Source organism: Malus sylvestris, chromosome 16 (assembly GCF_916048215.2).
Source record: "Malus sylvestris chromosome 16, drMalSylv7.2, whole genome shotgun sequence".
In the NCBI taxonomy this organism is placed as follows: Eukaryota; Viridiplantae; Streptophyta; class Magnoliopsida; order Rosales; family Rosaceae; genus Malus; species Malus sylvestris.
The window spans coordinates 9421535-9491374 of record NC_062275.1 but is presented as its reverse complement, the minus strand read 5'-3'; the positions used below and the strand labels follow the sequence as shown (position 1 = coordinate 9491374).

General features: G+C 37.4%; 5 protein-coding genes across 5 annotated transcripts in view; 1 reads left to right on the top strand and 4 right to left on the bottom strand.

Moving 5' to 3' along the window:
• Positions 1 to 14029: 14029 nt before the first annotated feature.
• Positions 14030 to 15327, bottom strand: LOC126608900 (uncharacterized). Its single transcript, XM_050276917.1, has one exon. It carries the CDS (start codon positions 15224 to 15226, stop codon positions 14360 to 14362), a length of 867 nt encoding a protein of 288 aa, XP_050132874.1. The 5' UTR covers positions 15227 to 15327; the 3' UTR covers positions 14030 to 14359.
• Positions 15328 to 16024: 697 nt separating this feature from the next.
• Positions 16025 to 17915, bottom strand: LOC126609078 (probable 3-beta-hydroxysteroid-Delta(8),Delta(7)-isomerase; the record flags this gene model as incomplete). The annotated part of the gene is made up of 4 exons (XM_050277095.1): positions 16025 to 16543; positions 16694 to 16802; positions 16930 to 17076; positions 17693 to 17915. Coding segments are annotated over 4 exons (756 nt in total), but the record flags the coding sequence as incomplete, so codon positions are not given.
• Positions 17916 to 18182: 267 nt separating this feature from the next.
• Positions 18183 to 31761, bottom strand: LOC126608904 (uncharacterized). Its single transcript, XM_050276921.1, has 5 exons — positions 31720 to 31761; positions 19671 to 19759; positions 19284 to 19359; positions 19067 to 19165; positions 18183 to 18847 (listed from the first exon to the last, which is right to left on the bottom strand). Exons 1-5 carry the CDS (start codon positions 31744 to 31746, stop codon positions 18545 to 18547), a joined length of 594 nt encoding a protein of 197 aa, XP_050132878.1. The 5' UTR covers positions 31747 to 31761; the 3' UTR covers positions 18183 to 18544.
• Positions 31762 to 41828: 10067 nt separating this feature from the next.
• On the top strand, positions 41829 to 45889 carry LOC126608899 (probable protein S-acyltransferase 7). Its single transcript, XM_050276916.1, has 6 exons — positions 41829 to 42430; positions 42528 to 42805; positions 43011 to 43193; positions 43884 to 44192; positions 44611 to 44844; positions 44927 to 45889. The coding sequence occupies exons 2-6, from the start codon at positions 42665 to 42667 to the stop codon at positions 45377 to 45379; spliced, it is 1320 nt and encodes a 439-aa protein (XP_050132873.1). The 5' UTR covers positions 41829 to 42430; positions 42528 to 42664; the 3' UTR covers positions 45380 to 45889.
• A 19340-nt stretch (positions 45890 to 65229) lies between these two features.
• Positions 65230 to 69840, bottom strand: part of LOC126608897 (potassium transporter 5-like) — a 9241-nt gene continuing 4630 nt past the window's right edge. The window contains exons 3-9 of the mRNA XM_050276914.1: positions 68080 to 68328; positions 67862 to 67900; positions 67427 to 67687; positions 67279 to 67331; positions 66861 to 66975; positions 66504 to 66758; positions 65230 to 66395 (exon numbers count right to left, since the gene is read on the bottom strand). Of these exons, the coding sequence (XP_050132871.1) occupies positions 65392 to 66395; positions 66504 to 66758; positions 66861 to 66975; positions 67279 to 67331; positions 67427 to 67687; positions 67862 to 67900; positions 68080 to 68328 (1976 nt within the window). The 3' untranslated portion in view covers positions 65230 to 65391. The remainder of the gene's footprint in view (positions 66396 to 66503; positions 66759 to 66860; positions 66976 to 67278; positions 67332 to 67426; positions 67688 to 67861; positions 67901 to 68079; positions 68329 to 69840) is intronic.

The following is a 69840-nucleotide window of genomic DNA, read 5'->3' as shown; positions in this document are numbered from 1 at the left end:
GTTGACATGTGTCGCACTATGATTGGCTTCTGATGTCGACACATGTCGCGCTGTGATTGGCCTTCTGGTTGGAGGGAAACTCTTTTGGGTCCTTAACGGTATAACGTTGACCGGTGCTTAGTAGTTTCGAGATTGGTCAAGTATGGTACAAACAGTGCTCCCCTAAGTTCCCGAGTGAGGGAAGCTCCCCTGTTGGGGACTTGCAAGATCCAAGCCATTGAGTAATCACGAAACTTCTAAGTACCAAAGTGTGGTATCATTTTCACTTGCCTTATCTGTCTCATACGTAAATGTGGCATCTTCTCTGGAAGTACTTTTCCTTCATCCAGGGGTGGTACCTTTAACCGATGAAGATGCACAAGGTAATGTATCAATTTCACTTGAAGCTTACTTGTAGTTTTTGGCTTGGTTAAGTGCAATACAAACCCTATAGTAGGAGTCCCCCAAGTCGCCAAGCTAGGAGATTTGCCGAAAGAGGTAACAAACAAGGTAAACAATCAGACTTCCAAGTAAGCAACCTGGATCGGAAGTTCGACTTCGGCTTCTGGTTGATTGTTCTTCTTCTCATTGTGTCGTAAATAACAACAAGGATAAGGAGAAGCAAATGGAGAAGAGATGATATGAGATACTTTTGCTTTTGAAGAAGTAACTTTCCACAGGCTTTTCTTGAACTGGGCTGGAAGGTTTTCTGGTTTCCTCAAGAGTATAAGGCCGACTCAAGAATTTGAGGGTCAAAACAAGTCCATCAAATCAAGAGTGCGTTCAACCTTGATGATATGAGATACTTTTGCTGTTGACGAAGTAATAGATGAATCGGCACGTGTTCTGTTGCGCTTGTCTCCACATGCTTTCTTATATCCTTCTCACTTGCCCTATCTGTTCCTCAAACAGATGTGGTATCTTTTCTGGAAGCATAAGATGTTGAAGATGAGTACTCGAAAGCAATGCCAGGTAAGTAATCAGGCAAGGGGGTTCCAGGCAGTCATTTCCTGACTGGAAGCTTGATTCCAAGTGCTCTCTTTCTCATTGTCTTGTAGGTAAGAACAATGGCAAAGGAAAAGATAGGGAAAAAGCATGATATGGGATACTCTTGCTTTTGACCCTGATGATATAAGATACTCTTGCTCTGGTGTGGCTGGTTAGCATAGGTATTATTAGGGGGGAAGAAAGCTGAGTATTTCGAGAGGCTTCGTTGGGAGTGCCCTCTCAGATATGAGGAAAGGTTGAGCATTTTTGTAGGTCTGCCTGTCCGTGGAGGATGAAGGTCGACATATGTAGGAGTCTCCCTAACAACAAGTAGTAATGTTATTCCTTTACCATTCTTGGTCGTAGCAATGTAGTGGGAGCTGCAAGCTTCACATGTTTTAACTTTGTCAGAGCACTTTGAAAAAATGGTATGTGGTATCTGGAAAGCTGATGCTGCGTGTGAAGATTACAGACAAGCTTTATCCAAGGAAATCTAGCTCTCGAAGTTCGGAGGTGCCTCTTCGGTTTTTGAACAAGCAATCCTGTCGGGAATTTGGCTCTCGAGATTCGGAAAACGGTGCCTCTTCGATTTTTGAGAAAGAAATCTTGTTGGGAGTCTAGCTCTTGAGATTCGGAGAGCGGTGCCTCTTCGATTTTTGGGAGTCTGGCTCTCGAGATTCGGAGAGTGATGCCTCTTCGATTTTTGAGCAAGCAATCTTGTTGGGAGTGTTTTCTCGAATGTGAGTAAAGGTTGGGCATTTTTGCCAGTCTGCCTTGCCACGGAGCACGGAGGTTGACACACATAGGGACTTTCTAGTTATCAAGCAGTGATACTGTTCCTTTACCCTTATGGGTAATAGTAGGGTAGCTAGACCTTCAAAATTTATGTGTCTAAACTTTGTTAAAGATCTTTGGCAAAGTTGTCTGTTGTACCCGATGAGCTAATGTTGCGTGTGGAAAGTGATGCCTCTTCGGAATCCGGAGAGTGGTGCCTCTTCAATTTTTGAACCAACGACTCTATTGCCATTTCTTTTATAAGGGCACCAATTGCGTGCAAGAAGTACATTCAGAGAGTTATTGCTTGTGGAAAATTTCCCCTTACTTAAGAGATTTATTTCACCTCATTTCTCCTTCATCATTTCTGAGAATGTCTGGCCCATCCGACCGTCGTTTTGACTTGAACTTTGGTGAAGAGGCAGTCATGCCTTCTCAAGACAACATATGGCGCCCATCCTTCTTATCCCCTACTGGTCCTTTTACTGTTAGGGACTCTGTGATGAAGAATGATATGACCGCTGCAGTGGTGACTAAGAACCTTCTTACTCCAAAAGATAATAGACTACTTTCCAAACGGTCTGATGAGTTGGCTGTTAAGGATTCTCTGGCTCTCAGTGTTCAGTGTACAGGTTCTGTGTCTAATATGGCCCAACGCCTATTTGCTCGAACCCGCCAAGTTGAATCATTGGCGGCTAAAGTGATAAGTTTCAAATAGGATATCAGAGGGCTCAAGCATAAGAATAAACAGTTGTACAGGCTCGCACATGACTATGTTACAAACATGAAGAGGAAGCTTGACCATCTGTAGGAATCAGATGGTCAGATTTTACTTGATCATCAGAGGTTTGTGGGTTTGTTCCAAAGGCATTTATTGCCTTCGTCTTTTGGGGCTATATCGCGTAATGAAGCTCTAAATGATCAACCTTCGATGCCTCCTCCTTCTGGGGTTTTGCCTAGTACTGAGGCTCCAAATAATCACCCTCTGGTGCCTCCTCTTTCTGGGGCTCTGCCGACTGCTAAGACTTCTCCTGAGCAACCCTTGTGAAGGCTCCCTCTTATTTGTTTATTTTGATTCATGTATATGTACATATTTGTAACTTATCAGAGATATCAATAAACAAGTTTTGCTTCATTTCAACATATTGTGTTAAATACACCAATGCTTTCTTCACTAAGTGCTTTGAATTTTTCTTTATGTTGAAACTTATATGTTGAAGCTTTGTGAGTGAAGCATGTAGGTTGAGGTAATGCTCCCTTAATTTCCCGAGTGAGGAAAACTTCTCGGTTAGAGACTTGAAAAAATCCAAGTCACTGAGTGGTCGTGAGACTTCCGAGTATCAAGGTGCAGTAGCATATGGTAGGAGTCCCCCAAATCTCCGGTCGAGGGAGTTGACGAAGGAGGTGTCTTGCTAGTAGCCAAGTTTCCAAAGTAACAAAACTTCACCATTTTCCTTTCTAAGTGGTAGCCCAAAACTCATCCTTCATATATATTTGTTATGAAAGTTGTTAGGCCCAAAGAAGAAGAGGCCTAGGCAATTTTCTTTTTATTTTTTAATTTTTTAATTTTTGAATTTTTGAATTTCCGAATATATATATATATATTTTAAGCTTTATAGGTGAAGTTTTGTAGGTAAAGCTTCGCACGTAGTTTTGGACTCGGAACGTTGCTTGCTCAAGCTCAACTGGGACAACTGCCTTTGTACCAAAGGCAAGTGAGAATGGGCTTTCTCCTGTTGATGTCAATACGAAGTGTGGTATGACCAAAGAACTTGGAGTACAAATTCTGGCCAACAACCTTTAGCCTTGTCCAAGCTGGTTTTCAAAGTTTGCTTGATTATTTTGTTGATGGCTTCAACTTGTCCATTAGACTGGGGATGAGCTAGGGAGGCAAAACATAAGTTGATGTTGAACTTAGAGCAGAACATCTTGAACTTATTGTTGTTGAATTGTTGCCTGTTATCAGTGACTATCGTATTGGGAATGCCGAATCTGCAAAGGATGTTCTTCCATACGAAGTCTTCTATTTTTACCTCAATAATGGTTGCCAAGGGTTCTACTTCGGCCCACTTTATGAAGTAGTCAACTGCAACGATTGCATAACGAACCTTGCCCTTCCCTGCAGGCATTGGGCCGATCAAATCAAGTCCCTATTGGGCGAAGGGCCAAGGGCTGATCATAGGAGTGAGCGGCTCGGAAGGGGAGTGAGGAATAGTTGCGTAGTGTTGACACTTATCACATGAGCGGGATATTCTGATGGCATCTTGGTAAAGTGTTGACCAGTAATATCCTTGGCGAAAAGCCTTATGTGCTAGGGATCGAGATCCAGCATGATCTCCACAGACTCCTTCATGTATTTCCCGAATGACAGTTTCCACATTTACGGGTGTAACGCATCTTAGGTATGGTAGGTTAAAACCCCGCTTGTAGAGTTGGTCATTAATGATCAAGTAACAGATAACCTTGTATCGAATATGCTTAACTTGGACTTTGTCATTTGGAAGGGTGCCATGAGTAAGGAATCTATAAATCAGGGTAATCCAACTATCCCCCTGTTGTAAGTTGCACACTTCCACAGCCATGGTGCTTAGTGCTGCCAACAATTCGACCTGAATTTTTCTCTCAATCTTGTTTTCCATCGTTGAGGTGAGGCGAGCCAAAGCATCTGTATGACTGTTTGCCGCTCGAGGAATTTTGGTGATCTGGTAGTAGAAGTGCTTGAGCAACAATTGTGTTTGTGTCAGATATGCTACCATGAAGCTATCCTTAGCATCAAAGTTGTTGGTGACCTGGTTAACCACCAATTGGGAGTCACTAAAAATATCAATTCGTTTAACCCCAAGGTGTTTAGCCAAACGTAAGCCTGCTGTGAGGGCTTCGTATTCGGCCTCATTGTTCGACGCCTTGAATTTGAACAAAGAGCATACTCCATCGCCACTTTGTCAGGGGTCGTAAGGACTAGTCCTGCTCCACAACCCTGTTGGTTGGACGAGCCATCAACATATAGACTCCATGATGAGGCTGTTGGTTCTATTTTCTGAGATTCTAAGGGTAATGAAACCACTTCTTTAGGCGTAGAAACAATGTCAACAGGATATGTGAAGTCAGCGATGAAGTATGCCACTGCTTGGTCATTCTCAGCTGGCTTTGGTTGGTAGGAGATGTCAAACTCACCCAATGCTATTGCCCATTTGATCATTCGCTCGGAAATGTCAGGACTTTGGAGTATCTGTCGAAGATGATGATTGGTAAGCACGATGATAAAGTGTGCTTGGAAGTAAGGGTGAAGTTTTCGAGCAGACATGACCAATGCTAGAGCCAATTTCTCAATGTTGGAGTATCGTGTCTCCGCATCTTGTAAGGCCTTGCTAGCGAAGTAGACATGCCATTCGACATTACCATCATTTCGAATAAGAACGGAACTTATTGTTGAAGCCGATACCGATAGATAGATAATGAGAATGTCACCAACCTTAGGTTTGGAGAGCAGATGGGCTTTACTCATGTAGTCTTTAAGGTTCTTGAATGCCTCAACACATTCATCAGTCAATGTAATGTACTTCTTACTTCCCTTAAGTGCTTTAAAGAAAGGAGCACATCTGTCTGTGGCCTTAGAGATGAACCTAATTAAGGCTGCCACCTTACCAGTAAGGTTCTGGATGTCTTTTGAAGTTACCGGTTCCTTCATGTCGAGGTTGCTTTGATCTTATCGAGATTAGCCTTAATGCCTCATTGGGTTATCATGAAGCCTAAGAATTTGCCAGAGCCTACGCCGAAGGCACATTTGTTGGGGTTCAACCTCATTCGATACCTCTTCAGAATGGTGAAAGTTTCAGATAGGTTAGTGATGTGTTGGTCAACATGTTTGCTCTTGACTAGCATATCATCAACGTAAACTTTCATGCTCTTCCCAATCTGTTCGGCAAACATTGAATTGACCAGTCTCTGATAAGTTACTCCTGCATTCTTTAGGCCAAAGAGCATGACTTTATAGCAATATAGTTTTCTGTCAGTAGTGAAGGCTGTGTGTTCTTGGTCTGGAGGGTTCATGAGGATTTGGTTGTATCCTGAGTAAGCATCCATGAAGCTCAGAAGTTTACACCATGCCGTAGAGTCTATAAGTTTGTCTATGAGAGGAAAAGGAAAGCTATCATTCAGGCATCATTTGTTTAGGTCGGTGTAATCGACACACATTATCCACAATACCTTTTGAAGCAAGAGACTTTCCTTAGTCGGATTCTTCTTAACAAAGACAACATTTGCTACCCACGTTGGATAATTGACTTCACGGACGAAGCCTATGCCTTTGAGTTTTTCAACTTCTGCCTTAATTACCTCATACTGTTCAGCGTCATAAGATATTCGCTTCTGTCTCACTGGCTTGGTCTTGGGGTCAATACTTAAGCGATAACAGATAATATCGGGAGAGATGCCTGGCATGTTCTTATATGACCATGCGAAGACCTTAGTGTTCTCTTGTAAAAAAGAGATCAATGACAACCAAATGGGTGGTGACAAGGTGGTGCCAATCTTCACCATGCGATCCGGATAATCTTTTGAGATATAGACCTTCTCAAACTCTTCAGCGGGTTGCGCTTGCTGGGTAAAGGAGTTATCTCGAGGATCGTCGGGTTGACTGTTGCCACCGTGAAGATCCAAGTTGGCTTCGTCTGGGCTGGTCTTTATGACTTGGTCATGTATAGAAATGGTTTCCTTGGGCACAAGCAGGAGCTGTTGCTTGACCGAAGTGTTGTAACATGATCGTACACTAAGTTGGCCTCCTCTGATGTAACCATTGCCATAGGGGGTTGGAAATTTCATCAACAACATATGTGTGGATACCATGGCCTTGAGATCATTGATTCCTGTGCGTCCGAAGATGACATTGTATGCCGTTGGGCAATCAATCACCAGGAAGTTAGTGGTAATGGTAACTGTGTAAGGGCCTGTACCAATGGTGAAAGTTAAGTGTATACTCCCCAAAGGTTGCACGATATCACCGGAGAAGCTTATCAGAGGGGAAATCGAGCGATCGAGCAAGTGTTCAGCTACATTAAGTGCCCTGAAAGCTTCAGCAAACATGATATTGACCGAAGCCTTCGTGTCTACCAGGATTTGTCGTATTTCAAAGTTGGCTATGTGAGCTTCCACGATCAGTGGGTCGTTGTGAGGGTAGATGATACCTCTTTCTTCCTCAGGGTAGAAACATATTGGATCCCAGTTAGGCTTTTGATACTTACCTCCCTTGATGTTTTCCACGTGAAACACTTGGTGGCCAGACCTTAAAGCTCATTCACTATTTTTATGGCCCTGTTGGAAGATTTAGATATGGGTGTGCCACCACTTATGGAATATATCACATTCACCTGGCGTTGGTTACGGTTACCCCTTGGTGAATGAGGAATTGATCAATTTTTTCTTCACATGCCAAAGCTTCAATATGATCACGAAGGGTGATACATTTCTCGCCGTCATGACCGTTATGCTCGTGGTAGCAGCAAAACGTGCTCGTGTTCTTCGTGGGCTTATAATCCAAGTGCCTCGGCTTTGGCTTCGGTATCAGGTGTGCTATGCTGGGGTAAATGGCCATGCATATGGCGTTCAATGGTGTGTATGCCTCATACCTTGGGGTAGGGGTTGTCCTGACACGTGCTTGACCCACTGTGTTGACTGCCTGGGGTCGGGGATTATCATGGCGATACCCTTGATTATCGCGGTAGTGTCCTTTACTCCTTTTACTAAAATGAGACTGGTGAGGATGGAAATCTTTCATTTTGCCTTGAGATTGATATGTCTGTTGACTTGGCAAAGTATTAAGTAAGGCAGGGAGAGGCACCGCTGCAGTTTGGAAGGTCGAGGTCTTCTCATTTGGTTGGATTTGGCTTCCACTCCCTACTTGCTGATAAGGGGTGGCTGTGGGGGGTTTCCCTTGATATGTCTTTGCCTCGGCGAAGGCATGGTTGTAAACTTGTGATATCACCTTAGAGTAAGTCTTCCAAGTGTTGGCATTGATCATGTACTTGAAGAAACAATCACGTAGGCTTGCCGTGAAGGCCTTGAGAGCGGTTTTGTCATCTGCCTTAGCGCATCGAGAAAACTCATAGCTGAAACGACCGGCATACTCTCGTAATGACTCGTCCGGCTTCTAGTGAATAGTGTACAAGTCATCTGCAGAATGCAAGCGATCGGTCTGGAAGATGTGTTGAGAGACAAATAGTTTCCTCAGTTCCTCAAATGAGTCTACTATCTCAGGTGGAAGATGGCAATGTCAGTTTAGAGCTCCGCTAGAGAGGGTGGAGGGGAAGAGAAGACATCGCTCTATGTCGGTGTGCATCTGATATGCCATGGTGGACTCAAAGAGGTTAACGTGTTCAATTGGGTCTTCCCTTCCAATATAGAGTTGTAAACCAAGCTTTTGTTTTGTCTTCGCTTAAAGGGGGTGTCGAGGATTCTCCTTGAAGAAGGCCAGGCCTAGGTTGGCTCCAATCAGGTATCTCAGATTGTCGTTCGGCCTTCAACTTGTTTACTTCCTTAAGGAGCTTTAGGATAAGAAGCTCCTGAGTAGAGTCATGTACCACTAGAGCTCTCTTTTGTAAATCTCCATCTTCTCTTGGAAGTAGGAAGGTTTAATCAAGAGCTTGTAATTTTTCCCTGGACTCACCATACTGACTTCCAAGGTATGTCTGTCGGAACATCTCTGAGTCCCCTATACATTCGTGTTTCTCTAGGACTTATTGCCCCTTCCTCAAATTGGTAGCCGGCCTGGGACATGGGAGGGGATCGAGTCTTTCAGAGACCCTTGGGTCATTGATCTTCGAGCTTACATGGATGAGATTGTCTCGATGTTGCTTTAGGAAGTCTCGACAGTCGTGAAAGACGACTTTCGATCCTTCCACTCCTTCTGTAAGGAGGTGTCTTCCTTCACTCATTCTACTTCGGGTCGAATTAGCTGGGTTGAGAGAAGTCTCATGTTGGTTGCCATTTGATGAGTAGCTCACTCCTCAACAGGAATACCCATGTCGAGGGCAAATGACCCTCCGTGTTGGGGGGCACCCAGTTGATGGTTGACTTCCACAGGGGTGATGAGCTCGTGTGTTTTAATATATCTAGCCTCGTGGAGCATCTCGAAGACCTTCTCATACTGCTATTAGATGATCTCATTCTTCATCGCTATCTTGTTGTTTTGAGCCTCCAGCTCATCGACTTTAGCCTGAAAAGCAAACTTTTTTTTTCCTTCTTTCGTTGCTTCGCACCAGGTGCAAGAGAGGTATCATTCTGTGTGCTGTGGCTTCCTTCGCTTCCCATGTTGGAAAGGGATGCCTGGTCAAAAGAGAGTGTACGAATGGTGGAAACCAGCTTAAAAAAGCTGAAGAGAGTGGGAATAAGTGTTGTTCCCACAAACGGCGCCAAATGTTGATGCACAAAATCAGTGGGGACTTTGGTACAACAGAAAGTGTTAAGTTTGTGACCTTCGCTAGATTGCTCCGGTCACTAGTGTGGATAAGTATGCAAATGGATAGAGACATGGAAGCAAACACAAGATGTACGTGGTTCACCCAGATTGGCTACATCCACGGAGTAGAGGAGTTCTCATTAATTCTGAAGGGTTTACACAAGTACATAGGTTCAAGCTCTCCTTTAGTGAGTACTAGTGAATGATTTAGTACAAATGACATTAGGAAATATTGTGAGAGAATGATCTCTATTTATAGAATAGAGTTTCTAGTTTCATTCTGACATTGACACGTGTCGTGTTGTGATTGGCTTATGATGTTGACACGTGTCGCGCTATGATTGGCTTCTGATGTCGACACGTGTCGCGCTATGATTGGCTTCTGATGTCGACACGTGTCGCGCTGTGATTGGCCTCCTGGTTGGAGGGAAACTCTTCTGGATCCTTGACGGTATAACGTTGACCAGTGCTCAGTAGTTTTGAGATTGGTCAAGTATGGTACAAACAATTGTTATATAGTATTCTAGATTTGCCATATATATATTTTCTTCATTGTTTTAAAAATATAGACTCGCTGTCTTTTTAATTAGCATATCGAAACCATGTGTATATAATTTTTTTTTTAATTCATTTCAGTTATTCTAAAAGAAAATTCATAAATATAGATATATAATAACATAGATATCTATCGATATTAATATTGTTTGACCATAAGTCATGTTATACTGTTGAATAACAAGTCCTCAATTATTTATTACAAGAAGAGAACTTAGTGAGGAGATAACACCTAGGGGAGGAAATTCCAGCGAATAAGGTAGTTTACTTAGTGCTTGCCCTAAGAGAATCCTCCCTTCATATATAGTTAGTGTGACAGCAGTGGAGGCATGTTTGGGATAATCCATTCAATCTTCTTCTTTTCTATTTTTTTTTTAAATTTCTCACGACTCTCACTTAGAGATAACTTTCGTTTTGCATTATATTTTTTCTATAAATTGTAAGAGACTTATTGAATACTTTTGGATGAACACTCATTATATATATGCTTGTTCCACATGTTTTCAATATGTTATAATACTTTATAATCTATATGTCATTCCATTTTAATTTATGTATCTAACACAATTATGTATTTTTTTAAGTATAAGTAGATATTTATTTATATGTTATATAATATATTTAATTAAAATTAAAAAAATGGCTACCTAAGGTCCTGCCTAGACGCTAGACCTCTACTCGCCACCCAACTTAGCGCCTAATGCTTTTTAAAACCTTGTTTTTCTTTTTTCTCTTCTTTAATATATAAATACTAGTTTAGGTGAATGTGAACTTGACAATCTTAGTCTTCTTAGAGAGCAAATTTTGAGTGTTACGAACATTCTCGTATAATTAAGTACTCACCTGATCACATTATGCATGAAACGCTCATATAAAAATATCCTATATTTTCGTGTGATTTAGCTCAACTATCTCTCATTGTTGTACATGTACTGTTGTATTATAAAGAAATCTCAGTCAATGTCGTAAAACTAGCCCTTTGTTAGAGTATCGCTATCTGATGGCTTACAAATAATCATATTAAAAAAACAAATACGTAAATAAATTTTAATAAGTTAAAGACAAACTAAGAAGAATTGACACCCGAACCAGTTTGTCACGCTTTCACACTTGTGGGGTTATGGCGTACTTGCATTTTATACTTGAAAGTCTTAAGTACATTCAACGTTTATATTCTAAGCATAAATAATTTTTTCTAGATAAAATAATTCAATATGAGTGGTGACGTTTAGAAGGTGAAGTCAATATATCTTGCTCATCAAGAAAGGAAGAATTGATCAATTTTACAGATAAACAGCCAAAGTCATTAGTGATTGATGATCTCTTTTGAAGCACGATCGTTTTGCTTGCTATTGTGGTCAAAATTTGGATTGAGCAACTTGGTTACGCTCAAATCAATATAAGAGTTTTCGCTGGTACAGTGATAGAATTAATGATGCACTCGTCTGAATTGATGAAGTGTACATAGTATTTTGTATTTCTTGACTTTTATGGGTAAGTTTATACATCATGCATAGTCTCCTTTCACACACTGCAAGATAGTGTGAACATTATAGTAAAGAAGAGGATGATGTTATCCATACACTTCTTTTTATTTTTCACACATTCTATTAATTTATGTTTTTTGATCCTTTTTAATTCATTTAATTCGACAATAGAATATTGAGAAGAGTGTGCAGAAAATAAAAAAAAATGTGTCGATAAAACCACCCTATAGAAATGAATTGTTGTATTAGAAAGGAATTCGGGATTGGATTATATACCTATCGGTCGAAATCAACCATTGGTTGATAGATTTACCAATCACAATCTACTTATAGTCTGATGGCGTATATAAGCTATAATTTAGAGGAAAAGGATCATGGCCGTTCCTCCTACATCGTGCGGTCAATTTTCGTTAGGTAATTAATATTGATATTTAATTTTAAATTTTAAATTTTAAATTTCAAATGATTTCTGACCGCACGATGTACGATGAACATACATGATCACGGGATTCCCCAGATCCACAGGAGAAGGATCCGGTGAGGATCCTTTTCCTAATTTAGACTTTTTTCTTTAATTAATGAGAAGAGGTTGGCTCCTCTCCTCAACATATTTATCGCCCTACTTGCAGAATTTCGTGCTTATGATTGGAACAATTATTTTATAAATTAGTCTGTAAAGATCATGTGTGCAAAAAATCAGTTAACACTAAAATCATTTAGTCGATCAATTGCAACAAATAAATAGACGGTTCGTAATAGTTTTATCAAATCTGTTGTTTTAATACAATTCAATGAATAAATGAACTTAATTTTAAATGATTTTTTTACAAAGATGATATTTGAGAATGATTATAATATGAACGGTTTCGATCATTACCATGAAATTTTGTGAATATGCCATGAAGTATTTTAAGGAGGAATTCTTCCTTCCTTCTTGATCTTTGAGGAGCCAAGTCTTTCTCTTAATTAATAAGTATCCCACTTGAGTTCTCAGTGATGAAAGTTCATTCAAAATTAATTTATCTACATCAAAAGCATCTAGCTAGTAGAAAATCAACTGTTTTTGTGAACCTACAAGCATTCAGCTTCAAGTTTCAACACGCATTTAAACGTTAGATCTCAATCACTCAAATATGTCTCAATAAATGATGACATTCATGTGAATTTACTGGAATTATGGTCGCGTTTGGTGAGGAATTACTGAGTGCCTTTTATCCTGACTTTCTTCCGGAAACATGGAAGACAGAATATTTCAGGCCATCACAGTATTCTTCCTTTGCAAGGGAAAAAAGAGAACAAACAATGGAAGCTTTATAGTTGTCTTTCACAAAAGCAAAACACCTTAGTTTAATTATTTCCATTTCAAACAACACAAGTTGAGATTATTTGCTGAGCTAGAGTAGTACTTTCATAACTTAATTAGTGTTAAGCATATGTAATCACGTTTAGCTCATCTCCTAATAGAACACTGCCAAGAAACTAAACCCTAAATGTGGCCTTATAAAATGTACCCTCCTAATTGTACTTAACAATACTTTTTTTTTTTTTTTGAACAAGTGATATTATCTACACTAAGGGTGAGTGAGATAAGCTTAGCCTCACAATATGCTAGCAATAATACGATTCAAATTCGTCTTTGGCGAAAATTGAACTTGCATGTGAAGAAAAATATCGTTAAATCGTAGTACTAAGTAGCAGTAATACCCAATGAGAGATAAATAATACGGTCAAGTTTCTTTGGCTGAGATTCTTTTTCAATAAATTGAAAGGGCATGGTCAAAAGTCATATGTTGATCAACATATAACTTTATTAATTGGGTTGGTGACTTTGTCCAAAGAGGAATGACAGAATATGAAATTACGGTCAAGTCTTCACATCGTGCTTATGCTTCTCCATCAACCCCAAGTCCATCCTTCGGGGTAGAGTACTAGAGTGACCATGACAGCATTCTGCTGTCTTACTCCTAGTTAATTAATATTCAAACGCGTCTTAGCTTACTTAATTTGCAGTGATAAGATTAATTTAATGGAGTTAAGTTATCCTTGAAGGCTCGTGTTAGACTATTTTGTAGAAAACACTTGCTTATAAGCGTTTCGGTTAAAAGTATTTAAACTATAAACACACTAAAAATGTTAAGTCCTTCCTCAAAAACGGTAAAATCACTTACAATTATCGAAAGTGGTCTCCGGACACTTTAGGATTTGATATATTCACAGTTTTACAGTAACCGGTGATAAGCATGAACAGAAAAATTCACCTTTTTATTAGAGTCCGGAATGGATAAGAAAAGCCTTCAAGTTCCTTTGAAAAATTGCGGTACTTCTTTCCCTTTCTCTTCTCAAGTGGGTGGTTAAATAGCAACTAATTCAAAATACTATATGTACTATTTGTCCATATTCAATTATAAAGCTTCTTATTATTCTAGAAACCTTTTGGGGCATATTCAGGGAATATTTCGTATTGTCATAAGCTGCATACACCCGTGTCCAGTAATATACAAGATTTACTGCTCCATCGAGACGGAGGTGAGTCGCCGAATGTTTACACCAGCATGACAGTATCTATGCACGCAATGACAAAAGGATTTCTCATTAGCGCAGGGGGTGTCGGCTGCTTCAGCAGTCCTATAAAAAAGACACCAATCCGACCTAAAAATTAAGAAGACACCAAAACTACAGCCCTACAGCCGGACCCTGACTAGTGACCACACACTATTATTTAGAAAAAGGCAGTGCATACAGTACACTTCAAATGTCACAACCGGTCGACAAATCCAGAAAATGAACATCGGAATAAAAATGGTAAATCAAACATGCATTTATATGAAATTTTGCAATACCCTTGTTGGACGGCTGGATTGGACAACTTTAATATAATGGTTCAGACACGGGTGCATCTCATATATCATATATCTACTGTAGTAAAAAACCATGCATTTATATCACAAAATGATGAAGTGCAAGTACGTATATAAGCCCTCATGAACTAAACTGATGAGTTACTAACTGTGCCATTCCTAGTCCCCAGCTCTGGGACTGGAAGGATTACATCGCTACTTCTAATCCCTGGACTACTAATCCTCCATCCATCATGAACAACGCTATTCTCAACCATTCCAAATTCTCAAGTCCCGGCTGGATTCTCATAGCAACTTCTAATCCTTGGAGTTGGAGACTGTGCAAATGGCAAGGGCTGACATGGATGACAATTAACACCTGCAGGCCCAGTTGCCGGCGGAGAAAACGGGAGCTGAGATGGCAGCGTCTTCATGTTGTAGGGTTCTGGCCTCCAATGGCAATTGAACTTGGGAGAAGGAACTGAAATTGTCGGCACAGGAGCCCGAACATCGGATAGCGAAGGATAGGATACGTTTAAATCCCGGGATTGCACTTGCACGTCCAAGGTGGGGTAAAGAGATTGGACTGTATTATCAGCAGGATCAGGATAAACACTGGCTGTGGTTAATTTGGACGAGGAATCGGATTCCTGGGAATCACGGATTCCAACTTTAGTGTTCTTCTTGATCACCTTGTAAGAAAAGTTCAAGACCCCATTAGGCTTACCATCGCTTGTCCGAACCTGGTAGCTCACGAACCTGACTGCTTCATTGCACTGATCATCGATCAAGTCCGCGAATGGCACCCGGACTTTTCCAATGCTCTTCTTGCCAAAGACGCTGTCACATCGTATGTTGAATTCTACAAAGAGATTATCGAACTCGTCAACCAGGGACAAGTCCTTCGTGTCGAATTGCATGGGGTGGTTCCATTCAGGATTGCAGTCCCCTTCTCTATCAACCGGCGTCTTCTGGCGTTGCTGCAGATGTTTCTTCTGTTCTTCTTTCTTCGCTTCGTCGTTGAAGATGGAGGCAGCAGCGTAGACAGACAGCCTGTTGAAGAAATTGAAGGCACTGAGATCCTTGCAGGAGATTACCTTCAGTTCTATGGAGCTGCAATCTTTCAGGTGCCTGATTTTCTCAGCTGTGGACATTCTGAAAAAACCTGGGAGAGAGACAGAGAGGGAGGAGTGGTTTTGTTTTGGTCTTATAAGTTATAGCTAGGTAGCATTTTCTAAATTTGTACGGGTTAAACCATTGAACAAACAGTGTCCCATAAATAGTTTAGACATGTAACCACCACCGTTGATCATGCGATAACGACCCACCAGACTTGCAATCATTGACCGCTTTACCGTTGATTTTACGATAACAGACCACCAGACTTAATTGCAAATTCCTCAATGTGAACACACAAATTAGGGTCGCATTAGTCTCTCAACGAGGAGAGGAATTTCTCCCCACTCCGGAATATCACTACAGCTTCCTGGACCAATAATACAATAATATGCAAGAAAGTTAAAACACATGACATTGTATCATTGTTTTGGGACGCCACGGTGACGTTCTTGGGTTAGATTGGTAAGTCCTTCCCCTCAATGAAGCAGGACTGTGACAACAACCCTTTGCACATTTGGAAAACAGAGCAACTGCGTTTTACAGTCATGAGGTCCATGGTTTTTGTCTCTCATTGCTTTTCTCGAAGAAGAGAAAATATGGTCATGAAGCACAGCTCCTAGGACGGGGAGTCATGGCTACCCCGGGAATACGCGGCGAGTGTTATAGGGCCCTGGTGGTATGCAAGATTCCCCCAAAAAACAGGAGAAATTCTTTGGTCTGATACCAGACATGAACAGCAAGTCAATAAACACAACGAACCTAGCCTTCCCATGAAAATGTAATAAATCTACAGACTCGCATAAGAGATTAGTCCTATTAGCTTACAACAAAACTTTAAAATCCAAGGAACTTTCCCTTTCCAAACATATGAGCAGTATCAAACAATCAAATCCATACAATTAATCTCAGCGCAAGAAAACACTCATCGTTTGTAAAGCTTTGCGGTCAAAACTAAAAAAAATAACATCTTTACAGATTGAAATGCTTGATTGACAGTTTCATGATCCAAATTATTTCAATAAAGACATTAGCATAACGTGAAACAACAAAAACTTCTATCGATCTGAAGTCAACCTCAGCGAGTTTTGTTCTTTTTCTGACCTTGGCCTTGGCCTTGAGCTTGTACTGCAGCAGAAATCTTCTTCCAACAGCGGATGGAAATGAGCGTCGGTATTACAACCCAGGAGGCGTTTGCAGCAATGTAGTATGCATAGTAGTAAAACGAACTTGTAGCAAATTGGTCACCATCCAAGTAGGCTGTTATGAAGTACACAGCAGTTCCATAGAGCTGACCCAACGAAATGGCAAACTGAAGTATGTAGCTATATGACTTGCCTTTAGATATTGCATACCTGCCAAAGATCAGAAATCATGTTTAGAATTACAGACAAGAAGATGACTGCCCATACAATATACATTCTACTTTGAGATTGGAATTTGAAAATCAAATTTTACATTGTGCAGCATATAAACTTTGCGATAATCAAAACTCAAAATCTTACACAGCAAGAAGGCTAGCCGGACCTTCAATAACTGCAGTTAATCTTTCAACAGCAACGACGCCTGCATCCCTAGCTGCATATCTTGAATCACCTTTGCTATACTCTTTCCCTGCCAATTTTTTTATCTATCAGCATAAGAACTACATAATCGAACAAGCCCTAACAGATGAAAAACTGCACAAATCGTATCCAGTGCTAATCTTATAGATTAAACAAAAATGTGAGACAGAACTTACAAACTTCAGCCGGGTACCAAGCAGTCTTATCCTTGTAGAACTCAGGCGCAAACGCAAAATAGCCTTCGAGTATCAAGTGTGTAAGGCCGGTGAAAGCCCACCAGCACATTAGCCATCTATCAAGTTTTGATTTCCTCGGTGACCTCCCTGGTACATACATAGCAAAAAGTAAAACACATCGATTAGGACATTCAAATGTCTCCCTCAAAATGTCAAATTTATCAATTTGAACAAAAACTAGAACAGCTAAAGCTACATAGCATTCGATTTCCATTGCCAATACATAGAAAACATCAAAACCATGAATCTAAAGCGCGACTATAAATTATATTGGGATATTCCTTATGAAAGAATTCCCAAGTTTTAACAATCAGTAATCACCACAGACGGGTGTAGCTACGTTGGCTAGAGCGATGTAATCAGTAATCACAGCATAAGTGGGCGAAGCTATGTAACATCGGCTAGAGCGGATGTACTACTCTTTGCACCCGAGCTCGAATCCCCACTCTCCGCACTTTAGATTAGTTTAAAGCATAATATGTAATCAACACATTAAAAAATCAAGCCCATGAATTTGCAATCATACCAAAAAGTTGAATAAAAATATGAACTTTTTGGATCTCAAAAGTCTAAACTTTCTGTGCTCTGCCTGTGTCTACAAACCCAATTCACGCATCAAATTACTTGAGCAAATTACAATGTTTAGAGAATTGAGCTGAATAAAATTAGGATCTGATAAGAAGTGGAGTGGAAAGAGGAGTACCGGAGAAGAGCCAGGTGAGGGAAACGACGAGTAGGGAGGAGACGCCGTAGACGCCGACAATGGTGGACTGTGAGAGAAAGCCAGGTACGAATCCCGGTAGCTTTAGATCCCTCGGGGCGTACGGATGATTCCCATAAACTCCAGCCGTCTGATCCCTCCATTTTCGCTGGCTACCAATTACACCGTCTCGTCGATGACAATCTTGCCCTGGGAGGCCCGATATGGTTTAGTTTACTAAAATTTTCACAAACTTGATATTATTTGCTTCGGGCCAAATCCACATGGAATTATTCTTGGGCCTTCGGTCCTTTTATCCACGATCGGATTACATTTATTTGATACACTGTTGTTAATATGAATATTGAAAAAAATAATACAGAAGAAAAAACAATTTATAAATAGAGAAAATTAGAATCTCCCATTCATTTTTTACATAATTTTTATTAAACATTTGTTTCTTTTAAAAATTTGATTAAACCAACCATTCAAATTTCTGTCCAAAACATATCTTATTGTAGACTTGCAGGGTCTTCGCACACATTCACACACAAGCTCATTACATATTAAGACCTAGATACTTGTTACATAATGTAATATAGAACATCTAAATGTTCTCCCAAACAAATTATTGCACGTTTGAAAATATCCTACAATACTATTAGCTACATTTTTCTTAAAATGCGGATATCTCGTCGATGTTAGTAATAATGTTGATGCTTCAATCTTATAATTACATATACACGATGGTTATGTTATTCATAAACTGACTATTAAGTGTTAATAGGGAGAAGTACACACAACTTTAAGAGACTCATATGTCCATGGGTTTGTGGAATTAGGGTTATATTGAATTTACTTCTCTCTCTTCCTAATTCCCAACTCTGAGGCAGACCTTGAGGCTTTATCAAGTACATCAGAAAAGCCTCTAGCACCAGTTGCAACATAGTTATTGTTCATAAGTGCAGTTCCCATGCGTCCTGCTGCCTGCTCAACCGCATAAATTGCCGATCTTGTTTGGTTCATCAGCACTCTCCCCGCTTTCTCCGACAGCTTCAACTTCTCCTCCATCTCTTCCTTGCTTTTCTTCAACATATTGGCAGTTGGGCTTTTCCTCAACATATTGGCAGTCGGGATGAAACCTAATTGGTTTTTGGTCTGGCAATGACATATATTGTTAGCGTAACAGATCATTCATTGTAAAATATGTGTGTGGGCAGTCGGGATGAAACCTAATTGGTTTTTGGTCTGGCAATGACATATATTGTTAGCGTAACAGATCATTCATTGTAAAATATGTGTGTTATCAAAAGCCTTTTCACACTAGCGTTAGCGTGTTTAGAAAGGCTAGTTGAGATTAATATTAGATGACTTAACCTGGGTGTGATCATCTTTAACGTCTTCATCTGAAACTATAGGAATTCTTATATCATATGCAGGTAATATGCCAATTTGTTGGCCTCCAAAGGTAGCATCCTGCAAAGTGATCACTCCCTTTCTTTCAGCCACACTAATAAATTGATTAAAACAAAATAAAACAAAGCACTTAAAATACTAAGATTTGAAATATAAACAGATTTTTTTGGCTGCTTACATCAAGGAGAAGAGCAGTTTGAAAAGCATAAGGCTGCACAAAAGTCACTAAAGCATACGGTAATTGGTCTTTATCCCTGCAAATTATGAAATTATTAATATTAAATTAATCAACAAAAGTTAAATAAGAACAGTGATAGAGATATTATGTATAACTATGAGATTGTGACACTTGGCATAAGATTAGCTAGGTAGTTAGATTAGTTATGATCTTGTGTTCTCTATAAATACCTTGTAAGATTGCTTACTCTCTAAGAAATACAATATTGAAGAATTACATTCCTTCTCTCTCTCTCTCTGAACTTCTCTTTCTATAAAATCTCTATCCTTCTCTCTGATTAACATGGTATCAGAGCATCAAGCAGTTAATAATTTGGAGGTTGTTTGCCTCAGGAGCTGGATTTGTTGAACAGTTCCACAGTAAGAGAAGAAGGTATTCAATTCAGCAAGAGTCACCCTTGGAGCAAGGTTGAGAACCTGAACAGTTAAATCTTCTGTGGCCATATTATTATGTTTCACAGTTACTCACCATCCGCCATCCGCCATCCGCCATCCGCCATCCGCCTTCTACTAAACTTCCTAGTCTGATTATTCATTGTACAATACAAAGCCAAATGCTTCGAATTAGAATCCAAACCTGATAAGGAATTTTGAAAAAAACATACAAATAGGGTATAAAGTAGATAACAACTTATTCTTGGTTCCCTTTTCTTTTTCTGTTTTGGTCGTGACAACATGATAAGAGAGGGAAAAATCATTTTACGATACTAGTATTTATGTAGTAAGGTATTATAACGAATTCGAGTGGTATGATATGAATGGATAACGCGTGCATGTTTTATATGGCAATATGACGTTATTAGTTAGGCACATGAGTAGTGCAAGTCCAAGAATTTTTCCTTAAAAAATGCTACTCTTACCACATTTTCATATCATATTTGTACCACATCTTTGATAAAGATGGTGGGCCTTACCTCTATCAGAGAGATGGTACAAATGCGATATAGAAAATGTGGTAAGTGTAGTATTACTCGTTCAAATATGAAATATCTATTTAAATTTAATTAGTGTGATGAATATAGGAGTGATTTTCACACGAATAAGACGGGAAATTACGTTTTCAATCTTCGTTTCAAAATTCTAGAATCAGATCAGATCACAATTATCAAATTTGAAATTTTTGGAATCGAGTAATCTCAGAAATTTCAATACATATTGAAAATTCATATAATTTATAGGTTTTGAATATGGTCGAATTTTTTATTGTTCTTTCTATACATTTTGGTATAGGCTTACCTCTAAATTCAATTAAATATTTGGTATATTAGTGTGCCTATACATTTTAATGTATTAGTCTATGTTTAATATAAAAATAATAAACAAATGGTATCCCAAACTGAAAATAAAATAGGGGTCTCAAAGTTAATTACAAAATACATAATTTGAGTAATAACAAAAAAAAAATCAAAATATTTCGAATAAAAAATTAAATGAGTTTGGAACACTTTGAAAAAATCGGATTGAAAATTCAGAATTATAAAAATCCAATACATTATGTTGCAGTTCTATTCAGAATTATAAGCATAAGTGTTTCTTATAAAAATAATTCCAAATACGTGGAAAAAAAAATTTCCTTTTCAAGTGTTTCTTCAGCCATGCACTAGTTTTCTTTTCACTTATATAATAATAGATAATGCATCGACTCGTTTTCTAAACACATAAAAATCTCTCTTCTAGAACGATACATGAGTGGTCAAATTTACTTTTGGTTCAACTCTCTATACATACTCTCTTATCCGATTACTGGTCTAAGTTTGAAATCAATTTATCAATCATCACTCTTCCCGTACTATTTTATACTCAAATTCATCTAGTTTGAGATTGGAATTTGAAAATCAAATTTTACATCGTGCAGCATATCAACTTTGCGATAATCAAAGCTCAAAATCTGAGATTAAACAAAAATGTGAGACAGAACTTACAAACTTCAGCGGGGTACCAAGCAGTCTTATCCTTGTAGAACTCAGGCGCAAACGCAAAATAGCCTTCGAGTATCAAGTGTGTAAGGCCGGTGAAAGCCCACCAGCACATTAGCCATCTATCAAGTTTTGATTTCCTCGGTGACCTCCCTGGTACATACATAGCAAAAAGTAAAACACGTCGATTAGGACATTCAAATGTCTCCCTCAAAATGTCAAATTTATCGATTTGAACAAAAACTAGAACATCTAAAGCTACATAGCATTCGGTTTCCAGTGCCAATACATAGAAAACATCAAAACCATGATCTTAAATGCGACTATAAATTATATTGGGTTATTCCTTATGAAAGAATTCCCAAGTTTTAACAATCAGTAATCACCACAGACGGGTGTAGCTACGTTGGCTAGAGCGGATGTAATCAGTAATCACAGCATAAGTGGGCGAAGCCATGTAACATCGGCTAGAGCGGATGTGCTACTCTTTGCACCCGAGTTTGAATCCCAAATCTCCGCACTTTAGATTAGTTTAAAGCATAATATGTAATCAACACATTAAAAAATCAAGCCGATGAATTTGCAATCATACCAAAAAGTTGAATAAAAATATGAACTTTTTGGATCTCAAAAGTCTAAACTTTCTGTGCTCTGCCTGTGTCTACAAACCCAATTCACGCATCAAATTACTTGAGCAAATTACAATGTTTAGAGAATTGAGCTGAATAAAATTACGATCTGATCAGAAGTGGAGTGGAAGGAGGGGTACCGGAGAAGAGCCAGGTGAGGGAAACGACGAGTAGGGAGGAGACGCCGTAGACGCCGACATGGTGGACTGTGAGAGAAAGCCAGGTACGAATCCCGGTAGCTTTAGATCCCCCGGGGCGTACGGATGATTCCCATAAATCCCAGCGTCTGATCCCTCCATTTTCGCTGGCTACCAAGTACGCTGTCTCGTCGATGACAATCTAGCCCTGGGAGGCCCGATATTATCGTCGGCATACTGCTGGTTTAGTTTACTAAATTTTCACAAACTTGATATAATTTGCTTCGGGCCAAATCCACATGGAATTTTTCTTGGGCCTCCGATCCTTTTATCCACGATCGGATTATATTTATTTGATATACTGTTGTCAATACGAATGTTGAGAAAAGAATACAAAAGAAAAAACAATTTATAAATATAACCATCAATTCCAATTTCAGTCCAAAACATATCTTATTGTAGACTTGTTACATAATGTAATATAGAACATCTAAATGTTCTCCCAAACAAATTATTACACGTTTGAAAATATCCTACAATACTATTAGCTGCATTTTTCTTAAAATGCGGATATATTGTCGATGTTAGTAATAATGTTGATGCTTCAATCTTATAATTACATTTTTTTAAACCAAATTGACAAATGATGTGTCACCAATAAAAAATAAACATGTTAATCAACATTTAATTAATAATTCAATCATCTCCAACCACATCATTTAGTTTGCAAATTTGGTATAAAAAATTTGACCTCCCTAACATTACTCATTATATATACACGATTGCTATGTTATTCATAAACTTACTATAGAGCGTCAATAAGGAGAAGTACACGCAATTTTAAGACACTGATATGTGCATGCATGCATGGTTTGTAGAATTAGGGTTATATTGAATTTATTTCTCTATCTTCCTAATTCCCAACTCTGACGCAGACCTTGAGGCTTTATCAAGTACATCGGAAAAGCCTCTAGCACCAGTTGAAACATAGTTAGTGTTCATAAGTGCAGTTCCCATGCGTCCTGCAGCCTGCTCAACCGCATAAATTGCCGATTTTGTTTGGTTCATACGCACTATCCCCGCTTTCTCCGACAGCTTCAACTTCTCCTCCATCTCTTCCTTGCTTTTCTTCAACATTGGCAGTTGGGCTTTTCCTCAACATACTGGCAGTCGGGATGAAACCTAATTGGTTTTTGGTCTGGCAATGACATATATTGTTAGCGTAACAGATCATTCATTGTAAAATTAAAATATGTGCGTTATCAAAAGTCTTTTCGTACTAGCGTTAGCGTGTTTAGAAAGGCTAGTTGAGATTAATATTAGATGAGTTAACTGTTGGAATTTTGGATCGCTGGGCCCGTCCCACTCTAATGATACCGATATTGTCCCCAATTTTACCTGTCACGTCCCAATCCTGACATACGTCCAGGATTGACATGTGACGTCACCAAGTATCCGTATATCCAACAGACCCCGCCTCCAAGATATATACAAAGCATAATTCAAGATTCGAATTGCGTAGAAATTTTCGTATATTTTATGGCTACATCTAACCTTCTCGTTAGATTGCCTATGTACCCTAAAAAAAGGATCAAACCATTAGTAGTTCACCATTCACTGCAATTCGACATATTTCACAATCTGTTCAAGCCGAAAGGCATAACATTCCTCAATCAATCATTAGAACTTGACAATCATGAAATTACTAGACTTAGGGCTACATAACAAACCATATGACAATCAAGATTTCCAATTCATCCATCATATAAATCACTATGTTTCAACTTAATACCGCAATTCATAGCATATAACATATATCAAAGAACCAACGAAGCACAATATTATTCTCTAGCCACATCGGTCAACTAATTTGATCGTAATAATAACAATCATATCCAACATCATTCCACAATCACTCCAATTGATCAATTCCATGAATCACAGATGCACGATATTAACATTTAATTGCATCAATCAATCAATTCACAAGATCACATATCAATTCACGAAATTAATAAAGGAATTCAACATAATTTCCTGGATTCCAAGTAATAACATGATAAATCCAATTTATAAACACAATGTCTACTGTGAACAATTCCTATTCACTCGAATCTAGAGGCCGGACTAACTTTGTGGAAGTGAGCAAGAGTAGGGATTCCAAACCACTAAACGGAATCCAACTAAACTATGGTTGCCTATTTCAAATGTATCAAGTACAACTAATCCTCATCACATTTAGAATGCGTATGGTCCCCCATTGCGGATATACTAAGCAGAACCATAGGCATAATCTCATTGTTCATGCAGTGATCACCCATTGCGGATATACCAAGCATGATCACCCCTGAATATGTATGGTCCTCCCATAGCGGATATACCAAACAGGACCACATCCTAACTCTAGGTAGTGATCACCCATCGCGGATATACCAAGCATGATCACTCCTAGAATGCGTATGGTTCCCCATCGCAGATATACCAAGCAAAACCATATGCATAGTCTAATAACGTAGGCAGTGATCACTCATCGTGGATATACCAAGCATGATCACCTCTAACAGTCCCCCATCGCGAATATACCAAGCAGGACTGTATCTTATAGCTCTAGGTAGTGATCACCCATCGTGGATATACCAAGCATGATCACTCATAGAATGCATATGGTCCCCCATCGCGGATATACCAAGCAGAACCATCCATGTACCACTGCTACATGGTGTAGTAAATTCAACACACAACCTACCCATACCTCAACCCCTATAAGTTACAACGTAGTCACCTACACCATCAATTTCTCATGGCTACCAACTAATATGTCACACAAGCATATAAGTTCTACAGAATACATCTAATAGGATTCTAGGATCACATTGTCATAACATTTATCATACTTATCATTCACATTATTAAGAAGATAAATAAACACATATATATCACAATATGACGTCTCATACACGTAAATCGATGTATATATTATCTGGGATAACCCACTAACCAATATAAGCCCATTAAACCCTACATAGTCTCTAGTAATACATATTTTAATAATTAAGATCAATTCGTAGCCTATTGACCAAAAGTCAAGTCTCTGTCAAAGGTGGAGTCCACAATCCTATACAAGTCAATTTGGAACATCCGCCCATGGATTTTCGATCCGTAACTTCCTAAGAGTCTCACTATTATTCTACAACAACATATTAAAATTTCATTACGTCAACTACGAAACTATATTAAAACCTTATAATTTCACTAAATGGATGTCAAATATGGAATTAGGGCATCAAAATTATCCTAAGATGATAAGGTGAGATTTCAGCCCAAGCGCCACAGCACGTAACGGCCGACCGTCCCGACTCACCGGAAAAATCAACTAATTCTAAAAATTACCAAATTTTACCAGAATGGAGATCTCGATGAGTGGAGCAAGTTTCATACTTGATGTCAATTTGGCCGGGAAGAGCCATAATTGAACTCGAACCAGTGGAAAACCCTAGAAATGGGTGGCTTGGATTCGACTTCTCTGGTGCTCCGTCGCCGCCGTACACCATGAAACGACCTAATTTGCATCAATTTTTTTGGGTGATCAACTAAGGAGGAGAGGTGTGATGGTGTTTGTAGGTGATGAGAGGTCATAAAATACCAGAAAATGGATAGAAAACTCGTTGGAATATGTAGTAGTGGCATGAGTCGGGTCGGGTATAAGGGTCAAAGGGGAAAATGTCCGAGTTTAGTGCTTCTCACTTCCCTCATTTCTCTCCTTGATCTCCCCTCTGATTGGGCATCTCCCTTCCCCCCTTTCCATTTCTCTCTCGCCTCTCCTTTCCTTCCTCTCCCCCTGCTGCCATTTGGCAGCTTCTGGAGTTTTTTTTTTAATTTTTTTTTAATTTTTTTTAAATAACCAAAACATCTCTAATTTCTTCGTTTCAACCCTGATTCACGAACGGTTTTTGCCTACGCACTCGTATGATCAAGCTCTATCTAAATATACTTAGCGTGACCCCGTAAGGTTCCCAATTTCTTTTTTTTTACTGCTTACTGACCAATATTCAAACTTCGTAATTAGTTTAATTAAAATTAAAATTCAATTAAATTAATATAAATTCCTGAAAATAATATAAAATTTCGTTAATACAAATACGTAGTTTTCAATAGTGAAATCCAGGAATGAGATTTCACATTACCACCTGCCCAATCTGTCAGGTGTGGGGTTTTACCACAAAAGGCATCGGTATTAGTTAGAGTGGGGTAATTCTATTTAAACCCCTTTGGTTTTCTTTCCACCACCGATGTGGGACTTTAACACTCCCCCTCACGTGTAACCCTATTTAGTGGTTTACACGTGGAGATCCACATCGACAATTGAAACTCAGAGGTCAGCTCCCGTTAGGCCCATTTGTTTTCAATGGAACTCAACGGTCGTCTCTATGTTAAGAGTTTAGACTTGTTTCCTTCTTGGTGGTGACAAGCTTGTTAGTTTGCACGGGCCTGAACCATGGGCTCTGATATCGAGGCCTTTTGTGGTAAAACCCTATACTTGACAGATTGGGCAGGTGGTAAAGTTGGGGACATTATCGATGTCGTTAGAGTGAGGCGGGCCTGACGATCCAAACTTCCAACATGGCCTAAGAGCCAGGTTGATGATACTTCTATTTTTTGGGTGTTTTCTGTGCATTTTACTATATTTGGGAGCACTCAGATAGTGTTTACAACCCTAAGATTCTAACTTTAAGCCTGCAAATGAAAGGATCTAATAGCAGTGAACTAAAAGCTCATGTCTTTGATAGGGAAAGCCATGATTTTTGGAGGATAAGGATGACCATCATCTTCAAGTATTATGACCTATAGGATATAGTCTAATATGGGTATGAGCTACCGGAGATGGAGGTTGATGCTTTAGAGAAGGATCTCACAGAGAAATAGATTACAATGTTAAAGCAGAATCGAATGGATGATGCTAGAACTCTTAGAATCATTCAAGGAGCTGTCTCAGACACCATCTTTCCAAGGATAGCAAATGAAGAAACTGCAAAGGGTGCTTGAGAGGCTTTACAACAAGAATACAAAGGAGACACCAAAGTAAGAAAGGTAAAGCTTCAATCCCTTAGAAGAGACTTTAAGTATACAAGAATGAAGGAAAATGAACTGATAAAAGACTACTTTTCTAGGCTATTTGATGTTGTGAACAAAATGAAAACCTATGGTAAAGAACTGCTAAATGAAAGAGTTGTCCAAAAGCTGTTGATTAGTTTAACTAAACCATATGATTCAATAGTGAGTGTTATTGAAGAAACCAAAGACACATAAACTCTTAGTGTGCAAGATGTGATGGCATCCTTCAGAGTTTTTGACCAAAGACTTGAGAGGCATGCTGACTCTGCCGCCGAGAGAGTTTTTTAATCTCTCAATATTGGTTCTAGTAGTCAAGCTAGTGCAAGCAAACATAAACCATATTGGAAGGGCAAGTTCAAAAGATGGGAAGGAAAAGGGTATCAAAACCCTAGACCTAATTATAGCAGCAACACTAGTGAGGGTCCAAAAATCAAACAATTGTGTAAACATTGTGATAAATCCCATTTTGGGGAGTGTTGGTTCAAGGGGAAGCCTAAATGCCACAAATGCAACAAGTTTGGGCATCTAATAAAGGATTGTAGATAAAAAAATGTGCAATAGGTGAACTGTGCAAATCAAATGGAAGAATAAGTAAATGTGTTATGTGCATTCAGTGCCAAAGTTGAGAAAAACAATGAAATATAGTACATTGATAGTGGCTGCAACATCCATATGATTGCACATGAGTCACTACTCATTGACATTGACACTAGTTTCACAGGAAAAGTAAAAATGGGAGATGGGAACATTGTTAAAGCTACTAGGAAAGGAACTCTAGTTATTGAAACCAAGAAGGGGAGAAGACACATAAGAGAAGTTATGCTAGTGCCTGGATTGGATGAGAACCTACTTAGTGTTGGTCAAATGATGGAGCATGGCTATTTCCTACTCTTTTGGAGGAACTGTGGTTGAAATATTTGATGACAAGTCTCTCTCAAACCTGGTAACCAAAGTGGAGGTGAAAAACAGAAGCGTTTCATTCATTCTGAGATATTTTGAAGAATTGGCAAGGAAAGCAAATCAGGTTCAATGAAGATATGGCACAAGAGACTTGGTCACTTAAACATGACAAGTCTTCAAAATTTGCAAAAGTATGAAATGGTGCAAGGTATACCATAGTTGGATCTTTCCAGTGAAACCTGTGAAGGGTGTGTGTTTGGAAAACATCACAGAGATCCATTTGAAGGTGGCAAAGCTTGGAGAGCAATTATGCCACTTGAATTGATTCACACTAATGTGTGTGGCCCTATGCAAACTGCAACAATCAGTGGAAACAAGTACATTCTAATTTTATTAATGACTACTTAAGGATGTGTTGGGTGTATTTCATGAGGTTTAAATCAAAAGTGTTCATAATTTTCAAGAAGTTCAAAGCAATGGTGGAATTACAAAGTGAACACCAGATAAAAAGGCTAGGAAGTGATAGGGGAGAAGAGTATACCTCTCTGGAGTTTAATGCATTCTGTGAAGATGTGGGATTGGAGAAACAACTTATTGTGGCATACTCACCACAATAGAATGGCATTGCAGAAAGGAAGAACAGAACTATAGTCGAAATTTCTAAGTCAATGATGCATGAGAAGAATATGCCCTATACTTGGGTGAAACAATGAATACTGCAGTGTACTTGTTGAATAGGTGTTATACCAAAGCATTAAACAAGAAGACACCATTTGAAGTTTTCAATGGAAGAAAACCATATGTGTAGCACCTAAGGGTATTTGGCTTAGTGTGCTATGCTCACACACCATAACAACTAAGGCAGACACTGGAGAAATCAAGCAACAAATGTGTCTTTGTGGGCTATGGTACTAATGAAAAAGGGTACAGGGTCTTTAATCTGTCAACTTAGAAGATAAATCTATCTAGGGATGTTATTTTTTATGAGAACTCTACATGGAACTAGGAAACAAGTGTAGAAGAGAAAGACAGTGTCTCCCTACAACTTGATCTTAATAAGGGAGAAATTAGACAGCCTATTGAGACCTCAATTCAAGAAGAAGTCATAGAGAATAATGAGACACATGGGACTTCCCAATAAGCAAGTATGAGTCCACAATCAAGTCATTCACAGATTACAACACCAAGCTTAACTCCAGTGAGATTGATGAGCTTAGAAGATATATATGCCACTTGCAACTTTTGTGTAGTTGAACCAGAGACCTATGAGGAAGCTAAGAATGATAAGTCTTGGAAGAAAGCAATGGCAAAAGAGTTGCCAATGATGGAGAATAATGACACTTGGGAACCGGTGAATAGACCAAGTGACAAGCCTGTGATTGGAGTGAAATGGGTTTATAAAATAAAACCAAGCTAAATCTTGATAGCTCTGTGCAAAAGAACAAGGTCAGATTAGTAGCTAAAGGCTACTCACAGAAACCAGGTGTAGATTTTAATGAAACCTTTGTTTCAGTAGCAAGGTTATACACCATAAGGACCTTAATTGCCCTAGCAGCTAAAAGGGGTTGGAAGCTACATCAACTAGATGTGAAATCTGCATTCCTAAATGAAGTGCTAGAGGAAAAGGTGTTTATGGAACAACCTCAAGGGTTCACAAGTGACGAATTTCCAGATACGGTGTATAAGCTGATGAAGGCACTCTATGGCCTAAAACAAGCTCCAAGGGCTTGGTACATTGAGATTGACTCTTATTTCATTGAGAAAAGATTTTAAAAGAGTCATAGTGAAGCTACCCTATACACTAAAACAGAAAACAACAAGAAGACACTCATTGTATCAATCTATGTGGATGATGTTGTCTACACTGGAGATGATGAAGCTATGATTGCAGAATTCAAGGAAGAAATGATGAAGAGGTACGAGATGACAAACCTATGCCTCTTACATCATTTTCTTGGCATTGGGGTAATTCAAGAAGCAAACTGCATCTTCATTCACAAGAAGAAGTATGCACAAACATTGCTTGTGAAATTTGGTATAGAAGGCTGCAAATCAGTCTCTACACCCTTAATTGCAAATGAGAAGCTGAAGGGTGATGGGAGTGAAGCTGTGGATTCAAGTATCTACAAAGCATTGTTGGCAATCTATTGTACCTAACTACAATAAGGCCTGATTTAATGTTCTCAGCAAGCCTACTTTTAAGGTTTATGCAAAATCCTACTAAGATACACATGGGGACAGCTAAAAGAGTACTGAGATATTGCAAGGGACACTTGACTATGGAATCAAGTATGAAAAAGGGAAGTCAGCTATCCTAATTAGGTTATGTGACAGTGACTGGGTGGCAGTGAAGATGATTGCAGAAGCACATCAGGCTATGCATTCACTTTTGGTTTAGAGGTTTTCTCTTGGGTATCAATGAAACAACAAAGTGTTGCACTGTCCATGGTTGGGGCTGAGATTCATACTCAAGGACTTTGGTGAATTGTAGGTTAATGCCACACCACTTCTATGTGACAACACCTTTGCAATCGCCATGACTAAGAACCCAGTCTTTCATCAGAGAACAAAGCACATAAAGAGAAGATATCATTTCATCATAGAAGCATTGCAAGAGAACATAATCAAGCTACACTACTGCAAGACAAAAGAACAAATCGCAAACATTTTCACAAAAGCTCTTCCAAAGGATATATTCAATTACTTGATGGGATTGCTCAAAGTGACAACCAAAACCAATTTAGAGGGGAGTGTTGGAACCTAAATTGCTTCTAGTACCAAGGATCGAAGGCAACAAGGTGAAGCTCTAACAGATAGTTTGCTGCTGAGTCGAAGAAGAAAGAAGAAACAAAGGGTTTTAGAGTTAACGGCTAGTTTTTGTTTTAAAGCTTTTGTGTGTAAGTGAGTGCCAAGTACACACTTCAAATTAGATCACTTAAAACCCCCAATGAAGGGCTAGGATTAAATGTAGAGTATAGTAGTCAAATTCATAATACATTCTTGTCCTCTAGCACAATTAGGAGAGATGTTTGTGAGCCAAAACCCTACAAACACTCCTATGTAAATGAAATTATAGCTGATGCAATTGCACAGCCTTGTAGCCGTCAAATACCTGCAACATTCCTTATTCATTCTGTCATTTCGAATCCCTAAGAAATCTAACCAAAACAGCCACAGAAACACATCAAAGTACCAACTTTATCATTAACCTGGGTGTGATCATCTTTTGTGTCTTCATCTGAAACTATAGGAATTCTTATATCATATGCAGGTAATATGCCAATTTGTTGGCCTCCAAATGTAGCATCCTGCAAAGTGATCACTCCCTTCCTTTCAGCCACACTAATAAATTGATTAAAACAAAATAAAAAAAAGCACTTAAAATACTAAGATTTAAATATAAACAGATTTTTTTGGCTGCTTACATCAAGGAGAAGAGCAGTTTGAAAAGCATAAGGCTGCACAAAAGTCACTAAAGCATACGGTAATTGGTCTTTATCCCTGCAAATTATGAAATAATTAACATTAAATTAATCAACAAAAGTTAAATAAGAACAGAATGATCAAGCAGTTAATAATTTGGAGGTTGTTTGCCTCAGAAGCTGGATTTGTTGAACAGTTCCACAGTAAGAGAAGAAGGTATTCAATTCTGCAAGAGTCACCCTTGGAGCAAGGTTTAGAACCTGAACAGTTAAATCTTCTGCGGCCATATTATTATGTTTCACAGTTACTCACCATCCGCTTTCAACTAAACTTCATAGTCTGATTATTCCTTGTACAATACAAAGCCAAATGCTTCGAATTAGATTCTATTTTGAAAAAAAGCATACAACTAGGGTATAAAGTAGATAACAACTTATTCTTGGTTCCCTTTTCTTTTTCTGTTTTGGTCGTGACACATGATAACAGAGGGAAGAATAATTGTACGATACTAGAATTTATGTAGTAAGGTGTTATAACGAATTTACATGTTATGATGTGAATGGATAACGCGTGTGTGTTTTATATTGCAACATGACATTATTAGTTAGGCACATGAGTAGTGCAAGTCCAAGAATTTTTTCCTCTAGAAATGTTATTTTTACCATATTTTTTATATCACATTTGTACAACCTTTCTAATAGAGATGGTGGGCCCTACCTCTACGAGAGATAGTTCAAATGTGAAATGGAAAATGTGGTAAGTGTATCATACTCGTTCAAATATGAAATATCTACTGAAATTTAATTAGTGTGATAAATATAGAAATGATTTTCAGACAAATCATATGAGAAATAACATTTCCAATTTTCGTTTCAAAATTCTGGAATCGGATCAGATTAAATCACAATGATCAAATTTGAAATTTTCAGAATCAGAGTAATCTCGGAAATTTCAATACATAAATTGAAAATTCATATAATTTATACGTTCTGAATGTGGTCGAATTTTTTTATTGTTCTTTCTATATATTTTGGTATAGGCTTACCTCTAAATTCAATTAAATATTTGGTATATTAGTGTGCTTATACATTTTAATATATAAATATATGTTTAATATAAAAACAATAAACAAATGGTATCCCAAACTGAAAATAAAATAGGGGTCTCAATAAAATATAAAAGTTAATTACAAAATACATAATTTGAGTAATAACTAAACAAAATTCAGAATATTTCGAATAAAGATGAAATAAGTTTGGAAAACTTTGAAAAAAATGAATTGTAAATTCGGTATTATCAAAATCCAATACATTCCAATTTTTCAAAAAATATTCGAGTTCAAAATTTTCAAATTTTGAAACTTAATCTCGAAATCGGAAATAATTCCAACTTGCCAGATACATAAATGTTTGTTCATGCAACAAATACCACAAGTCGGAAGGAAGAAAATTACAAACGGTTTCCGTTGCTTTGAGCAAAAGGACAAGGACTTTTAGATTCTCCGCGACACGTCGGAAATCGGAAATCAGTCGCAGTCATGGAATTGCTTTTGACTCTCTCTTTCCCTTCCTTCCCCTTTCATTTTCGTTATTCCCCTTTGGACCTTTCACATCACATCATATACCAAGTTAATAATACCAACTAAGAAATAGGGATGTGCTATCTACACACTCCATTTTACTTCTCACACACCCCTTGATAATTTCTGATCATTTATCTTCTTCAATTCATCCGATCCGACGATCGAAAATTAAAAAGATGTGTGAGAAGTAAAATGAGGTGTGTGGATATCACATCCCAAGAAATATATGTTATAATATTATAAGCCATTCAATATGTGGATGACCAACCTACTACATCCCACTCATTTCACTCTACATGTCCTTCCACTAGGAGCTGCCACTGCTTACTTTTGGTGCTCCTGCTTTGCCTATAAATCAAAGGAGATACGAAGAGAATGAAGAGAAGAAAAGAACGGAAGGGAGAAGCCAAAAGGCTCATGGCAGAGAGAGGAAAAGGAGAGGAGAGAATAGAGAGAGTTATCTTTGTAATCTTATTACTTCAGATTATAAATGAAAGCATCATTACTACCCCGATGACGTACTCCAGTCACACTGACTGTAGAGGAACCTTGTAAATTTTGTGTCTTGTTTATTTATTCCACTGCACACACCGTCAATTTTACAACACGTTATCAGCACGAGAAGCTCTCGTGTCAGTGGAAAGCACAACGCCACAAATCCTGTTCACCTCTGTCGCCTGGAATCTCACAGATTAGAAAATCTTTTCATTTCATCCTAAAATCTTTGTACTACTGATTTTTTTGAAGCAAATATATATATTGTTGTATGACTGTATATCATCATTTGCAGAAGTAAAAGAGTACAAACTCAAAATTCGTAGAGAATCTGATAGCCATGAAAACAGCCTCGGAACTCCAACTTGCAGACCTCGGATTGAAATACTTTCGTCTTCAAAGTTGTTCGTCCGCCCATTATCTATAACATACCGAATTTTCAGAAAATTCCAACGGTGCGATCATTGCAGATGCCTGAAATGCCAAACCAGTTTTCAATTTCCGCAGAAAATTGGACATGCACCTTATGAGTACCAAATCTCTATTTCAGTAGCTCAGATCGAAATTGTTTCTTCACGAAAGTTGTTCAATATCCTCTTATCCATATCATACTAAAATTTGAACTAAATCTAACGGTTTGATCTTCTCATAAGTTGCAGACATTCTTGACTCCAAAACTTATGAGAACCGTTTCGACTTTTTCAAAGCTCACAGAGGAGGAACACCAATTGGAACTTATTGTTACTATTATTTCCTGAGTAACCAAGATGACTTTAGAACTTTGAAATAAAAATAAAAATAAAAGGAATCAAACAAAAGAAAGTGGCAGACCAAGAAAAAAGAAAAAACAAAAGATGAGGACTTAATCATTGCATTTCCTGTTTTGGTATATTTATGTGCATGGTGTTGGTTTAAAGTCCTATCACAAGTTCTGTTTATTTACAGTGGGTAAAATTATTACCCTTTGCTTTAAAACTTTGATATTTATGTGAATGGTGCTGAATCAAAGCCCTTGTCACAAGCTTTATTTACTTAAAAGCAATTTATTTACCATGGTTGTAATTACTGTCTATTGCTTTAATTTATTTATGGAGAAATTAGGTTCACATCCTTCTTTTTACTACTCTATTGACTAAAATCCTATTCATTTTCAATTTTTGATCAAAGTCCTTGGTATTAATAACATCATTAATTATTTGAATAATAAAATATTTTTATTTTAAATATATTCCTTTAGTGTTAAAAATGTTACAATTAGTATATTTATATTTATGGCTAAATTTTTTATAATATATATTTGTATTTTTAGTTTGTACCTATGTTTAATTTGTACCAATTTTCTTTTCATTTTTAATTTGTACTCATATATTAGTTTCTTTTTGTGCCCATCTTTTTGAAAGTTTTATTTGTGTTTGTATACCGTCACGTGACATTGTATATTTAAAAAATGATAGAAAAATTACATATGGTATATTTATGTTTTATGCCTAAACTTTGTATCATATATTTATATTTTTAGTTTGTACCCACTTTTAATTTGCAACATTTTTTTTTTAAATTTGTAGTATTTTCTTTTTAGTTTTATTTTGTACCCATGTATTAATTTCTTGTAGCGCCTATAGTTTTTAAAAATTCATTTGTACTCATAATTTTTTAATCCTTTATATGTACCCTAATTTATTTATAATGTATGCATTCATCTTTATTAATGTACCACTTTGTTATATGTGAAATGTACCAAATTTTTTGTAAAATGCACCAATTGTTTTTAACACTATGGATACATTCTTTTGCCATTTATTATTTCTTATTTTTACATAGTTTTTATCCATTTATTCAATCAAAATGTTTGAAATTTTTTATTGTAACCGTTTCTAATAGTATTATAATGAGGGATTTAAAATATATAGGATTATAAATCTCATAAAATATCAAACAATTAATGTTAAAACTATAAAAATATAAATATTAATTGTAATATAATGAGGTGTACAAAGTCAAGGGACATTGATCAAACTTTGAATACCATTAAGATTTTAGTCAAAGAATGTTAAAGATTATGGACCACATCTAAAGTATCCCTTTATTTACTGTACTTCTTTTTGTTACGATGAGTACATACTAGACCCAAAGTTTCTTGATCAGATCAGAACTTGAAGTTTCTTGATCCTCATCACATAAAATGATTAGACCCGAAGTTCCATCATGCAAAAAATCAAGAATGAAGTCCCTAGATCCTCAAGATTGGACATGAAGTTCCTTGATGAGTACCTTAAGTTTGAAGAGCCGAAGTGCCACAACTTAATTGTAATAAAGGCCATGAGAATCCTAATTCATAGGCTATTAAATAAGGACAAGAATTTCCTTGATTTATGTAAATGATGATATAATGCATATTTACTGGAGAGTTTACATCTCAAAGTTTTGATGATTATTGCATGTCATTGGGTATTGATGTTGAACACCATGTTCCTCATGTTCATAATCAAAATGATTTAGCAGAAGCATTTATTAAGCGGATGAAATTGATTACCCACGCCCTGCTCATGAAAAAGAAATTGCAAGATGGGGACATACCATTTTACATAATTCATTATTAAGTTCAGTTGAGACCAGTTGCCAACCATCAATATTTCTCAGTACAACTCGTGTTTAGGCACCAGCCAAACATTACACATTTACGAGTTTTTGGTTATGTTATTTATGTGCCTATTGCATTGTCATAATGTACTAAAATAAGGCATCGATACAAATTGGGAATTTATGTTGGATTTGATTCACCATTTATCATTCAACATTTGGAACCTTTGACTGGGGATAAATTTACCGCATGATTTGTGAACTATGATTTTGATAAGACAGTTTTCCTGCCATTAGAGGGAGAAAATAACATCATTCCAGAAGAACGATGAGAAAATATCATTCCAGAAGAATGATGAGAAAAGACCGTTCCAGAAGAACGAAGATAATTTGTTTTATTTTGATTCATAAAGCAATCAATATAAAAACGAAGTGAGAATGATTAAATGATGCAACAATATGCAAGTCAAATGCCATATGCATTTAATGATGCAATGAAAGTGATAACATCACATATATTGCTACAAATGTGCCTACAAGAATTGATATCCTTGTTGGACAAAATAATGAGGCAGTAAATGAGTTATCTATTGCACGCTTGAAGCGTGGCAAACTCTCAGACTCAAAATGTTCAGTCATTCAAAAGAAGAATAATATGGCACTATTGAATTATTGCATTCCCGAAGCATAATGGTTGCATGTCAGAAGTATGACAGTCGCCGCATGGAAACACGTCCCAGAAGGGACAATCCGCGGACATGGGAATGTTGATATCTCATGCATGAAGCATGATAGACGTATAGGTTCCAAATGACTCAACCCCCAAAAGTGGAGATTAAAATCCAAGCTCTATAACTCTTAAGAGGAGATTATGATCCATATTCTCTAAATTATGATTATCTTGGGAGAGATAGTATAATGCCCTTGAAGAGGCAATGGATATCCAAAGAAATGAAAAGTTTTTATGCATGCGCATGCACATGAGAATATGGGATCATGGATTGATGATAACCAATGATAATTTTGGTTTTTACAAGTATCTACTATATTCATCAAATGAGTTGTGTTGATATTGAGTCCCGTTCTTTTTTTTTTTCGTGAAAGGAAAAATTATTGGCCAAAGATGGAGAAAGGCAATTCCATTATAATTTTGTAAGAACGTGGAAAAATAGACATATATACTTGAATACAATACAATACAAATAGCCAAAAGATGTTGAACCTAGAATGTTACATATGGGCATTTGTAATACAGTGAAATACACTCACATGATATGACACAAGATTACTAATTGAAACCTGAAATTATACTCTGGTAAACGAGTTCATATGAATGGAGAATTATATACGAAGGGTTGTGAGTCGCCCACATCATATCTCCATAAGTAAATCCCTTAAGTATACATGGGAGCAAATTGCTCTGCATATATTCCAAAGGAAAATGTGTCATGAAGTGTAGAAAATCCCTGAAGGATTCAAATTGCTTGAAGTAAGCCCCGGAAGGGTAAAGCATGAATTATGTACTCAATACCAATGCATGGTATAAATTGCCTTAGTGAGTACTATCATTATGATATTGTTGCAACATACTAAAATCTCTTGTAAGAGTCAATAACATTAAATTAGAACTCCTGAAGAGTATATGACATTAAATTGGGACTCCTGAAGAGTCTAGAAAGATTATAAAGTGTTGAGAGAAATATTGTCTCGAACTGTAGATTGAACAATATGTCAACACAACTCTTATCCATGATGTTTATGATATTAAAGAATCATATGGATTGAAGATCATGAGTTGAACACTCAAGTGGTTATTAATATTTAGACACTAAGAAAAATCATTCATCCTCGTGAGGGAAAAGTTGATTTGATATTTGGTCCAGAAGTACCATATCTTAGTGAAGTATATGCTTTATTGTATTTGACACAATACATTGAATGAAATAAAGCTTATCTATTGATATCTCTGAGAAATTACAGACATGTACATACACATGAGTTAAAATGAACAAACAGGAGGGAACCTTCACAAAGGTTGCTTATGTGAAGCCTCAGTACTCGGAAGTACCCCAGAAGGGGAAGACACCAGAGGTTGATTATTAAACCGGTTTGAAATGATTCTGTTATCCTTGGGAGTAAGAAGTCTTGAACGGCCGACTCATCAAACCGGTTTGAAATGATTCTTCATCACAGAGTCCCTAACCGTAAGAGGACCATTTGAAGATAAGAAAGATGGGCGCCATATATTATCCTGATACGGCTAGCCTGTATTAGTCATAAGACTCAAATCTCAGCAAATGTTAGATAGACAAGCTAGTTTCAGAAATTGATGAAAGAAAAAGGTTAGATATAGTGAAATCTTAGAAATACAGTAGAGACAATTTTCACAAGTGGGAAGTTTTCAAAGTGTGCAAATTTGAATACAATCAATACCTCTATAAAAGAAGAGGCAACAGAGCCACTTGTTCAGAGATCGAAGAGGCACATCTTTCTGAATTTCAAAAACTAGATTTTCCTGAATAAAGTTCATTGGCATTTTTCAGACGCAATCTCAGTTTTTTTCGGATATCGCGTGCAACTTTGTCAAAGATCTCTGACAAAGTTGAAAATGCGTAAATCTTACTATTCCAACTACAACACTATTGCCGACAAGCGTGGATGACAAAGCCACATCCACACCACTACCTGATATTGAGAAATTCCTATATATGTCTACCTTTATCTTCCATAACAAGGCAGACCTACAAAAGTATCTAAACTCTTCATCTTCTCCGAAAATGCATCTGCAACCAAACCTCTCAACATACTCAGTTTTCTTTCTCTTCGAGAATACCTCTTCAAAACAAGTCATACCAGAGCAAGAGTACCTCATATCATCAGGGATGAGAGCAAGAGTATCTTATATCATGCAATCTCCCTATCCTTTCATTTGTCCTTGTTCTTACCTGCAAGACAAGGATAAAGAAAGCAATCAGTCAGAACCTAAAATCAACATTTCGGAAAGGAACCGATTGCCTAGAAACTTTCCTGATTGCTTACCTAGTATTGCTCTCGAGTAGCCATCTTTAACTGTTGATGGAGCTGGGCCTTCAGTCACCAAGAAGTGATGAACCATCCAAATGCAAGGGTTGCATTCCACTCCTGCATCAGGGGACAAATACTACAAGAGAAGATGCCACACATGCATGGGGGAAAACCAGGGAAAATACCACTTACACAAGGGAAACAGATAAGGCAAGTGAAAATGATACATTGAAACATGTGGAGACAAGCGCGACAAACACGTGCTAATTCATCCTCGACAAAGCCGAAGATACTTGCCACGTGAAGCTCTTCATGGTCCAATTTCATTTAAGATCAAGCCTCGAATGTCCTTGAAGAAATCACAAGTCCGATTCAAGATCAAGTGTCCACCACCCTTGAATCAAATTCCGCTCCAGATAAAAGGAGTAAATTCAGACCTTTGTTGCAAGTCTAGCAGAAAACCCTCCAGCCCAGTTCAAGAAATAGCCTGTGGAAAGTCAACAAGTACAACAGATGTGCTACTACTCATCAGGGGGAGCATCCAAAAACAGATCAAGGTTTTAACGAGTCAATCGAAGACTTATGGCCATCCAAGGGGGAATGTTATAATATTATGAGTCATTCAATGTGTGGATGGTCAACCCACTACATCCCACTCATCCCACTCTACATGTCCTTCCACTAAGAGCTGCCACTACTTGCTTTTGGTGCTCCTGCTTTGCCTATAAATCAAAGGAGATACGAAGATAATAAAGATAAGAAAAGAACGGAATAGAGAAGCCAGAAGGCTCATGGCAGAGAGAGGAAAAAGAGAAGAGAGAATAGAGAGAGTTATCTTTGTAATCTTATTGTTTCAGATTATAAATGAAAGCATCACTACTGCCTCGAGGATGTACTCCAGTCACATTGACTGTAGAGAAACCTCGTAAATTTTGTGTCTTATTCATTTATTCCACTGCACACATCGTCAATTTTACAACAATATACATTTTGTCAAACATATAAGCACTATTGTAACCATTTAAAACGTTTTAATCTTAGCCGTACATCGCAACTCACATCCATCGAGATTGTTCATGTAAAAACTAAAAACGTTTTTTAGCTGCGTTTAATAAAAAAAGTTTGAACTTCTTCTAAGTAATGGATAAACACTTTCAGTTTTAAACGCTTTCAAGTAATTTTTAAGAAATATTTACAAGTGGTAGATTAGTCTGGTAATTAGGACATTCTTTTTCAACTTACTGTATCTCAATTTTAAACCCCCTTCTTACGCCCTCAGTGTAGTTTGCACTAATAATATCATTTGTAATAAATAAATAAAAAATCTCAAAATATTTTTGGTGAAACCACTTATAAGCATAAGTGCTTCCTATAAAAAAAAAAAATTGCAAATAGTTGAAAGAAAATTTCCTTCTTAAATGTATCTCCACTCATACACTAGTTTTCTTTCCACTTATATTATAACAAATAATGTACCGACTCGTGTTCTAACATATAAAAATCTCTATTCTAAAACAATACATGAGTGGTCAAATTTACTTTTAGTTCAACTCTTCATACATACTTTCATATCCGATTACTGGTCAAAGTTTGAAATTAATTTATCAATCATTACTCTTCCGGTACATTAATAAAGGCTACTATTTTTATACTCAAATTCATCTTGACTGTGCTCGTACGCATGAAGATGCATACCCATAAATTCAAGGTCCATTTGGATTGAATAACTTTATAGAAAGAAATAATTTTGATTTGACAATATGACACTAAACCTGCAACTAAGTATTCATTGGTATATCTATTTTGTAATTCTTAGTTTCACAACAAACACATAAACAAATTGATAAAGAAATAAACATTATTGAGTTAGTCTTCATGCCTTCCAACCATTTTTTTTTTCAAATAGAAAATAGAGCATGTTTTTAAAATATAATTTTTCTCTATGATACACAACTGAGTAATCTAAAAAATGCATATAAAAACTGATAAATCTTTACGACTGTTAAATTTTTCATAAAATATATATAACCGAGTGACACGTACACATAACCAACTCCAAAAATAATGAAAAGAAAAAGGTTGCCAAAACCAGAATAACATTGGCAACTTTAGGAAAGTGATTTGCCGGCTTGCTGCTGAAATTTGTAGGCTCAAAATCGATGCATTGGGCAGCCTTATAAAGTATCTTATGCTTATTTTAATACGTGAGATCAAATCATATAATTAAAGAAAAAGTTCAAGACAAAAGACAAAGCAAAACTAAAGGGAAAGGGAGCGTCCAAGATTACAGTGCTTGGGGAGCCGAGCCGAAGGCCCAATTAAAAAGGGCATTCATCAAACGTTTAACAACTACCATAATCAAATTTGTTTATTTTTTACGTACTAACTTAAAAATTATACTTATAAAAAATAAAATAAATGAACATTGTTCAATAAGCTGAAAGTAGCGGACAATTGACAATTTCAACAAAAATTAAGATTTATCATGCATTTATTTGATACATATGAATATGAATATGAATATGAATGATTAAATAATTTCTAATTTAACTAAATTTTTACAAACATAATCTTCAAACTGTGTTGAAAATGTAGACGTGAGCGTACCAACACTGGCCAAAGTGAAAGACTCGTTTCCTTTTACTTTTGGGGACACAAATCAAATGTGATATTTCATGTCAGTTATAGTTGGTGCCTCGTGGCAAACAGGAAAACAAAGCTCCATTCCTCGTACGAGCAGAGAGAGACAGCTACTTCCCACAGTACGAGAAAGCTCCGGCGAATACCACGTTGCCTTCTATCCGTTCACTCACTCATACCTGTCATCCTCCTGTCCTCTGTCCAAGCTCATATTTTTTTCCCGACAAAAAAAAAAAAAAAAACCAACAACAAAATTCAATATACAAAAAGAGGGCAAAAAGAAAAAAATATTCGGAAAAATCGGCGAACGGAGACGTCGGGAGGGAAATCGCCACGGGAGCAGAGAGCTTTTCCCTCTCGGACGGACTTGTAATCACTACCCAACCTCTTCATACAACTCTTTGGGTTTGGAGGCAACGGGTTCCGACTCGAGCCTCGTCGCCGATCCACACCCACTTTCCGATTTCTAGCCAAACTGATCGCTTTCATGGCGTTTCAAATGCATTGAACAGAAAATCCCCTGAAAATGTTGAAATTTTAAACCCAAACCCTTCGCCGTTCCCCACTTTTCGGGCGGCAGAGCTTCGGATTCGGTTCTCTCCTCCTCCCCGTCGAAAACCCAGAAAAGAAAAATTCAAACCGGCAAAAAGGTACGTCAAAGGTTTCATTTTTTCTGAAAAATGGATATCGGTTCGGGAATTTTTTGAGCATTTTTTATTTTGTTAATCTGGGTGTGTTTGATTCTAGTTGGATGCGACGGGCATTGTGTTTTCCGAGCCGGGGCGTTGAGGGTTGGGGTGCTTGTTTGAGCGGCGGATCGTACGGTGGCTGGTGGGTCAGAATCAGATGCATTGAGGTGGAGGGATTGTAGGGAGGGAGGGGCCATGAGAAACAACGACATGGCCAGAACGCAGCACGAAAGAATGCACGCAAATGCTCTGCCTCAGCATTCTGACTCCGACCGTCGGATTATTGACGCCCCTGGCCCGTCCCTGCTGCTTTATCAAGTTTGGAAAGGAAACAATGTAGGTGATTAATCTGTGAAGACATCTAATACCAATGACATTGCATGTAAAAACAACAGAATATGAATACAAATCTATATAGCTTTCAGTTTACTTTCGTAATCCTCGCATTTTGTAGATTCAGCTGTCTTTGGATTGAATTTAGTAAAATATTGGTGCACCCTCATGGCCTTACAATGAACTGATTCCGTCTGATTTCTTGCAGAAATTTTGCTTTAATGGAAGAATTATATTGGGTCCAGATTCGAGGTCATTATTCCTTACTGTGTCCCTAATTGTGGTTCCAGTGATCCTGTTTTGCGCTTTTCTTTCGCAAGGACTAATTCATCAACTCCCGCTCTACACTGGCATTCTTATTGTGGCTTTATGTCCTGTATTAGCAGTATATGTGAGTTCTTCATCTTAGACAACTTGTTTTTCAATTATTACAACTATCAAAGATGTCACGGTAGGAGGAAAATTGAGAGAAAAGAGGAGAAATTTCAGCCATATACTTTGCAACTTTATTACCAAGGTTTATTTGAGTTAACTATCATATTGTTGTTTTTCGGCCACCAGAATATGATAATATAATGCTTGAAACTCAGATGGAGCACAAGTGTACTTAAAGATTTATTTCCGCTTTAAGGCAGAGACAATCAGTAGTTTCATTGGTTTGTAGAGATGCTCTGAAATCATAATATGTTTTGCACGTCGGGTTGATGTTGGTCAAGTTTTGATTTTTGCAACTCATCCATGAAGCGTGCGGATTCCTTCTAACCTGAGGGTCACCACCTACTTGGCGTGGCATAGGGCCATAGCGCCACACTAAGAAAGAAGTGAACTTGTGGACATAGGTGGGCAACAAGACCTGCCTGGTCTTACCCACCAATTGTTAGAACCCGTTAAATGAGTCGGTCCTATCTGTTAGTGTATGTTTTTGATCAAGTTGGTGCTGTGAAATAAGTTTATTTGCTCGACTTTTCTTTAAAGAGCATTTACGTTGTTTGCAGTGGTGAACTTTTGTAGGTATTTATAACTGAAGGTTACGTTTGGATGTATTTATAACTGAAGGTTTTTGGCTTATCAACTAGTGCAGGTTGTGATTCTTCTCTTGATTACATCTGCAAGAGATCCTGGCATTATTCCTCGTAGCTTGCATCCTCCAGAACCAGAAGATGACGGCTATGTTTCTAGTATCTCTTCTGATTGGCCAGGAAGTCAGAATGGACCTCCAGGCATACCACCCACAAAAGAAGTTATCATTAATGGCGTGATAGTTAAAACCAAATATTGTCAAACATGCATGCTATATCGCCCACCCCGATGCTCTCACTGCTCTATATGCAACAACTGCGTTGAGCGTTTTGATCACCATTGCCCATGGGTGGGGCAATGTATTGGCAAAGTATGCTTCATTTTGATTGAACTAGCATTTTAGCTGGAATTTACAGAGTTATTCAATTTTCGAATTTTGTGTTTATCTTCCGTAATATGATATAAGGTACAACCTTTTAGCGGAAGAAGCTCTCTCAGTTTGTTTTTTTTTAAATTTTTTTTTATGTGAATTTTAAGATATATATACACATATTAAAATTCAAAAAAGACCATGATGACAATGTTATCTAATTGTGCTTTGCTTCTATCAAACGAATCTCTTAGTTGTGACTTGTCAAGTTGAATGTCTTTCACTCACTACTTTCACGGTTCATGCATCTAGGGTTGTGAGTTTCCAACACTCGATTCATCTTTAGCTCAAGTGTTTGTTGGATACGTTGTTAATCTTTTCATAGTCCTTACACTGTTAAAGTTATTTCTTTTTACAGAGGAATTACAGATTCTTTTTCATGTTTGTGTCCTCCACGACCGTTCTGTGTCTCTATGTCTTTGCGTTCTGCTGGGTAAACATCATGCAGATAATGGATTATTACCATTGCAGTCTCTGGAGAGCTTTATCAAAGTCACCTGTTTCAGGAGTTCTAATTCTCTATACATTTGGAGTTGCTTGGTTTGTTGGAGGTCTCACAGGATTCCATCTCTATTTAATCCTCACTAATCAGGTTCGTTGCTCTTTACCTTTGTTGCTGCTTGGTGTTCCCTGTCTCTCTATCTCTCTTAGAGGTAATTTCCACTTGTGTGCAGACAACATATGAAAACTTTCGGTATCGGTACAATCTGAAGATGAACCCTTACAATCGTGGGTGTTTTAGCAATATTACGGAAGTCTTCTTCTCTGAAATTCCAAGATCTAAACATAACTTCAGGGAAGTGGTCAAGGGCGACACTTCTTCTGTCTACACCACTTCAATGCCATCAGGCCATCCCATGAGCCCAGAGATGCCCAAAGCAAGTTCTGACATAGAAATGGGAAAACGAAAAGCTGTTGCTGCTGAAGATCTGGAGGATATACAAACTCAGATTGATAGTGTTGGTGGATTGCAGCGGTGTGAGATCCAGCCAAGACGTACAAAATGGGATCACAAAGCCAACTGGGGGAGCTCTCCTGATATACAAATGTTGGCTGCGGAGTTTGGAATGGAACATGGTTCAACAGGCAGACAGAAAATTGAAGGGAGTATTAATCTGAAGAGCTAAATGATTGGTTAGAAATTGATGTTCTAGTCTTACAGCCAAGATAACAGCTGCTAACCTGGAGGATCGTAATTGGTTACCGACATAGTGCTGAACTCCCCTGTTGGAAGGACGCCATCACAATCCAGTTCTCCATGGTAGGAATAAGAGCTCTGATTCAGATAAGTAGGAAGAGGAGCTTGCATAGAATCAAACTGCCTTTATGGATACTTTGGGTCAAGTGTAGTGTTATAACGTTTTCAGCGAAACTAAGGTCCGCATCTACTCTATACATTATTCTTTATCAAATAACGGAAAAGCCTGTAGATTGTGGTTAGAGGTCCGGTGGTGGATTTGGTTCATGCGAGGGTTCAAGATTCATAGACATTTATGTGAGTTGTTTTCCCTTTTTAAGTTGGAAAGAACTGAAACTAATTGTTCTCCCAGAAATTAGACATGTGTAAACATTCTCCTGTGAAACTTTGTGTAATATATAGATTGGTGATGCACAAAATCGGATTGACTTTAGAACAACGTAAAGTGTTGAGGTGTGACATTCGCAAGGTTGCTTCGGTCACCTAGTGTAGGTAATATGTAAAGAGATAGAGATAAATAAGCAAACACAAGATGTACGTGGTTCACCTTTAGTTGGGCTATGTCCACGAGGGTATAGGAGTTCTCATTAATAATGTAGAGTTTACATAATACAAGGATTGAAGCATAATCATCATTAGTGTGTTCTAATAATGGATTAAGTAGAATAATAGCGTTAGAAATTAGTTGTAAGAAAATGGTCTCCTTTTATAGTTGAGGAGAGTCTCATGCTTTCGTCTGTTGTCGATGTGGGACTCTCTGGGAGTTTTATTCTGATGTTGACACTTGTAGCATTGTGGTTGGCCTCCTGGTTGGAGAGAAACTCTTATGCTTGGGCAGGGGTGCCTCAACGCGAACCTTTAGGTATAAAGTTGACCTTAGCTTGGTAGTTGGGGAATTAATGAAGTAAGGTACAAACATAATGAACTTTATCTCTCAAAGTTTAACCATTGAGGCCCTCAGGAATCTAGTTAGGAGAGTGTACAAGGGTAGCGGCTGCATGTTTGACGTATAATGGTCGCTTGTGTGTTCCGCTGAAAATGCCGAGGCTTTTGCTGCTAGAGATCGAGCAATTTACGCGGGTGCCGTAGATGACTCTTATTACAAGCCATATTTTAAGGTTACTCTACCTAGTTAATAGTGATAGAGATTAGAGAATGTTTTTGTCGAAAGTTTTATGCATGTTCATAGAGGGAAATAGTGTAGTCCCCAGATTAGCTTGTTAGGGTTAAGGAGCCTTTAAACTTTTGGGCTCTATTTGGAAGATTTATTTAATTCAGATTAAGGATGGCAATGGTTTGATTTGGAGACGAAAATGCTATATTCATCCCCATAACTACGAAAATTAACTATATTCATAACTGTAAATTAATCATCGGGGATTATTCATAGCCATACCCACCGGGTAACGGATTTTTCATCGGTTAATGGTTATATCCATCTTCGTCAAAATAAAAAAAGATTATATTTATTCAATTGACGCACAATAATTTAGTAATACTATTTTCGTCATTAAATAGCCATATCTAATAGTAAAAACAATAACAATGAATGTATTTTGTTGGGTATAAAAATAAGGGTATTTAATAAAACTTTGATGATGTGAGCTGTTGATATCTCCCATAAGCATTACGTTTGGTGCATAATGAAATAGTATAGGGTTTGATGCATAATGAATATAGTATTGAGTTCGATGAATACTAAATATATTATGCGGTGAATAATGAATGTTGGGTCCACTTCACGTCGAATTTTAACGATCCGAACAACTTATTTTATAAGTCTCGATTTCTAGATCATCCTTGCAAAATTTCAATTTAATCCGAAATCAGTTGCCTATTTAATTATCACGTTGAAATTTCATTATTGCTTAGAAAACAAAGTGTTCGTCAATTTCTTTAAACTGAATTCGATACTTTAAATATTTTCGATTTGGCTACTATTTTGTAAGAATGGTATATGAGGTGCAAATTAAAAAATAGATTGTACGAATCATTAAAATTGATGTAGTTTGGGCCCAACAACTAATCCTTGTTTTTATAAAAAAAAAAAAATGGAGATCATTTTCCTTAAAGGCTTCTTATATGTATGTGTGTGTGTATATATATATATATTACATAATACTATTATATATTATTCGGTTTGGATTCGGAGACGGATACAGATTGAGGACCCTATAACTATATCCACAACTATAACCGATTAAAGTTCACGGTTTTTCTCCATATCCATAATATACCCAAATATGCTCCATTCAGACTGTTATCCACGTTTATCGGATTTAACAATTTGAATTACCATCCCTAATTTAGATCCAACTTAATTAAAATTCATTCCCTTTCGAGAGGAAAAGAAAAGAAGTTAGAACACGGGAACCTAGTTCCTTTTATCGAGCATAATAATGCGAATTCAAGCAGTTTGAACTCTCGGTCTGAAAAGTGCTGAAACAAGTTTCGAACAGCATAGAAATTGCTCCTTATCTCTCTCTCTCTCTGTGTGTGGATGAACATGCCTAAAACTTCATATCGTTAAAATGTTCCAGTTCAAATCAAACATCCTCCACATATATTACAAACCTAATCTCTGAGAAATCTTCATATCTCAAAGGTCATCCCAACCTTTGAGAAGCCTAGTCCGTGGGATTGCCATCACCTCATCTCCTTGCCTAATTTTTTTTCGCAAGAAACTGTAGGCATAGTTGACAACTATCTTCTTGAACATCGATGAATTCTCTTCTGTTACCACCTCATCTCCTAGATGTGCTATCCAGTGCTCCATGGCCACTTGCACAAAGGACTGCACGCAAAGTAAAATGTTTTGTGCACGAAAGTGGTAGCACACAAATTACTGATTGGATTCCGCTCACTGCAGAAAGGACTGCATGCAAATTAAAATGTTTTTTATCTCTCTAGCAAGAAAAATGTTAAAGGATACAATCATCATGCATTTATTGGTTCAACAAGTCCAGAATTCCATGCCATGAAACTAGTATTCATCCTTACCACTTGGGCTAAGCCAAAGGTAAAGAACGGATTTTTGAAGTCTTCGGCTTAACCCAAGTGTATATATAAACCAAATTGCTCACAAAATGCAATTTTATGGCTAATCCAATGGCATGCATGAACAGACATTGCTTGTGAATTAGTGTCGGGGCCACACAAATTAACATATTGAGAACACATTAGGCAATATCTATCACACAACCACTAGTTTCCTCACACCAGTTTTGGCTCCAAGTTACTCTTAAAGCAAGACTTATTTGTTCATTTTAGATCACAGATTCACAAACACTGTGATCTCATATCTCATAGGTCATTCCAACCCTGAGAAGCCGAGTCCGTGGGATTCTCATGATTTACTCCCCTTGCCGATAGTTTTTACTCAAGAAACTGTAGGCATGGTTGACAACTAGCAAGTCCTGCCACACAATGGTGTAGCCAGAAATTATTCGGTGGGTACGCTATGCTAAAATTATTATACGAATCAAATTTTTAATCTTTTGTTGCCTACATAAAGTTATATAATAGTAAACCTGAAAGTAATAATTTGAAGTAAAAAATTTATACTATGTTTCTAGACTTCTAGCTTTCAAAACTTTCAAGTGAATAAAATAAGGAACCAATTGTGGTATGGAAGTTTTAATTTAATACTACTATATTAAAGTGATGAGTTTATTTAACATTTATTAGCTCTTATTTTCCTTAAAAGTAGCTTTAAGATCCAAATTTTCATTTGCTAAGTAGAATATAACAATTAAAATTCATAAAATAGTCCAAAGATTAATATTTTAAAGCTTAAAGATCCTAGGCAGCCTTGTACTTGGCTCTGCTAGTGCTGCCACACTCGCTTTGGGAGCGAGTCTGACCACACTACTACAAAAAACACTTTGCGCGATGAAATAAGTTTGTTGCGCAAAATACAATTTCGTCACGCAAAACCTTGTGCGACGAAAGTTTGGACAAAAATTAATCTTCGTCGTGCAAAGTAGCTTTGCGAGAGGAAATATTTCAAGTTTTTAAATTTTTTTAATTAAAATAAATTAATTTAGTATTTTATGCGACGGAATATTTTGTCACGCAAGGTTTTTGACTTTTTGTTTTATTATTTCTCTTATATTAATTATTTTGAATTTTTACTTTTTTAATTTAATTTAATTGTATGATTTTATTTTTTTAATTACTTCAATTTAAATTAACATATTCAAAATAAAATTACATATGAAAAATAGTGATCAAATTATCCAATATATATAATATATTCAAAATGTACACATAAATGAACAAAGTACAATAATAAAATCCTAATACAAGTCTATTGTGGTGGTAGTGGCAGGGGATATGTTTCGATAGCATCCTAATCCTCAACTTTAGCCATCAAAATCTCGACGATTCTCTACTAAAAAACAAATATGGTCAAATAACAAAAAAAATAACAGAAAATTGGCATAATCTCCCCTAAAATTGGTATATCCCAAATCTGATCCCATACTTCACTCCTCACCCTAAACTCGACCCTAAACCCTGCACAAAATCAAAACTAACTCCAAAAACACATATTAATGAAAAAAACATTGGGGAGAATATACCTTTTGGCAAGATTGAGAGTGAGTGAGAATGAAAGGGAGGAGTGAGTGTGAGAGAATTAGAGGAGATAGTGAGAGAGAGAGAGATGAGAGAGTGAGTGTGAGAGAGAGGGTCAAATTTGAGGAGAGGGAAAGAGAGAGGCGAGCTAAGATGTTACATCCCGGGCCGAGCCCCCACCACATCCCGGGCTCGACTCTACCGTAGCACGATATTGTCCGTTTTGGGCCCCGACCACGCCTTCATGGTTTTATTTCTGGGAACTCACGCTAGCAGAACTTCCCAGTGGGTCACCCATCTTGGGATTGCTCTCGCGCGAACTCACTTAACTTCAGAGTACCTACGGAACCCAAAGCCAGTGAGCTCCCAAAAGGCCTCGTGCTAGGTAGAGATGATAATATACATATAAGGCTTACAGAATTCTTACCCATAGGTGATGTGAGATCTTACAATCCACCTCTCTTAAGGGCCCGACGTCCTCGTCGGCACATTTCCGGCCAGGGATTGGCCCTGATACCAAATTGTCACATCCCGGCCCGGGCCCCCACCATATCGAGGGCTCAACTCCACCGTAGCACGATATTGTCCGCTTTGGGCCCCGACCACGCCTTCACGGTTTTGTTTCTGGGAACTCACGCGAGCAGAACTTCCCAGTGGGTCACCCATCCTAGGATTGCTTTCGCGCGAACTCGCTTAACTTCAGAGTTCTTACGGAACCCGAAGCCAGTGAGCTTCTACAAGGCCTCATGCTAGGTAGAGATGAGAATATACATATAAGGCTTACAGGATCTTCAACCTGGGTGATGTGGGATCTTACATAAGAGTAGAGAAAGACATTGAGAAAATGGTGGAAGAGTTATTTTGGTTTTAAAAACCGTATCACTTTGCGCAACGAAATATTGGTCGCTCAAAGTCTTAAAAAAATTATAAAAAACTAATTCCCGCGTCCCATTTTTGGTGCCCGCCTAAATTTTTAGAGTTTTGCGTGACGAAGTGTTGGTCGTGCAAAGTTTGACGAAGTGTTGCGCGATGAAAAATAGGTCGCACATAGTCTTAAAAAAAATAAAAATAAAAAATAAAAAATCCCGTATCCCATTTTTGGCTCCCGTCCAAATTTAAGGATTTTGCACAATGAAATATTGGTCGCGCAATGTCACATCCTGACTCCGCAGTAGCAAGATATTGTCCGCTTTGAGCCATGCCCTCACGTATTTGTTCTTGGGCAAGATAACCTCACTACCCAAAACGCGTCATGCTAGGAAGACATGGGCATGTACATATAAGGCCAAGGACCAACCATCACCCTGCTGATGTGGGATACTACAATCCACATCCCTTAGGGAGACTAACGTCCTCGTCGGCACATTTGAACAGACAGTGAGTCTAGCTCTGATACCAAATTGTCACATCTGACTCCACCGTAGCACGATATTGTCCACTATGGGCCACGCCCTCACGGATTTGTTTCTGGGCAAAAGAACCTCACTACCCAAAACGCGTCATGCTAGGAAGAGAGGGGCATATGCATATAAGGCCAGAGACCAACCTTTACCCCACCGATGTGGGATACTACACGCAAAGTCTTAAATTTTTTTTTTTAAATTCAAAAATTTCCCGAGTCCCATTTGGTGCCCGTCAAAATTTTTAGAGTTTTGCGCGAAGAAGTGTTGGTCGCGCAAAGTCTTAAATTTAAAACAAAAAAAAAAACTCCCGCGTCCCATTTTTAGCCCTCATCCAAATTTAAGGATTTTGTGTGATGAAATATTTATAAAAATAATTGTTATGAATAATAAAAAATAAAATAATTTTATTTTACAATTTAAAATATAAATAAATAAAAATAAATAAGGTTTAGGCGACCAAATGTGTATTTGTCGCGCAAAGAAAATAACAAAAAATAAAGAAATAATTTAGTTTAACAATATAAAACATAAAAATAAATAAAAAATAAGTAAATAAGTGGCGATGAAATATTGATATTCATCGAGCAAAGTTTTGAAAAAATAATAAAAACTTATGAAAACAACTATATCTTAAAATTTATAATATAAAATAAAATAAAATAAATAAATTGGTTTGCGCAACGCGTGTTCACATTATGACGTCACGCTATTGGTTTTTGCACAACAACCCCATTGTGGCGTCGCACAAGTTATATATATTTTTTTAAAAAAATTATTATAAAGTTTACTGAAAATGTGACTTTACTCCCTTCAAATTCAATTTTTTTTTACATAAAACCCGCAATAATATATTTTTCTAACAAAAACCCGATCCGAACTACAATAATAATTTTAAAGCTACTAATAAATATATATACCATTCAATTTCTTAAGTGTTATATGTACAAAATAAATAAATTTAAAGTTACTTAATTTATATAGACACACACACACACACCATTCAACGATCCAACCGTCTATGTTTGTATATACTTTGAGATTGTATAAACCAAAAATCACAAAAAAAAAAAAAAAACATTCTAAGAGTAAGTAACGGAACAAAACTTTTCGACGGTTATAAATCAAAAATCACGATTTAACGATTATTTTAACTCCAATTTTGATGTTTTTTTACAGTTACACTCCTTGACCCTATATGAATACAATGAATGAATTCGATCTTCAATTTAAAATATTTACACTAGTGGATACCACAAAATCTTATGTTATACTTAATGAAAGTATAAATAAACTTTTAAGTGTTAGTGAATCTATTGTTTTGATGGGATACGCATTCTACGAAACTAGTTTCAACGATCCAACTGTCAAACTTGTTTGTATATACTTCGAGATCGCATACACCAAAAATTGCAAAAAACAAACATTCAAAGATCAAGTAACGGGACAAAACTTTTCGACGGTTATAAACGAAAAATCACGATTTAATGTTTATTTTAACTCTGATTTTGATTATTTTTTTTACCGCTACACTCTTTAACCCTATATGAATATAATGAATAAATTTGATCTTCAATTTAAAATATTTACACTAGTGGATACCACAAAATCTTATGTTATACTTAATGAAAATATAAATAAACTCAAAAGTGTTAGTGACTCTATTGTTTTGAAGGGATACGCATTCTACAAAACTAGTTTCAAAGATCCAACCGTCAAACTTGTTTGTTTATACTTTGAGATCGCATACGCAAAAAATCACAAAAAACAAATATTCAGAGATCTGGTAACGGGACAAAATTTTTTGACGGTTATAAATGAAAAATCACGATTTAACAGTTATTTTAACTCCGATTTTGATGATTTTTTACAACTACACTCCCTGACCCTATATGAATACAATGACTGAATTTGATCTTCAATTAAAAATATTTACACTAGTGGATTATGTTATATTTAATGAAAGTATAAATAAACTCTTAATTGTTAGTGAATCTATTGTTTTAATGGGATACGCATTCTACGAAACTAGTTTCAATGATCCAACCGTCAAACTTGTTTGTATATACTTCGAGATCATATACGCCAAAAATCGAAAAAAAAAAACATTCAGAGACCAAGTAATGGGACAAAACTTTTTGACGGTTATAAACGAAAAATCACGATTTAATGGTTATTTCAACTCCAATTTTGATGATTTTTTACAGCTACACTCCTTGACCCTATATGAATACAATGAACTAATTCGATCATCAATTTAAAAAATATATTTTCTAACAAAAACCCGATCCGAACTAAAATAATAAATTTAAAGTCACTTAATAAATATATATACCGTTCAATTTCTTAAGTGTTATACGTACAAAATAAAAAAACGAAAATAAATTGGTTTAGGCGACGAAATATTTGGATTACATCACGCAAAGATTTTAAAAATTAATTATTTTATTTTATTTATTTTTGTAAAGACTTTGCGCAACGAAGTTTAGTATTTCGTCGCACAAAATTTTGTCGCGCAAAGTCACTTTGCGCGACGATGTGTGTTTCATTGCGCAAGGGTTTTTTTTACTAGTGCTAGTAAATTTCTTACTGGTAAACAGCCAGGGTCATTAGTCATTGATAATCTCCTTTGAGAAAGGATCCTTGCCGGATCTTCCAATCACATTCGTTCATCGTGCATCGTGCGTCGTGCGGTCAGTTTTTGTTAGATACTGTTTATATTCAATTTTAAATTAAAAAAATTACAATTATTTCTGATGGCACAATGTACGATAAACGGATGTGATTTGAGGATCCCCGAGATCCTCATAAAGAGGATCCGGCAAGGATCCTCACTCATCTCTTTTGAAGCAAGATCATGTCACTTGCTATTGTGTTCAAAACTTTGATTATGTACCATGGTTATGTTGAAATGAACATAAGAGTTTTCGATGGGACGGTGATAGGATCAATTGTGCACTCGCGTAAATTGATCAATTGCACATAGTATTTTGCATTTCTTGACCTTAATGGATGAGTTTATACATCATGAATGGTCTCCTTTCACACTACAGTACATTGTAAACGTTATAGTAAAAAAAATGGTGGCACTATCCACACATCTTTTTTTGTTTTTTTGTTTTTTGTTTTGGTACTTTTCACACTCTCTATTAATTTCTGTTATTTGATCGTCTTTAATTCATTTAATTCAATGACAAAAAATTAAGAGTAATGTGCAGAAGATAAAAATAAGTGTGGATAACACCACCCTAAAAAAAGAATTATTGTATTAGAAAGGAATTTGAAATTGGATTATATGCTCTAGGTCCATATTCAATTCTAAAACTTCATACGTTCTAGAAATTTCTTGGGGCACATTAAGGGAAAATGTCGCATCGTCGTAGGTTGTATACATCCGTGTCCATTAACATGTTAGATTTACTCGGTCGAAAAAAGGTGAATCACCGAATGTATACACCCATATGTCAATATCTATAAAGGACATGAATAATAATATAAAATATTAACGTGGTTTGACCGTGATCACACAAAATAGGAGAGTACGGGAGGACACCGAAAATGAAAGTGCAGACAATCCTTGTCCATCTATAAATGCAAAGACACTAGAATTTCTTGAAGCGCAGGGGTGGCGAGTCCAATAAAAAAGACACCAATCCGACTGAAAAATCAAGAAGAAACCAAACACTACAGCCAGACCCTGACTAGTGACTATTTTTGTGTGTCATAAAGGCCATATTTTTGTGTCATACATGCTATATTTTTGTGTGCCCGCGCGTGTTTTTATAAGAATTCTACGTACTTGAACTAAACTTAATAATATCTTCATCAAGGGGAAACATTTACAAAAATATACAGCAACCAAATTGCTCACAAAAAGCAATTTTATGGCTAATCCAATTGTTGACTTTTGTGTATATTCCTGTAATCTTAGGATTCTTAGCATAGGAAAACTAATGAAAAGGGTTTGAAAACTTTGAATTTTAATGATAAGGACAAAATAAAGGGTAAAGTGAATAGTACCAAGATTGACTTTTTAGTGTAAAAATGTGGTTTTTCGTTAAAGTGAATAGTACCGGGTGCTTTTCGTTAAAGTTCCCTAGTATGATTTCATGTAATTATTTCTTTCCTTATTGATATGATTGTAACATCCTATAAATGCTTCCTTGAAAGATGAATAGACACACAATACTATTCCAAAAGCATTCTCTTATTGGCACCAGAGCCTAGGTTAAATATATATATATAAATCGCGCACAATGCGTAGAACCAAGAACCACCAGCAGCGCAGCCAATTGTGTAGTTCACCGTCAAACCAGCAAGTGACGTCGTCGTCGTTGACCCAAGTTCACCGAGCTAATTCTCGCATCCACCTAGACTAGTGAGTGATCCCGTTGTTGTTGACCCAAATGCACCGAGCAGATCGTTGCAGCCACCCACCACTACCCGCTATTGCATCACGTGGCCACAAACCGAGGTCCAAAACCCAGAAATTACTGCTGCAAATCCCTATTGAGAACTACCACATGTGTCTGCAATTTCGTTTGCACCAAAGACGAGACCCATAAAATGGCTGCTAACCACCTTGAACATATCATTCCCGCACCCACACCTGATCTGTTCTAGTCACACTTGTCTATATCAAATAAACACCATTGCTGCCTGAAACTCACACCAGAATCATAAACTTGTGTGCACACGTACCAATCTGTAGCCCAACCCGTGTTATGCAAAACTAATTTTTTGTGATCTGTAATTTTCTTGCTTTGTCGTGCTTCGAAGGAAGTCCACAGGAGTAAGGAAAGAAAAAAGAAAAAGGAAAAAAAAAAGAAAAAAGGAAAAAAAGAAAAGAGAAAAAATAGTTTGTCTTTTTTGGGCTACTGTTTGTTTTTCCAGGGGTCTCACATTGTTTGACCTAGTTGGTTTGGAATCTTGGCCCTATCAATCACCTCAGACGTTGCATTCAACTCATGTGGAGCAATGACATGCTGGACTCGTCATCCCCACTGTAATGAGTCATGTGCATTGATTACCGAAGTTAAGGTAAATTCTGATCATACAAGTAATGATGGTAAGGCTTTAAAGGTTTCTGCATCTGTTCCGAATAATATATGGATAATTGATTCTGATGCTACTGAACATATGACTTGTGATTCTAGACAGGTACAAACACTAAACCCATCCACCAAAACTAACTGAGTGTTGTGAATGGTAATGTTGCCCCCATTATAGGGGAATGTGTTGTCTTTCTTTATGATACCCTTAATCTTGATTCCATACTTCTTGTTCTTTCTCTTGACCATAATTTATTATATGTTGCTCAAATAACTGTCGCCCTACATTGCCTTGTGATTTTTTGGCCTTTCTTTTGTGTTTTTAAGGACATTCGGACTCGTAAGACGATTGGTTATGGTATTAGGAAGGGGAAGCTCTACTACTTGGAACTGACATCAAATAGTACCCGAATGTTGACTCAAGCTCTTGCCGTGGAAGGATCTTAGTGGGAAAAGAATAAAGCTTCAGAGGTTTGGTTGTGGCATTGTCGACTTGGACATGCTGCTTTCAGTTATCTACGAAGGTTGTTTCCTAGCTTATTTGTTCATAACGATGTTTCTAGCTTTAAATGTGGTGCTTGTGAATTCGCTAAAAGTCATCGTACTTCGTTTCTGTCCAGTTTGAGTAAAAGTTTAGTTCAATTTATGATAATTCATTCTAATGTGTAGGGACCCTCTAAAACTGCTACATTTGGTGGTGCTCATTTGTTCGTTACTTTTATTGATGATTGCACACTTATGACTTGGGTTTATTTAATGAAGTCCAAAAGTGAAGTTCCTTTTTTGTTTCAACAATTTCACAAAATGGTGCAAGTACAGTATAAGTCACAAATACAGGTTCTCAGGAGTGATAATGGTGGCGAGTATGTGAACTCTGAACTTCATGCCTTTCTTGATCATCATGGTTCTTGTTCATCAAACTACATCCCCACATACTCCACAGCAAAATGGAGTTGCAGAATGCAAGAACCGTTAACTTCTGGAGGTTGTTCGTGTTTCCTTGCTTGAGGTGCGTCTCCCGTTATCCTACTGGAGAGAAACTCTCACTTCAGTTGCGAATCTTATTAATCATGTTCCATCTCGATTAGTTGATTTTCAGACACCATTTCAAGCTCTCTCTTCACATGTTGATGCTCCTGCAATCCCCAATCTTCCACCTCATGTGTTTAGCTGTGTGGCCTTCGTTTATCTCCACAAACAGCAGATGAGTAAACTTGAACCTCGAGCCTTACGGTGTGTGTTTGTAGGATATGCCTCCAGTAAAAAAGGATATCAACGTTATCACCCTCTAACAAAAAAGCTATTTATTACTATGGATGTTGCATTTCATGAGCATGAGATGTACTTTGCCAATCCCGAGTCTTCACTTCAGAGGGGAGAGTCAGATAGAAGTTCAAACTCTTAATTATATAATTCTGGATACAGATATTGTGAATGATTTAGAATTAAGTGATGATGTCTCGGAAACAAGTGGTGACCACTCACAAGAAAATAGTGATGTGAATGACGTGGAATTAAGTGGTAATGTCTTGGAGACAAGTGGTAATCATTACATGGAAACGATACTGAAAGCCATGTAAGGGACAAGTCGACACCACCAGATAACTCATTGCCTTCCTCATCATCGGACAATCCAGTGCCGCATGCTATCTCACAGTCAGTCTCGCCATTCTTGAGCCTTAATGACCATAACTAATCATATTCGATCCTGGATGCACCATCACCATGTCGTCTCCCTAACCGTGTCACCCGAGGTATTCCTAAACTTACTTATGAATTCGACCCTAAATGCAATACTAGATATTTAGTGAATAAACCTAACCCTAAGCCTAATGTGTCTTGGCAAGCAGCAATGAATGAAAAATTGAAGTCTTTGAAGAATAATGCTACCTGGGAGATCACAAACTTACCAGCTGGCAAGAAACCTGTGGGATGTAAATGGGTTTATACTATGAAGTATAAAGCTGATGGGATGGTGGATCGCTTCAAGGCGAGATTGGTGGCAAAAAGGTACACTAAAAAATATGGAATCGATTATACGGATACTTTTGCTCATGTGGCCAAAATCAACACGGTCCGTGTTTTGTTGTCTTTGGCTGCAAATCTTAATTAGCCCTTACATCAGTTTGATGTGGATAATGCCTTCTTGCATGGAGATTTGACAGAAAAGATTTATATGGATCTTCCACCAGGATGTAATGCGCTAGATAAATACTTGTATGGTTTGAAGAAGTCCCCTCAAGCATAGTTTGGAAGATTCACAAAATCTATGAGAACGTTTGGTTACAAGCAAAGTAACTCTGATCATACTTTATTTCTGAAAAGAAGAAATGGAAAGTTGACTGCACTTATTGTGTATATAGATAATAAGGTGGTAATAGGGAATGATCCAGAATAACTTGTGGCCTTGCAAAGATACTTGTCTACAGAATTTGTGATGAAAGATCTTAGATCCCTAAAATATTTTCTAGGGATTGAGGTATCAAGAAGCAGTTTTGGAATTTTCTTGTCACAGAGGAAGTATATTATTGATTTGTTCCACGAAACTGGCATGTTAGCGTATTAGCCAGTAGTTGCACCATTAGAGGAAGGGTTGAAGCTTTCTATTGAGCCTAATTAAGTACCAGTTGACAAAGAGAGATACCAAATGTTAGTAGGTCGTTTAATGTACTTGGCATACACAAGACTAGACCTTACTTATGCCTTGAGTGTAGTAAGTCAATATATGCATGACCCTGGAAAACAACATATGAATGTAGTCATGAGGATTTTGCGATATTTGAAGGGAAGTCGGGGCAAAGGAATCTTGTTTAAAAGGAATAACCATTTTAGAGTTGAAGGTTATACTAATGTTAATTGGGTAGGTTCAGTTGACGATAAGCACTCAACATTAGGTTACCTTACATTTGTTGAAGGTAACTTGGTTACATGGAGAAGTAAGAAACAGAAAGTGGTTGCTCGTTCTAGTGCAGAAGTTGAAAACAGAGGTATGGCCTTCGAGATTTGTGAAATTTTGTGGCTTAAACTTCTGTTAAGTGATTTGGGTATAAAGTATGATCAGCTTATGAATTTATTGTGTGATAATAAAGCTGCCCGTGACATTGCACATAATCTGGTATAACATGACAGAATAAAACATGTTGAAGTTGATCGATTCTTCATTAAAGAAAAATTGGATGAGTAAATAATTGAGGTACCGACAATAAGAACAAAAGATCAATTGGCAGATATCCTTACAAAGGTTGTTTCAAGTCAAAAGTTTTCAAGTTTCTTACACAAGTTGGGCATGTGCGACATATATGCACCAATTTGAGGGGGAGTATTGACTTTTGTGTATATTCCTATAATCTTGGGATTCTTAGCATAGTATGATTTCATGTAATTATTTCTTTCCTTATTGATATGATTGTAACATCCTATAAATTCCTCCTTGAGAGATGAATAGACACACAATACTATTCCAAAAGCATTCTCTTCTTTAATGGCATGCATGAACATACATTACTTGTGAATTGGTGTTGGAGCCACACAAATTAGTTGACTATCAGAGTGCGAGACGAATAAACGAACAAACTGAATATGAAACTTTAATAAACGGAATTGCCAAGAAGGCTACATGAACCGAAGAGACTACATTTTGACTGACTTGATAAAATAAACTAATACAATTACTACTATATATAGTGAAAACTAAAGCAAAACCCTAATCCTTAACGGGTAAGAAACTCTAATATTCTTGGCCCACAAGAAAACCATAAACAATAAACAATAATAACTAATTTTCCAACACCCCCTGTCAAACTCATGGTGGTACACGTCATGAGTTTGGCGACAAGCAAATGCAGATGCAAGCTCTGTTAGGCGGACACAACAAGGTAAACTCTATTAGGCGAACAAGACAAGACAAGCTCTGTTAGACGGACAAGACAAGACAAGCTATGTTAGACGGACAAGACAAGACAAGCTATGTTAGACGGACAAGACAAGCGAGCAAGCAATCAAGCTAGCAAACAGGCAAGCGAGCAAAAGTATTCCAAGTGGTGCAAGTGCAAGATTCCAATTCCAATGCTAGTGGAAACTCTCAATCAAACAAACTTCAGTTCACCTCGAGTGGTCACCAATTCAAGTACTCGAGTAATCGTTGCAACAACAAGCTTCAACAGCAGGTTATTTCCATGATATCCGTGTGGGCCTCAAAAAGCCCAAACACAAAAAACAAATAGTAGATTTTCTCTTTGCCCTTTTGGGCCTCAAATCAGCAAGTAGAAATCCACACGGTGTGGTCCTTTCTAAACAAACATCAAATGTTTTTTTTTCCTTTCTTTTTCTTTTTCTTTTTCCTTTTTTTCGTTTTTTTTTTCTTTTCAAACTTTTCCAATATTTTCTGGGTTTTTTTTTTCCAGAACGTGAGTCAAGCAGCAGCGATGAAATCTAGGAGCGGGTGATTTTGCAAAAGGGCAAGGTTGCAGCTGGTGGGTCTGGTCAGTCAGATGCGGCAACAGGGATATGGGTACAGCAGGTGCAGCAGCGAAGTCAGCGGGTCATGGTGCGGACGGCGATGGACATCGACAGAATCAATTCAAGCAGTGGAGTCGTGATTGCAGGGTGGCAAGGAATGCAATGTCGAGGGGGCAAGTTCAATGACTGACAAACGGCGGTGCAAAATGGCTCCAGTGTGGCCCGACTCTGGTGGCTTAATTCCAGCATGGCTTCAGAAGACAAATTGATAACAACCAAAACAGATTAAATCCTGAAGGATTGAACTTGCTCTGATACTAAGTTGAATATCAGAGTGTGAGACAAACTAACGAACAAACTGAATATGAAACTTTAATAAACGGAATTGCCAAGGCTATATGAAACTTTAACAAACTAACTTCATAAAATAAACTAATACAATCACTACTATATATAGTGAAAACTCAAGCAAAACCCTAATCCTTAACAGGCAAGAAACTCTAATATCCTTGGCCCACAAGAAAACCATAAACAATAATAAAATAATAACTAATTTTCCAACACCCCCCGTCAAACTCATGGTGGTACACGTCATGAGTTTGCCAATAAGCAAATACAGATGCAAGCTCTGTTAAGTGAACACGACAAGACAAACTCTGTTAGGCGGACACGACAAGGCAAGCTTTGTTAGGCGAACAAGACAAGACAAGCTTTGTTAGACGGACAAGACAAGACAAGCTCCGTTAGGTGGACAAGACAAGCGAGCAAACAATCAAGCTAGCAAATAGGCAAACGAGCGAAAGTATTCCAAGTGGTGCAAGTGCAAGATTCCAATTCCAATGCCAGTGCGAACTCTCAATCAAACAAACTTCAATTCACCAACACATAACGTAACCCGAGCGATCACCAATTCAAGTACTCGAGTAATTGTTGCAACAACAAGCTCCAACAACAGGTTATTTCCATGATATCCGTGTAGGCCTTAAAAAGCCCAAACAAAAAAAACAAACAATAGATTTTCTCATTGTCCGTATGGGCCTCAAATTAGCAAGTAGAAAACCACATGGTGTGGGCCTTTCTAAACAAACATCAAATGTTTTTTTTTTCCTTTTTTTTTCTTATTCTTTTTTCCTTTTTTTTTTCTTTTCAAGCTGTTCCAATATTTTCTAGGGTTTTTTTTTCTTCCAAAACACGAGTCAAGCAGCAACGATGAAATCCAAGAGCGGGTGATTCTGCAAGAAGGCAGGGTTGCAGCTGGTGGGTTGGGTCAGTCAGATGCGACAGCGGGGATGCCGGTACAACAAGTGCAGCAGCGGTGTCAGCGGGTCATGGTGCGGATGGCGGTGGACAGCGACAGAATCGATTCAAGCAGTGGAGTCGTGATTGCAGGGTGGCGAGGAATGCAATGTCGAGGGAACGAGTTCAATGACTAACAAACAATGGTGCGAAATGGATCCAGCATGGCCCGACTCGGGTGTCTCAATTCCGGCATGGCTTCAAAAGACAAATTGATAATAATCGAAGCAGATTAAATCCCTAAGGATTGAGCCTGCTCTTATACCAAGTTGAATATCAGAGTGTGAGATAAACTAACGAACAAACTGAATATGAAACTTTAATAAACGGAATTGCCAAGAAGGCTACATGAACCAAAGAGACTACATCTTGACTGACTTGATAAAATAAACTAATATAACCACTACTGTATATAGTGAAAACTAAAGCAAAACCCTAATCCTTAACGAGCAAAAAACTCTAATATCCTTGGCCCACAAGAAAACCATAAACAATAATAAAATAATAACTAATTTTCCAACACCCCCCATCAAACTCATGGCGGTACACGTCATGAGTTTGCCTACAAGAAGATACGAATACAAGCTCTATTAGGCGGACACGACAAGGCAAGCTCCATTAGGCAGACATGACAAGGCCAGCTCAGTTAGGCGGACAAGACAAGACAAGCTCTGTTAGGTGGACAAGATAAGACAAGCTCTGTTAGACGGACAAGACAAGATAAGCTCCGTTAGGCGGACAAGACAAGCGAGCAAGCAATCAAGCAAGCAAACAGGCAAATGAGCAAAAGTATTCCAAGTGGTGTAAGTGCAAGATTCCAATTCCAATGCCAGTGCGAACTTTCAATCAAACAAACTTTAGTTCACCAGCACACAACGTCACTCGAGTGGTCACCAATTCAAGTACTTGAGTAATCGTTGCAACAACAAGCTCCAACAACAAGTTATTTCCATGATAGCCATGTGGGCCTCAAAAAGCCCAAACACAAAAAAACAAATAGCAGATTTTCTCTTTGCCTGTATGGGCCTCAAATCAGCAAGTAGAAATCCACACGATGTGGTCCTTTCTAAACAAACATCAAATGTTTTTTTTTTCCTTTTTTTTTTCTTTTCAAACTTTTCCAATATTTTCTGGCCTTTTTTTTTTTCCAGAACATGAATCAAGCAGCAGGGATGAAATCTAGGAGCGGGTGATTCTGCAAGAGGGCAGGGTTGCAACTGGTGGGTCGGGTCAGTCAGATGCGGTAGCGGAGATGCGGGTACAGCAAGTGTAACATCGAAGTCAGCGGGTCATGGTGCAGACGGTTGTGGACAGCGACAGAATCAATTCAAGCAGTGGAGTCGTGATTGCAGGGTGGTGAGGAATGCAATGTCAAGGGTGCGAGTTCAATGACTGACAAACAACGGTGCAGAATGGCTCCAGCACGGCCCGACTTTGGTGTCTCAATTCCGGTATAGCTTCAAAAGATAAATTGATAATAACCGAAGCAGATTAAATCCCTAAGGATTGAACCTGCTCTTATTCCAAGTTGAATATCAAAGTGTGAGATGAACTAACGAACAAACTGAATATGAAACTTTACTAAACGGAATTGCTAAGAAGGCTACATGAACCTAAGAGACTACATCTTGACTGACTTGATAAAATAAACTAATACAATCACTATTGTATATAGTGAAAACTAAAGCAAAACCCTAATCCTTAACGAGCAAGAAACTTTAATATCTTTGGCCCAGAAGAAAACCATAAACAATAATAAAATAATAACTAATTTTCCAACACCCCTCGTCAAACTCATGGTGGTACACGTCATGAGTTTGCCAACAAGCAGATGCGAATGCAGGCTCTGTTAGGCGGACACGACAAGGCAAGCTCCGTTAGGCAGACATGACAAGGCTAGCTCAGTTAGGTGGACAAGACAAGACAAGCTCTGTTAGGTGGACAAGATAAGACAAGCTCCGTTAGGCGGACAAGACAAGCGAGCAAGCAATCAAGCAAGCAAACAGGCAAACGAGCGAAAGTATTCCAAGTGGTGTAAGTGCAAGATTCCAATTCCAATGCCAGTGCAAACTTTCAATTAAACAAACTTCAGTTCACCAGCACATAACGTCACTCGAGTGGTCACCAATTCAAGTACTCGAGTAATTGTTGCAACAACAAGCTCCAACAACACGTTATTTCCATGATAGTCATGTGGGCCTCAAAAAGCTCAAACACAAAAAACAAATAGCATATTTTCTCCTTGCCCTTATGGGCCTCAAATCAGCAAGTAGAAATCCACACGGTATGGTCCTTTCTAAACAAACATCAAATGTTTTTTTTTCCTTTTTTTTCTTTTCAAACTTTTCCAATATTTTCTGAGGGTTTTTTTTCTTTCCAAAATGTGAGTCAAGCAGCAGCGATGAAATCTAGGAGTAGGTGATTCTGTAAGAGGGCAGGTTGCAACTGGTGGGTTGGGTCAGTCAGATGCAGTAGCGGAGATGCGAGTACAACAAGTGCAACATCGAAGTCAGTGGGTCATGATGCGGACGGCAGTGGGTAGCGATAGAATCAATTCAAGCCGTGGAGTCGTGATTGCAGGGTGGCAAGGAATGTAATGTTTGGGGTGCGAGTTCAATGACTAACAAACAAAGGTGCGGAATGGCTCCAGCGCGGCCCGACTCTAGTGGCTCAATTCCAGCATGGCTTCAGAAGATAAATTGAGAACAACCGAAGCAAATTAAATCCCGATGGATTGAACTTGGTCTGATACCAAGTTGAATATCAGAGTGCGAGATGAACTAACAAACAAATTGAATATGAAACTTTAATAAACGGAATTGCCAAGAAAGCTACATGAACCGAAGATACTACATCTTGATTGACTTGATAAAATAAACTAATACAATCACTACTATATATAGTGAAAACTAAAGCAAAACCCTAATCCTTAACGGGTAAGAAACTCTAATATCCTTGGCCCACAAGAAAACTATAAACAATAATAAAATAATAACTAATTTTCCAACAAAATTAACATATTGAGAAACACGTACATTATGCAAGATCTACCACTCAAGACACAACCACTAGTTTCCTCACACTGGTTTTGGCCCCAAAGTACTCTTAAAGAAAGACTTATTTGTTCATTTAAGATCACAGATTCACAAACACTGATCTCATATCTCATAGGTCATTCCAACCCTGAGAAGCCTAGTCCGTGGGATTCTCATGATTTGCTCCCCTTGCCTAAAGTTTTTCCTCAAGAAACTGTAGACATGGTTGACAACTATCCTCTTGAACAATGACGAGTTCGCTTCTGCCACCACTTCTGTCTCTCCCAGCAGATAAACTATGCCTTTCTCCATAGCCTCTTGCACAAACTGCATTTCCTCGGCAGCTCCTTTGACGGGTGCAGAGACTATTCGATTAGATGTTGACCTAGCAGTATTGAATGATAGAATGCGCCCAGATGAAAGACGAGGTTGGTTAACTTGTTGAACTGATTCTTCAGCATTGAATGACTGTCCAGTTGAAACTGCCTCGTTTGTTATTTCTCCATCATGAGCAAAGTGCTCATGGCGGATAAATTCTTTCAAATTCTCAACTAGTTGTTCCTCAAACTCTTTGGGTTCCTCCATTCTGTCATTGTAACCATACCTAGCTACACAACGGAACATTCGGTAATCTCTTGGCTCCAACTGTCGAAATAGAAACCTTTCCTCCAATGCCACTTTGCTGAATGGAATAGGTTTGATCGACACAATAACTATAAGAGAGTGGATGGACGGTATGTTGTTAACAAAGTGAGAAAATATAGGGGGAATCCCTTGCACAAGCTCAGAATATAGAAGTCCAATTCCTGGCACACGGTTTATGTTGGGATCAGAGGCCAATTGTTTCATGTATTCACTAGAAACCTTATTCTTGAGCTCGAACATGTATCTTTGATGGTGCACATAATGCCAAATCCCCATGATTACCATAAGGAAAAAAGAAAAGACCAGAGGAAGGTAACCGCCGTGAATGAATTTGTACATCACCGCAGATGCATAAACCACCTCGATACAAAAGAACACCATAAAGAACAGACCAATCAACCATATGCTAGTTTTCCATATCACTAGCATTATTAGAGTAAGCAAACATGTTGTTATCACCATAACACTAACCACTGCAATTCCTGCATCACGAAAGTGTTATGTCAAGCAATCTATAAATTTTCTGTATTACAACTTAAATGTTAGTACACTAGATAGTTACTTCAGATAATGCGTTTTGTTGTGCTTACCATACGCATTGCCAATTTTTTCCGTGGTCTTAAAGGCTGCAGTGACTATTACACAAGCAACCATGAGCAGGTAGTTGATCTCAGGTATGTATACTTGACCCTCATACTTTGCAGAGGTATGAACAACCTTAACTCTTGGAAAACAACCCAAACTTAGGGATTGAGAGATAATTGAAAATGCTCCAGTTATCATAGCTTGGCTGGCAATGATGGCAGCTGCTACCGCCACAATGAACGTTGGCCAGTACAAAGGGTCTGAATTTACATCCCAACGAAGTTAGTCAACTAAGTAATCGTTCAATCATAGTCAACTGTAACCACAATAAGAAAATTTCTGATATGGGCAACTATAATCACCTGGTATTGAGTCATAGAATGTGTTCTCCACCTTCCCTGGGAACTTTCTGAGGAACGCTGCTTGCCCACTATATGCAATTATTAATGCAGGAAATGTGATGCAAGAGAAACTCACCTGCAAACGTATTACGGTGCAAAAATGTTGGTTACTTACGGAGTTACCTCGCAGAATGTGATTGAGAAATGGGATTGGAAGACTGTTTAATTGTTTTCCTTACTAATCCAATTTATTTAGTGTATTAATTTTGGACATTGCCAACGCAGTTCTCTACTATTAAATTATTCATCTCTAGCTTAAAATTAGTTTTCTTTAGGAGAAATCAATATCAAATCCACCTATTTCATAAATAAAAAATATTCGATCCAGGTATAATTCTTGGCGTTATGAAAAAAATTTAAGTACGTAGGTAATACTTACTTGGATTGCTTTGACACTGAAGTGACCCAGATCAGCAAACATGGCCTCCGTCCCTGGTTTAGTTTATTTAACTAGTTAAATCCATATATTCACAAGGAGATTAGGTAAATTAAAAGTACACAAAAGGAGTTAATAAATATATATTTACCAGTAACGCAGAGAAATATTCCTCCAAGGGATACCCATCCCTTTTTCCCATTTCTTCTAAAGAAATCGATGATGTATTTTGGATTGAATGCACGTAATACACCAATGTCATATTTGAATAAGTTGTAAAGTCCGATGCCACCGATGAACATGAACCACACCAGGATAATAGGTGCAAATGTGAATCCAACTTTATCAGTGCCAAATTGTTGAACAGCAAACAGTAAGATCAAGATTGCTATAGAAATCCCCACAACAGCATCTGGATTGTTCTCAGTCAATGTTAGCAAGTGCCAGAAACCACTAACAGAAAATATATGGGAACCCTATAAAACTTGTATATATGCGCATGTTTTTTTGTTTTTTTTCAAACGCAAGATATTGGTGTGAATATTTGTAAATAACTGAGCTACATGCTCTTTGCATATTATATTACCTGAGCCTAGTGACTTGATCCCGCTCACAGCAGAAAGAACTGCAGGTAAATGATACCTTTAGGTCAACAGTTGTCCAGAAAAAAAATATGTATTTGTACATTTAGTTACCCACATACTGTTATGTATATAAATTATCCATAAGGTATTATTATTAATTAGTTGTTCAATAAGTAAGGAAGCCCAAGGTTGTGTGCCAATTTAAATACTAGCTACTTACCTGAAATGCAAGGAGTAAGAACCCCATCTCCAATAACCATTGAAGTTCCCATAATGGTGACAAGGAAAAGGATGTATTTGGCAATCTTACTATTCTCGAGCTTCTTCTTGATGGTTTGGGATCGTTTTAACTCGTTGGACGGTTTTTCAAGTTTGTAGTTAGATAGCTCCCTGTCTTCTGGTTGGTTATTTGGAGTTAAGCTCACCTTTGCATGTCGGCACATCAAGGAATACAGTGCAAATGTTCCCCCTACAAGTTAATATACTCAATTAGTTTGTTAAGGTAATTAATTAATGATGAATTTATTAAGTTAATGACGATGACCTGACAATTTCTTGCACGATCCAATAATCTGAATTGAAACGACACAAAAATAACGAGTTTTGGATCAACACGTTAACTAATCAGGTCGTTGTAGGGTCATCTGTTAATAACTCGTTAATAACGGGTTCTTATCAGGTTTATCCCCGAGTAACCCGTTAAGAAAACAAGTAGTTTGATAATTTTAAACTACTAAAAAAACCTTACTAGTTACTACAACATCCATATTATTTAATCTCACATAAGTGTGATTAAAAAAACACATTTAAAAAGTCATAATAATTAATTTATAAGTATAAAAAAAATGAAAAATATGCAAACGCTCGTGATTATATCTTTTATGCTTTGACGATATATACATTGTTGTTTGGATTTTTAAAACCCTACAAACCCTCGTAAACAATATTTTGGGGGGAGTTCAAAATAAATAAAAAATCATAATAATTAATGGTGTTTTTTGTTTGAGTGCATAATATTTTTAAAACCATCTAAACCCTCATTAATAGTGTTTTTTGTTTGAGTGCATAATTAATAAAAATTCATAATAATTAGTGTAGAAGTATGAAAAATGTAAATATATATATATATATATATATATTTATAGATATAATCGCTTCGAATGACAAGCTTTACAACTTTCGTGAAGAGGTCAACATTGAAATTCTACACCATAATCCAAAACCCTAGATTTATATGTAACTGTCGATTGTTGTATACACTCTATTCTTCTCACCATATTTAAATTTTCTTTTTAAAAAACATGATCTTTTGGCGGATGCAGAAAAATGGACGGTTCAGATCGTTGATATTATGTCCAGAGATTTACGGTCAACTGAAATTTGAGGGATGTTATATAGTTTCTAGAGACTTTATAAACTCAAAGAAATATTTTCATTAACTGTAAAAGTCTAAACGTAATATTAACGATCTGAATTGTTCATCTTTCTGCATCCTCTAAAATATCATCTTTTCAATAAAGAAAATCTGAAAAGAAAAAAAAACGGTGAGAAGAATGTAGCATAAACGTAAACGACAATCAACAGTTAAACTTAAAACTATTATTTATGGGATTATGGAGACGAATTTCGGAGTTGACCTCTCCACAAAAGTTGTAGAGTTTGTCATTACGATCGTTTGAATTTTTTTTATTTTTTTATTTTTACATTTTTAACACTTCTACATTAATTAAAAACTATTAAAAAATCTTACTACAATATAGCCATAGGATTTAATCTCCCTTCATTTTGCATATCCTTAAATATTTGATATTTTGTAGTAATGTACTAATGTTTTTTCATTAGACTTTTATTTTGGGTATATAATACTTGAAAGACAAATATGTTTTTATGTTTGAAGTAATATTTATATGAAAAAATATAGTATGTAGATACTAATTTAGTGTTACGCTTTTCATTTGATTATTTATTGAAGTAAAATATT

Coding starts and splice junctions, on each gene's coding strand:
- LOC126608900 (XM_050276917.1), bottom strand. CDS start 15,226: ATGTCCACAGCTGAGAAAATCAGGCACCTGAAAGATTGCAGCTCCATA.
- LOC126608904 (XM_050276921.1), bottom strand. CDS start 31,746: ATGGCCGCAGAAGATTTAACTGTTCAG. Junction 19,760..31,719: donor CAGAAGATTTAACTGTTCAG/GTTCTAAACCTT, acceptor TTAACTGTTCAG/GTTCTCAACCTTGCTCCAAG. Junction 19,166..19,283: donor AAACTGCTCTTCTCCTTGAT/GTAAGCAGCCAA, acceptor ATCACTTTGCAG/GATGCTACCTTTGGAGGCCA.
- LOC126608899 (XM_050276916.1), top strand. CDS start 42,665: ATGAGAAACAACGACATGGCCAGAACGCAGCACGAAAGAATGCACGCA. Junction 42,806..43,010: donor AAGTTTGGAAAGGAAACAAT/GTAGGTGATTAA, acceptor GATTTCTTGCAG/AAATTTTGCTTTAATGGAAG. Junction 43,194..43,883: donor GTCCTGTATTAGCAGTATAT/GTGAGTTCTTCA, acceptor CAACTAGTGCAG/GTTGTGATTCTTCTCTTGAT.